Genomic DNA, 57,995 nt, shown 5'->3' on the forward strand with positions numbered 1-57,995 from the left:
GCAATAACGACAAAACGTCTTCTGAAAAGACGATTGATCTGGACACACACGCTCTCTCTTCCCAAGCTACTACCACTCGACATGACGTCTTCCTGATTAGATATGGGCACCGATACAATCATTCATTTAGTATAGCTGGATTCTGCCACGTGGTCGCCAATTGTACTCGGCTGGATAGGAATGGCATCTGACGCAGATACGGTTAGGTGGGTCCCGCTTGAGACCTTGACATTAGGAACCAATTCGACGGTTCACATGTAACATCTCACTGATCTGGATTCTGGAATCTAGAGACCTTTTACATTGAGTACATGAAATGAAACGACGCTGTGTACTCAACCTGAGCCATTCACTTGGCTTATAATTGCAATATCCAATCGCCATCTGATTTCCACGCAAATGAGAATGATCCAACTTAACGATCCAATGTGCTGCTAACCATCGGGACATTTTCTGGCAAAAGCAGGTCTGCTGGATGGTAGATGCATCTCTATCTTGTTATGACAAAATAGGAAGTATAATGAGGAAAACGACAAATAAAATGTCTCGACTCTTGACCCGACGGTGAGTGACGCCTGTAAGTAGATTTTTATTGCCACGTGTCACGGTATGTCTTTTAGACAACGAAACCCATGTCGCTGTACCTCATACTTCTGCATGCTGTGTGAAAGAAGGGAAAAGGAGTAATTCGTCATCGTGGTTTTGTTTTCAATGTTATGGTGATCGGTCATGTTTTGAAAATAGATAAGAATGTCTAAAGAAATGCATACTTACATATATGTTTGTCTAATTTGGAACCAGTTTTGCTTTTGAATCTTACGCTGTATTTGATTGCAGTGCAAATTTATTTATATTAATATAATGCATAAAAATATAAATTTTTATTTAATTTAGTTTATTTTATTCTGTTTTATGTCTTAATTTATTTTATTTATATTATAATCAAATAAAATAAGCTAAAATTTAAAATAAAAATGAGTCAGAATTTACACTCAAATCATTTGTACTGTTATGATTTTGCATCCATGCAAATTCATTTGCATTGCAATCAAATACAGTTGAAAAATGCAACTAATTGCATGAAATAAGTCAGGAGAGAATCCCACTGTTTTCAGGGCAAAGAATTCAAAGAGTTGCACAAAAGTCGTTGTTTATTAGCATTTGCTAAGGTCAAAATCTAAAGGGCCTTAATTGATGCCAAAGCACAATTTCCGCCCAACTAGATAATTGGAATTAGAGTGGACCCTTCAGATTCTGATTTCAGGCCCCTATTTTCATGCATCAAATAGACCCTAATAGTATTATAACAGGATGTATAGATATAAATTTTTACAAATTATTATATACATAAAACCATCAATATGTTATCATTTATCTAAACCAAACTATTAAGTAAAAAATTAAAGAAAATAATTTATTTGTGTGCTCCTTCAAGGTGATGGAGAAAATAGTAGAAGATATTTAATTTGATTATTGCTTAAATTAATGTGGAGATTGTTGAATTTTCACAAATTTGCCTTGAAATTCAATGTATGTGCAATAATTTTTTTTGACTAGTTTTTATTTGGCGGTGTAATACAATTATGAATCTGTTTAAGAGAAATGACATGGTTGAGATGGGACCATATCAACCACTATCCAATGAATTATTTGGGAAAAAAAGTCCAACAGATCTAGAGATCTTCACATTATTAGACAGTGTAGTTGTGGCCCCAAAAGTCGTGTATATTCTCCTCATCGACTTTTGTTGACGCCTTGACGGGCAAGTTTTGACTTTCAATTTGAAAATCACCTGTCGTCTATCCAAATTAATAAGCTTTTTACTGTTTTCTTCATTGAAAAAAAAAATAATAAGTTTTCAATAAAGAAAGTCTTAATACTTGATTTTAGTGATTTGGCTGATGTGGACTGAGAGATAAATACGTGGATAAACTAACAGCACAAAATGAATCCTAAATTGCACTCTCTTTTGTCTTTACTAAAGAATCCATCGGACAGCTCTTTAATATATACCAATAATGATGTAATCTGTGCAAGTATGTCGGTTTTGTGTCGGCCCAAGGAGGGGGAGAGAGAGAAAATTTATTAGGGAGAATAGTTATCTAAATTTTCTATTATTTCACTTCCATACGGAGGTCCCTTTGAGAATTGAGGTCAGAACTCAGAATAGATTATTGGCTCTCTCATTCCTCTATATAATAAAGACGTGGTTTTTTTTTTGCGGTGCGGTGGTTGTATATCACCACTTTTATTTATGACTGTATAAAGTGGATAATTCACTTTTGCCAAAAATTCAAGAGTGGAAGTCTACAATTTGGGCTACATTAGATTGGGATTAATTTGATTGAATTTTAGGTTAAGGTTGAAAATTATTAATCTGACTTAACTTTGATTCGGACTAGGTTTGAGGCATTGGACAACCCAACGCTGTATATGCATGTATTAATAATTTTATTTCTAACCACAAAATTTCTAATACGCACCGTAACAAAATATTAGTCCCATCTGGTTTGCAGGAATAGGGTCTACAATAAGAATTTGAATTGGTTATTCTAATTTCAATTATTTAATTGAACGGAATCGAAATCTTATTTTAATTCTTGGTGAAATGACATTCTCTTATTTGAGAGAATGATCATTCACTCTCCTTTTCTTGGGATGAAATCCCAATTTAGCTGATTTCAATTCTCATTTTGATTCCTAACAAACTGAATCAAATGTATTATAATTCCGATTTTAACTGTAAATCAAATGGACCCTTAATTTATATATTAAAATAAAATAAAAATATAGAGATGCCAGACAACCTTAACCCAACCCGATTCATCCGCCCCGACTTACACCCATTTGCTGTGTGCATATACCACAATCTCGTGGATACCCGAATATGGAAAGGGACCTTGAAAAGAGTGACAGACTGAGAGTATATAAGCTGATGAGGCTATATGCCTGATCAAAAATCACTTTTACCGGAAAAATCTTTTTCTTGCCAAATTAATCCCCTTAAAATTTTGGAAAGTTGAGTAAATTCCAGTTTTGGACTTTTATGATTACACACTCTCTAGAAGCTTCTAATGTAACAGGTAAAAGATAAATAACAGATTTCTTACCCGTTGGCCGCAGGCCGCGTAAAACAGTTGGCCCCCTTCTGCCATTAGTTATTACTTATTAGTTATTACCCAATCCGTTGGCCGCATAAGCATAAAAGTATAAAAATATTTTAGGATTTTATTTCCCATTCTGTTGGCTTCTTTTCGTATGCATGCATGTTAATGAACTCATTCATTCCGTCACCTTTAACAAAGTCAAACACTTAACTTCTCAAATTTGTATTTTATTTTTTATTATTTTATTTATAAGCCGGCATAAAATATGATTTAACGAGGTATATTGGTATACCTTCCGGTTAATTATTTATTATTATAATTACTTTGATATTAATAATAATAATAAAGCTATCAAATCTAGGGGCATATTCGTCATGTTGTAAAATGGTGGAGGTTAACTGGTTATGCTGAACTCGTACGTATAGACGACGTACGTTTGCAGCATATCCTCCTTGGTGTTTCTTCGGCCAACCGAAAAATAGCACAATATACGAGATTGCTACGTCATCACTCACCACTCACCAGGGTTGTGGAGAGAAGCGAATGCGATGGCTAGCTTTGGTAATTCGGCATTTAAGCCTCGTGTATTTATTTTGCTGGGGCAAGGCGCGGTCGCGGAGGCTCGGAACCGAGCCTACACTGGCAGGCGGGGCGGCTAGCAAGTAGCAACAGCATGGTCCGGTGGGGGCCCACCATAGCGGCTGTCGCGTGCCGCATAGCACAATGATCCACGTGGCATTGACGAAAGAATCCTGGCTGTCATGTTATTAGCAGCAAATGTGTGGGATCCACACCGTTCGCACTAAGTAGACGAGTTCGAGGGCTGGGATGGAGAGATGGGATGAGAGGGGGGTTGGTGGTGGCCCACCCCTAAATATCCTTATAAATAGCATGTTTCTCTTCGGCCGAGTGAACGGAGAAAAGTAGAGAAGAGTTAGTTGTCGGCCGAGGGAAGGAGTCTCTCGCTGCTCGCTCGCGCTCAGTCTGTCTGCTACACTGCCTTTCTTTTTTCTATTATTTAAGATTAAGAATTTTGTTTTCGACCTCTCGTTCCCAACGCCTTGAAAATATTCTGTAAATTTAGCTGAAAATCCGCACCTGCGATCGATCAGCTGGGACCTTTGTGGAGAATCGGAGCTGGAGTTGTATATGATTTTCGTTAACGATTTGGTTTTTAATCTCGGAGAAATAAGAGAGAGAGCACCGTTTTCTAGTTTTAAAACCATTCAGATCTGTTGAGTTAGCCTGGTGTTTTAAACTGATTTAGATGCAGGTGTGACTTGTGAGCATCTGCTGGTGATCTCTGGGGGTTTTCCCTTTCTGTGTAGTGTTTATCTTGTACTCTGAAGTCTGAAGGTTAAGGAACATCAGTCTGAGACTTGGGGAGTTCCCTATCTCTTTCTTCCATCTCTTGTTGATTGACTTCCTTGTTGATCTCTGATCTTTCTTTCCTTCCTTTTTCTTTTGTTCTTTTTAACCAGAGCCCTTTGAAGCAAAGAAAAAAAACTTCGTGAATAGAGAAACCGATCTGTAAAAGGAAGTCAATTTTTTTAATCCCCTGAAACGAACTCTTCTTTGGAAGTCCCTAAAAAGATCTTGATCTTTTAGGCATGGCAGCCATTCCGGGTTCATCCTTCCAACTCCGAAACAAATCGGTCGGCCTGCCTTCTCCTGGCCGCCCATCCTTAAAAAATCAACGGAATTTCGTTCCTTTCAGTAGCCGTGAGAGCAAAGCCTCATGTTGCTCTGCAACGACACGACATAATGTTGTGGAGAAGAAGTTCTCTGGGACGAGATTGCGTCAATCGGGTCCCGAAAGACTTCATCTATGGCGATCGGACGGCCCTGGACGTTCACCAAAGCTCAGAGTCGTAGTTCGCTCGGCATTGTCTAAGGTGCCGGATAAACCACTCGGTCTGTATGATCCCTCATTCGACAAAGATTCATGTGGAGTTGGATTTGTAGCTGAGCTGTCCGGTGAAACAAGCAGGAAAACAGTAAGCTTCTATGCTTTAAAAAAAAGTATTCACAATATTAATTGTTTTTGCTTGATTTTTGAAACCTGTAATGTGCGGTCTTTGTTTACAGGTGACGGATGCACTGGAAATGTTGATCCGGATGTCCCATAGAGGTGCTTGTGGTTGCGAAACAAATACCGGTGATGGTGCTGGCATTCTTGTAGCTCTTCCTCACGGCTTCTTCACGGAGGCATGCCATTTTTTTTTTCTTTCCTGTTTTCTCCCTTTGTCCTCAAAATAATGAGACCAATTATTTTGCAGTTGAATCCCATTTGTTTTACCTCAGTTCTATATCTATTGGTATTGAGTTTGTTGTTTGTTTCTTATTTATCAGGTTGCTAAGGAAGTCGGGTTTGAGTTGCCACCACCAGGCGAGTACGCTGTTGGCATGTTTTTCTTGCCAACATCAGATACTCGCAGGGAAGAAAGCAAAAAAGTATTTACAAAGGTAATTTCTTGCGACTTGTGAATCAATGTCGCAGGATTTTTTTTTTGCTGCTACTGTGCTATTTCGTTTCGGACGTTTCCATTTTCTTTTTCTCATCTCTATCTCTCATATCCACTTTCTTGGTAAGCCTTGTCTCAAATATAGGGGTCGGCTACATGGATTTTTATAAAATTGTAAGGATGGATATATTAATTTTGGCAAGTCTATATCTAGGTTCGATATGCATTGAAATTTCTAATCATGTAACATCAATTTCACATGTTTTGAGTTTCTGGTTTTCCTGTGTGTGTAATTTTGTAAACTTTCTCTCATTAATGTGGATCCATGTTCTCTTCTCTTTATATTTGCAATCAATTATATTTTCTAATAACTTGTGTTTTGGTAGGATTAATGATTTACAGTTGTCCATAACGAAAAACAAAAAAATTGTGACAGCATATATGAAACTGCCCTTTTATTTTGTTCTAAATGATGTGATAACATTTATACTTTCTGCTTTTATGTAACTACAAACCTTCTCCCTCCCTGAATCTATTGGTGGGGGTATCATTGTTCCATGTGGGGTACTTTCTATTTTGAAGCATTTGACATTTGAATTGTTGCTCCTTGTAGCAATTTTTTGTTCAAACGAATTGTGAATCAGATCTAGATCTTCCATATCCTGTATCCTATTTTGTTTTCCTGACTATTCAACCTGGATTTTTGTAAGAGAAAATTATATATTGTTGACTATGTCATATTAGCTGAGGACGTTATTATAATATGGCAAGTGGCAGTTCTATTTTTTGAGCATCTAGGAACTTTCTGAGAAGTGAGTACACGATAGAATTCTTTGCAAAATTTATGTAGATTATTAACTTTTCCAGGAGAAAACTGGAACTATGAATCCGTAGAGCTTCTTTGGAAAATCTGAAGAAGCTGGTAATTTGAACTCCTATCCAGGAACAAAGACACTGCTACAAGGTTTGTTCTGAAGTTCATGTTCTAGATGCCTAGACATGATTACTGGTATGTTCATTGATATTGAAATAGGGATGCTACTCTGCATTTCTCAAAATCCGAGACATTGATACAGGTGTCAATATGCTGCTGTCCAAGTCCAATATGATGATATCATGCTTTTATGTTTAGTTTTTTTTTTTTTTTTTTTTTTTCACTTTGGTACTTGGGATATTTTCGATACTCCTAGCCACCATATTCATTGGAGCTTCTAACATTTATAAAGTTTCTTATGATTTGTTAAATATACTATTATATATCTTAGATGTATCTGTTATACATTCTAGCGTATATTTTCCTCGCACAGTACTTTTTTATTCCTATGTTCTTTTTGGTATGTAATTCTATGTTGTTGACTCTACATGCAGGTTGCAGAGTCATTGGGGCATGTTGTTCTTGGGTGGCGTTCTGTTCCTACAGATAATACAGGATTGGGCAAATCTGCTCTGCAGACAGAACCTGTTATTGAACAAGTTTTTCTTACATCAAGTTCTAGGTCAAAAGCTGGTTTTGAGCAACAGGTTGCTATTTCTTTTCTTTTTCTTTTTTATATCACTTGGTTTGCTTAAAATGTAGCTTTTTACATCTCACGATTGGTATAATGGAATGGATGCCTTGCCATATCTTTTTCATTTGGTCCAGTTATACTTCCAATTAGTTGGCTCTATTTAGGGGCTTTCTGAACCAAAATTAGTTATTCCTGATATTCCTAATTATCTTAGTGGAACCCTCATTCCAAGCACATCAAGAGGGATAATGTAACATGTATTTGATTGTATGCCTTTTTTTTGCTACGGTTCCATTTGCAGATGTACATATTAAGAAGGGTATCTATGGTGGCCATCAGAGCTGCTTTAAATCTCCAACATGGTGGAGTGAGGGACTTTTATATATGTTCTCTCTCTTCAAGGTACCCCTTAAAGAAACTTGTTTAAAATTTTTAAATGAAATTATAATTTGAGTTTGATGCAGCTTGAAACTTGTTGCTTGATTATTTATGTTCCTTCTTCCACTCTGAGTCTCGCAGGACCATTGTCTACAAAGGTCAGCTAAAGCCCGATCAGCTAAAGGATTATTACTATGCAGATCTTGGCGATGAAAGTTTCACAAGCTACATGGCCCTTGTAAGTATATTGCCCATTCTCCTTGTTTCTTTCTTAAAAAATTCCATACTAAAATACAAGGCAGCATAGAGAAGTTCTTCTAAGGCATAAAAAAATTGAAATGATTTTTTAAGAATTCCTATTCTCTTGCTTACTGTTTTAAGTTTGGATGCTGGATTGGATGCCATGGATGAGTTGGTGAGAAACCTTTTAATGGAGTAAACAATGAAGTAGTGCTCCTCCACATTGCTAATTCTTGAGGATGATATTCAATATGGATGTAGAAAGGAAATTTTGTTTTGTTAAGGTAGCTTAGGGTTCTTATTTTGTGTTGTACTGTCACTGCAAATGCATAAAAAGGTATATTGCTTATAGGGTTTCCTTAATAGAATTCATGTTTATTCATCACAAGTCAAGAAAGACATATGCAGAAATATGTGTGACATCATGGGTTTATCTCATATATGTGCAGATCCATTCTCGGTTTTCAACAAACACTTTTCCTAGCTGGGATCGTGCTCAACCTATGCGCATCCTCGGCCACAATGGGGAGATTAACACACTTCGTGGCAACATAAATTGGTATGCTGACTACTTGGTTTATCATAGGTGCCATTAACTGATTATTCATTTCTCAAGAACCTGTATAGTGTGTGGAGCTTAAGTGTCTGTAGCTGCATAGCTACTTCATGTCCTATCAATCAAAAAATACAATACATTGACTACTTAGTATTTAAAAGTTTCTGAATATATAAATCTATTTGTATTTCTTGGTCATTTTCTATGCCTTGCACAATATGAGGAAGCTGGGCATGTTGTGTTTTCATGTGTATATATTTCTGGTATCATACCAGATACTGTATGTATATGTTTCTGGTAGTGAAGGCATGAAAGATATGAAGGATAGGTCTATGCTTTATAGGATTTTTTCCATTATTTGATTATGGACCTTACATATCTGTGTTATTTCCATGGGATAATTTGAAACAGAAGGTGAATGGATGTCATTCTTAGGTTTTTATTTTATTTTATTTATTTTTTCTGCATATGGATTATGTTCTTTCCCTTGGTTTCAGTATTGCTTATTGAGGTTGGACATCTGACTGCCCATTTGATTTATCCCTAATGATTCTCCTTGTTTTCCTCCATTCAGGATGAAAGCACGCGAGGGTCTATTGAAGTGCAGAGAGCTTGGATTATCAAAAAATGAGATGAAGAAACTTTTACCAATCGTTGATGCCAGTTCATCTGATTCAGGTGAGACTATGAACAATTTTGGTACATGTGTTAACTTTAATTGGGTTGGGATGAGACATGGGCGAATTTGGTTGAGGTTCCAGCACCTCAAACCCCTAATAATGTGTCAATTAATCACACCAAAGTGTGACATTAGGGCTGCAACAAGTTACACCCATCATAGCTTGAAATCGCCCATCACGATGGACAACTTCTTGCCATTGATATTAGGGTTCGGTGTGTTACGACTTCAACCAAATTACAGTTGTGTGATCTGAACTAATAGGTAATTAAAGCAATCATAAAACACAATAAAAAATACACAAAAGGAATGCTGTAAAGGTAAGGCCAAATTACTAACTGACAGGCAGGTTACTAAGGCATGCTCATATACTACATGTGTGTATTTCCCAAAAATATATGGAGGAGGAAGGGCAGTTCTTGTACATAGATAGGTAAGCTTAATTTTCTCTATGTTTCTTGCAGGAGCTTTTGATGGTGTCCTTGAGCTTCTTGTTCGTGCTGGGAGAAGTCTCCCTGAAGCTGTCATGATGATGATACCTGAAGCATGGCAAAACGACCAGAATATGGATCCAGATAGAAAGGCCTTGTATGAATACTTCTCAGCTCTTATGGAGCCATGGGATGGACCTGCCCTTATTTCATGTAAGAGATGTTATGAGATTTGGTACTACACAAATTTCCTTCCCAACTTGTGCTATAACCTATGTTGAAAATTTGCAGTTACTGATGGCCGCTATCTGGGAGCCACATTGGATCGCAATGGACTGCGTCCTGGTCGCTATTATATTACACACAGTGGGAGAGTTATCATGGCAAGTGAAGTTGGTGTTGTAGACATCCCCCCTGAAGATGTCTGCAAGAAGGGAAGGCTAAACCCTGGAATGATGCTTTTAGTAGATTTTGAAAAACATATCGTTGTAGATGATGCAGCTCTGAAGAAGCAGTATTCCCTAGCAAGGCCATATGGGGAATGGCTGAGAAGACAGAAAATTGAACTGAAGGACATAGTCAACTCTGTTCATGAATCTGATAGGGTTCCACCAGCTATATCTGGGGCAGTTCCAGTGAGTCAACTTACTTATTTCTTGCAGTCTCATCTCTTCTTTATTGTGCTCTGTAGGGAATTCTGATTCTGGTTCAACTATATTATGATCTTAGGCATCTAGCCATGATGACAACATGGAAAACATGGGTATTCATGGTCTATTGGCTCCATTGAAATCTTTTGGGTATCTCCTAAACCCTTTTGGATCATGTGAAAAATTTTATCCACTTGTGCTTTTTCTGTAACCTAAGACACTTTCTTTTCTTTGTGTAGTTACACAGTCGAAGCTTTGGAGATGCTGTTACTTCCCATGGCAAAAGATGGTACTGAGGCTCTTGGCTCAATGGGAAATGATACTCCATTGGCTGTGATGTCAAATAGGGAGAAACTTCCTTTTGAGTATTTTAAGCAGATGTTTGCTCAGGTTACAAACCCACCAATTGATCCAATTCGAGAGAAGATAGTCACTTCAATGGAGTGCATGATTGGTCCAGAAGGGGACCTGACGGAAACCACTGAGGAACAGTGTCATCGCCTCTCACTGAAAGGTCCTCTCTTATCCATGGATGAAATGGAAGCAATAAAAAAGATGAACTACAGGGGTTGGCGAAGCAAGGTTCTTGACATTACTTATCCCAAAAGCCGTGGAATGAAGGGTTTGGAGGAGACCTTGGATAGGATTTGTTCTGAAGCACGTGATGCAATGAAGGAGGGTTATACAACATTGGTACTTTCTGATAGAGGTAATTTTTCGAACTAGATAACTCTCTAATCTTCTAGCTGTGGGAGGACAAGGAAACAGAGTACGTGAAATTTGCATATCTATTACCTTTGAAAAAGAACCACATCAATCAATAATATGACTTGACTTTTTGTCATCTGTTACAATGCAGCTTTCTCACCAAATCGTGTTGCCGTAAGCTCTCTGTTAGCTGTTGGTGCTGTGCACCATCATTTAGTCTCAAAGCTTGAGCGTACTCGAATTGGGTTGATAGTAGAATCTGCTGAGCCACGTGAGGTTCATCATTTCTGTACCCTTGTTGGGTTTGGCGCTGATGCAATATGCCCATATTTGGCCATAGAAGCCATTTGGAGATTGCAAGTTGATGGGAAAATCCCCCCTAAAGCAAGTGGTGAGTTCCACTCCAAGGAGGAACTGGTCAAGAAGTATTTCAAAGCAAGCACTTATGGGATGATGAAGGTTCTAGCTAAAATGGGGATATCAACATTAGCCTCTTACAAGGGTGCCCATATATTTGAAGCCTTGGGCCTTTCATCTGAGGTTATCCAGAAGTGTTTCAAAGGGACTCCAAGCAGAGTTGAAGGTGCAACATTTGAAATGCTTGCTCTGGATGCTCTCCAATTACATGAGATGGCATTTCCTACTCGAGCTATGCCTCCTGGAAGTGCAGAGGCTGTTGCACTGCCTAATCCTGGAGATTACCACTGGAGAAAAGGTGGAGAAATTCATCTTAATGATCCTCTTGCTATAGCAAAGCTGCAGGAGGCTGCTAGATCAAATAGTGTAGCTGCATATAGAGAGTATTCCAAGCGCATACAAGAGCTGAATAAGTCCTGCAACTTGCGTGGGATGCTGAAATTTAAAGAAGCAGAGGTCAAGGTTCCTTTGGATGAAGTGGAACCTGCTAGTGAGATTGTGAAGCGGTTTTGTACTGGGGCCATGAGTTATGGATCGATATCACTTGAGGCTCATACCACCCTGGCGATTGCCATGAACAAACTTGGGGGGAAATCAAATACAGGTAATTGTACTTCATCAAAATGTGAAGTGATAGTTACTGAAGTTTCTATTTGTGCTTCATGGCCTCTCCATGCTTCTACATTATATTAGGTGCCTTAATATTCATAAAAGAAATGAGTTTTAGGGTGACTTAGGATAAGATTCTTTCTGATGATTTTCCCCTAGAACATGATTTTAGGTAAACATTTAATCATAATAATCTTTGATCTAATCTATTGACATTGATTACTCATAGCTTACCTTAGTTTTAGTTATAGGTGAATGTGGTGGGACTGTGGCCCGTCTCCCTTCACTGAGTTGCTTGTACTTTTTTGCTAGATGCATCATTTTATCCCTTTTTAGGGGTGAAGTCCTTGGTTTTATTATTTGATGAACTTTTCAAGCATTTTCTTGAAATCTTTTAATTTATTTCTTCTACAATTTTTACCATAGGTGAAGGAGGTGAGCAACCATCTCGCATGCAGCCTCTTCCTGATGGTTCAAGGAATCCAAAGAGGAGTGCAATCAAGCAGGTTGCCAGTGGGAGATTTGGAGTTTCTAGCTATTATCTTACAAATGCTGATGAACTACAGATAAAAATGGCCCAGGTAATTGTTTAGTATATATCTTTGCTCCAAAATTGCATCCTTACTTTCGTAATTTTGTAGCTGAGGTTCAAAGTTTCCTATTTTGCCCTTATTGTATTGGAACGGAAGTTCCTCTTGTTTATCGGTTTATGTTCATGGGCAGATGTTGCTGAGTCTGCAAAGCCACCTGTAGGTGTCTTTGCATCTTTAACTGATACCTTTGGCATTTGGTGAGGTTATATATGAACTGGAGTTTTACTTTAGTTACAGGTTGGATTTGTTCTGAAACTAGGGGCTGCATTGTCTTGCAGGGCGCCAAGCCAGGTGAAGGTGGTGAACTTCCAGGCCACAAGGTTATTGGAGATATTGCAGTGACTAGGAACTCTACTGCTGGTGTGGGACTTATTAGTCCACCTCCTCATCATGATATCTATTCCATTGAAGACCTTGCTCAATTAATTCATGATCTTAAGGTGTGTTTATAAAAGCCTGTTATTGTAGTATAATTCTCTTTTCATAATGGCCATTTAAAATCTTACTATTATTGTTCTTCCTTGAGATAAGACTTTTTCTGTAGTCATCAATTAGTTATGGTAATCATTAGCATGAACCATCTAACCCATCTTTTTCCCGTCTCCATCTTCTCCAGAACTCTAACCCTGGGGCTCGAATCAGTGTGAAATTGGTGTCTGAAGCTGGTGTGGGAGTAATTGCAAGTGGGGTTGTGAAGGGCCACGCAGACCATGTCTTGATCTCAGGTCATGATGGTGGCACTGGGGCTTCACGTTGGACTGGCATCAAGAATGCTGGATTACCGTGGGAACTTGGTTTAGCTGAGACCCATCAAACTCTAGTTGCCAATGACCTCCGTGGTCGAACCACTCTCCAGACAGATGGACAACTTAAAACTGGAAGAGATGTAGCCATTGCAGCACTTCTTGGTGCAGAGGAGTTTGGTTTCAGTACCGCCCCTCTAATAACAATGGGCTGTATTATGATGCGGAAGTGCCACAAGAACACCTGCCCAGTTGGTATTGCTACCCAAGATCCTGTTCTCCGCGAGAAGTTTGCTGGAGAGCCTGAGCATGTCATAAATTTCTTCTTTATGCTAGCTGAGGAGGTGAGGGAGATCATGTCTAATCTGGGATTCCGAACTGTAAATGAAATGGTTGGTCGTTCAGATATGTTAGAAGTTGATAAAGAAGTGATTAAGAACAATGAGAAGTTGGAGAACATTGATCTCTCTTTACTACTCAGACCAGCTGCTGACATCAGGCCAGAGGCTGCTCAGTACTGCATTCAGAAACAGGATCATGGTTTAGACATGGCCTTAGATAAAAAACTGATATCTTTAACCAAATCTGCCCTAGAAAAAGCTCTTCCTGTGTACATTGAACTGCCAATTCGGAATGTGAATCGTGCTGTTGGAACCACGCTCAGCCACGAAGTCACTAAGCGCTACCACATTGCAGGGCTTCCCGCAGATACCATCCACATCAAGCTCACTGGAAGTGCTGGTCAGAGTTTTGGAGCCTTCCTTTGTCCTGGGATCATGCTTGAGCTTGAAGGTGACAGCAATGACTATGTTGGGAAAGGCTTATCAGGAGGGAAAATTGTAGTTTATCCTCCAAGAAAAAGCCAATTTGATCCAAAGGAAAACATTGTGATAGGTAATGTAGCTCTCTATGGTGCAACAATTGGGGAGGCATATTTCAATGGGATGGCAGCTGAGAGATTCTGCGTGCGTAATTCAGGTGCCAAAGCAGTTGTTGAAGGAGTGGGTGATCACGGATGTGAATACATGACGGGTGGGACTGTTGTTGTGCTTGGAAAAACTGGGAGGAATTTTGCTGCAGGTATGAGTGGTGGTATAGCGTATATTCTTGATGTTGATGAGAAGTTCCAATCTCGATGCAATCTTGAATTGGTGGATCTTGAAAAAGTTGAAGATGAAGAGGATATTACGACACTTAGAATGATGATACAGCAACACCAGCGTCACACAAACAGTGAGTTAGCAAGAGAAGTTCTTGCTGACTTTGACAATCTTCTACCTAAATTTATCAAAGTATACCCAAGGGATTATAAGCGGGTTCTTGCAAACATGAAGGCAGAACAAGCTGCGAAAAAAGCTGTTAGAGAGGCTCAGGAACAAGAAGAGGCAGAATTGATGAAGAAAGATGCTTTTGAAGAGCTTAAAAAGTTGGCTTTAGCATCTTTAAATGATAGAGATAAAGTAAACAAGGTGCTTTTTCTTTCCTATTCTCTTTGGAGTTACTTCTTTTATTTGCTTCTTCTTGTTTTGTATTATAGTATATAGTATATACCATTTGTGTGCCATGGCATTCCAGGAAAAAAGATTGGGGAACAATATTGTTCATACTGAAGATTCCCATATATTTTGGTAATTTAAAAACAATTCACTGTTTTCATTTTATGTATGTGTAAATAATACATTGAACTTCGATGTGCTTGAGTTAATCTGTTATGGTCTATGGGTTCAAAAGTGCAGTAACCTAATTAATTTTGGAAGGTATTATTCACTATTTCCCTATTATTGTATCAACTGAATTGATTGAGTACACTGCATATATAACTCTGGGGAATGGATTATCTTGGCATTATTGTTAAAGAGTTCCTTTAGGCATTAATTTATGTTTACATTCATTAGAGTTTCCATGTGAAATTCATGAATTTTTTACTAGGCTTATATATCTATGTTGGTTCTGATTGTTAGTTTTTCAAACTTCGCGAAGCTTATTTCAAGAATTGTTCTTTAATCATATATTTATGCCACTTTCAGAGAAAAGGAAGGAGGGTTTTGTTATTTTTAGAAAAAATAGCTTCAATGTTCTTCAAGAATCTGATGAACCTTTTGATTTATTTACTTATTTAAAGCATGTTTTATGCTTTGGCTTGGTTACTGGTCTGTTTAATGGTCTGAAGGTTTTGAAATTTTACAGGTTGAACAGGTGGTGGCATCAAAGAGGCCAACTAAGGTTGACAATGCTGTCAAGAATGGAGGCTTTATTGCTTATGAGAGGGAGAGCATTTCTTATAGGGATCCTACTGTTAGGGTTAATGACTGGGAAGAGGTAATGGAGGAGTCCAAACTGGGTCCACTTTTAAAGACTCAATCAGCTCGTTGCATGGACTGTGGGACTCCCTTTTGCCATCAGGTAACAAGCACTTGCATATGGCAGAGCTTTGATATATTCATCATCCCCAACTCAACCAGAATACAGTATCTAGTTGTCTCATACAAAATATCTGCTTCTTTCTTGATTGTTATGCACAGGAAAACTCTGGGTGTCCTCTTGGGAATAAGATACCGGAATTCAATGAATTAGTATACCAAAATAGGTGGCGTGAAGCATTGGATCGGCTTCTGGAGACAAACAATTTCCCAGAGTTCACTGGAAGAGTGTGCCCTGCACCTTGCGAGGGATCTTGTGTACTTGGTATTATTGAGAACCCTGTATCAATCAAAAGCATAGAGTGTGCCATCATAGATAAGGCCTTCAACGAAGGATGGATGGTGCCTCGACCACCCCCTAAGAGAACTGGGTATGTCTGCTTTTTGAATCTTTAAATTTTGGGATATTTTGTTCTTGATAGATTGAATATCCTACTACACAGATAAATTCTTAATTTCATCACATTTAATTTGATTGCACTCAATCTTAGAATTGTTTAAGAGGATAGACAACCTTTTCTCCTAGGAATTCATGATTATATCCTTTTTTTAGAGGCTATTTTTCTATATTGAAAGGATAAGAAGAAACAATAACTTAGTTCTTCCCGTGTTCCTCAATACAGGAAGAGAGTTGCCATTGTAGGTAGTGGACCAGCTGGATTGGCTGCTGCTGACCAGTTAAATAAAATGGGCCATCTGGTGACAGTGTTCGAGCGTGCTGACCGTGTTGGAGGGCTAATGATGTATGGTGTTCCCAACATGAAGGCCGACAAGGTGGATATTGTTCAAAGGCGGGTCAATCTTATGGCTGAAGAAGGCGTCAATTTTGTGGTAAATGCTAATGTTGGCACAGATCCCTTGTACTCCCTTGACCGACTTCGTGGAGAGAATGATGCCATTGTTTTGGCATTAGGAGCTACAAAACCAAGGTAATCAAGGCAAGAAATCATAATTTTAACCATCACATGATGATTGCCAGACTAATGTATAAATTGGAAAACCAGTGTCATGTATGAATGCTGAATGCTAGTTCTCTAATGTGCATTGTGATGATAAAACCGAGATCTTAAGATCATTATGGTTTTGCAGGGATCTTCCTGTTCCAGGACGGGAACTGAAAGGAGTACATTTTGCCATGGAGTTTCTTCATGCCAACACCAAAAGCTTACTTGATAGTAATCTCCAAGATGGGAACTATATATCCGCCAAGGGGAAGAAAGTGGTTGTCATTGGAGGTGGTGATACTGGTACAGACTGCATAGGAACATCTATCCGGCATGGTTGCACCAGCATTGTAAATCTTGAACTTCTCCCTCAGCCGCCCAAGACCAGGGCCCCTGGCAACCCTTGGCCACAGGTTTGACATTTCCTAAAATTATCACCAGAACAATTCGTTCATTTTTTTTTTCTCTAAATTTCTCATAAGATACCAAAATCAATCTATTAGAAGGGGAATTCGTAATACAAGGAGGCCATCAAGCCTGAAGCCTTAGCAATATTGATGATGGGGAGGACCCAAGTAAACTCGAGATTAGAGTTCTTTGTGTGGGTAATTTGATAGGGTACCCCGACTCATTCTGACTTACGAGTGGTATAACTTACAGACCTAAGCGTTGTTGTCACTAGTAGCGTATAGATGCCAAAATGCCACCAAAGCAAATAGACAGACCTAAATCGGATCTTGACCCTAGGAATCCCTGACAAGCACGGTCTGTACAAGCAAGCATCAAAATTCAGCTGGATAACATTTATAAATCCTCTGATGCGTTCGCTTAAAATTATCATCCAATAATTGTCTGTGTTTGCTACTTATCCATGAAGGCCTCGGAGGAATCCTCCATAAAATGAAAACTCTCGGAATGGTTTCTTCTCTTTTGCATGCCATTAGCGTTTAATTTGCCAAATGAGTACTAGTTGAGGTTTTAAGTCCCAATGGTCAAGGTTAAAAGTCTGTTTATGTGATTATTACTGTTTGACATGCTGTCTATTACTCAAGACTGAAATTTGTTTATTTTGATATCTGCCTAATTCTTTCCGTACCGTCCTTGTTTTGCAGTGGCCTCGCATATTCCGTGTGGATTACGGTCACCAGGAAGCAGCTACCAAATTTGGGAAAGATCCGAGGTCTTATGAGGTATTGACGAAGCGGTTTGTGGGCGACGAGAATGGGACATTGAAAGGACTTGAGGTGGTGCGAGTTCAGTGGGAAAAGGATGCTAATGGAAAGTTTCAGTTCAAGGAAATTGAGGGCTCTGAGGAGATGATTGAAGCTGACCTGGTTTTCCTGGCGATGGGCTTCCTTGGTCCCGAGTCGGTGAGTGCTGTCCCCTCCCCTGCATTATGATATTTATCTCTTATTGGATTTATCATGATTTGAAATAAAAGCAATTCATGGCCAAATTGCCTTCATGAAATAAGACATCGAACTCAACCGAACCGTTTATTTATTTCCAGACAATTGCGGACCGGCTAGGCTTGGAGCGAGACAACCGATCGAATTTGAAAGCAGAGTATGGAAAATTTTCAACTAATATGGAAGGGGTATTTGCAACTGGGGATTGCAGACGAGGGCAATCACTGGTAGTCTGGGCAATCTCGGAGGGCCGTCAAGCTGCTTCCCAGGTTGACAAGTACTTAACAAGAGAAGGAAAGCATAGCACCACCAGCGGTAGCCAGTGTGATTCTGCTAAGCAGCAGCAAGATAAAAATCAATTTACTGTAAGGACATAGGCAACTTGCTCCCCCCCTATCCTTTTTTTTTTAAATCTCATTTTTCTGTTATAATGAGGTAGAAAGAAGCTTTGGTTATACAGAGCCGGCCCTGTAAAATGGGCCCATGTGCCAACAAGTGGCACTCTTCCGGTTTTGAGATGCCAAGATTGAAAATAACAGGCAATGGGTGGCTTGGCTTATTAGGAGGGCTGGTGCAAGTTGTGGTGGTCTTATGGTGTCTAATTTATGTGGAAAAGTCTTTAGTGGCGGTCAAAGGAATAATCAATAATGTACAGTTTGCTTCATTTCGCCCATAATGTGGCAAACACCTTTTTATTTGAATGATTTATACGTGTGGTAAGCTGGTTATGCTTTTCCTGAATTGTTTATAAAAGGTTTCTTGACAAGGATGTGCCAGTCGTTACTACTTGTTAGGAATGATTTGATCTCTCTTCTTTCTGTAATGTTCAATTCAGAAACAAGTGGCAGGCTTGGCTGTTTTAACGCATATCTGATACTCCATAATCCATATATAGTGGCCTAGTGCTTATTGCCATGTTATTAGGACGATGGAGCCACGATGAACGATTCACAATGCATCAAACCTGGAATCTAGTTGTTATGAATGGGTTCAGATGAGAGAAGAAACAATTTTGCAATTCCATGCAAGGCTGTAAATGGAATATTTTTTTATCCAAATTTCATCTGTTTATGATTTGATCGAATATGGTTCTGCCCCTATCCAATCTTATATAACATTTGCTTATTTATAAATATTCAATTCAAATCTGACCCTCGATTAGAAAATTAATATAACCCCTCTTACATTCCTATTGCAGAAATGTATAACATGCCATTTGTTTATTTGATTAAATGTGTAATAGTAAAATAAAAAAACGTATCTCTATCACATCGATAAAGAGTAGGGATGCAAACCATATCTGATTGCCTGAATTTGAAACCAAACCCAAGTCCAGTAAAAGATGATCCGTCAGATCATCCGGTTTTTGACCCGGAAACAGATTGAATTCAGATCTGAGTTCTATCTTTTGTTACTTATTCTGTGTTCCATTTTTGTCATGATATCATGTCCATGCCCCATTGGCTGCAAGGTTCTAAGTATTGACACGTACCGACCTGTATCGGTTGATACATATCGTATCGGGAGCACTCCAATATGCCCCTACAGAGGGTGTATCAGGGTTTTAACTGGTTCAGAGGGTGGAAGAATCTTAAACCAGTCCCTCTGAACCGGTTTTAAAAAAAATTAAAAAAAATATATCAATACTGCCCAATACGCCCCTACCGGCATATCGATATTTAGAACTTGGTTGTCTGTGAGCTAAATATTTTGCACAAGTACTGTTTTTTCCTTGAATTCCAATGTATCAGTGTTCTACTGTTCTTGCACTCCATAAACAAGTTTAGGCATTATTGCTCTGGTTTTTCTTATTTTTTTAAGACAATATCCGGTTTTCCTTAAGTTTCCAATAGTAACAACTCAGTTCATATTTATAGCTTTTGTACGTCTCCAAAATTTTCCCTCCAATTGGAATTGTTTGACATGGATCCAGCAATTTATTTAAAATAGGATCTTTTGCTTTGATGGACCATCTTTCTAAAACACGAAGTAGATTCTATTGCATGTGGCATTTTGGGCCAAGTTCTGAATATGCAGAGAGAAACTAGGAGTGTCAAAATAAAAAAATATATACATTTCATTTGAGTACATTTATGAGGGTGGGCCTTGGTCACCTGGGTGACCAGGGTTCAAATTTGAAGGCAGCCTCTCTGCAGGGATGAGAGGCTCAGTACATCTGCCCATCCCCAGATCCTGTATTGGCGAGACACAACATTTAAGCCCCATTAATCATTATTATTTCCACCAAATAACATTACATTCAGGTTAAGGTGTAGCACGTCCTTCCAAGAGACACCCTGGCATGAACACAAAAGGACAAATCAATATATGATTCCTGAGAGTATCAGTTGGGTCACACTTAACATTTATATATATATATATATATATATATATATATTACTTAGTCATTCGAACCTTAGATAAAGCGATTTTGATGCATTTCTAGGATTTACATGAGCTTTCCTAATGTATTCGAGTGTACCCTAATCATTCCACTACATCCATGTATATCCTAAGCGTATTGTGATATGTATCATAAAATTGCCATTCCAATTCGATACCAACATTTTGATCCTTGGGACCAACTGAGGGTGGTCCAGAAGATGAAATTTAAACATTTCTAATCTGATCAATTATTGCCTGTCCAAATCTGACCAAGTACTATATTTTCAATGTAGTTCCAATAAATAAAAGAGTTAGAATTTTGTGTGGTTTCAAATGTGAATCAGATATTAGTAGTAACTCCGTGCATGGTTTCAATTTGCTTCCTTTTTCTTTATTTAATTTTTTGATCAATAATCCTTTTTCCTTATTTACTTTTATTGAAGTTCATTAATACATTAATCACTTGCTTGAAAATCATGAAAATACAAAATTCTGAAAATGTTTGTAATTTCACAACAGGAAAATGTAATGAAGTATAGATATCCAACTTACCACTATCCTTTTTTGGGACGTCTCAGTTACAGGTATCAGAAGCATCCACCCAACTGCAAAGAATTAACCAAAAAAAAAAGGTTGATATTCAGCAACAAGTCAACCAAACAGAGCAATCAAATCATGATATTGACCTACTTCTCTGAGCATGGTACACATGCAAAGGGGACCTAACCTCTGCTGAATGAATGTTCTAACCCTATGGCAGATAGATTCTGCTCAAGATCATTGTTTAGATTGTCTTGTAAAGTAGTGATCAAATAAATAACTACATCGAACAAATTAAGAAATCGAAGAAAATAATGGATGAGGTACTCCAGCTGTTCAGAGGTTAGATTACAGTTTCCATGTTAGTTTTTATATACAACACAAACAGCTGCCTCTTAAAAAGGGTTGTAGAGAGATGGTATTACTAATTTCTGCGATTATGAGACAGTTGAAATGTTTATATCACACAGTCAACCTAGACTGTTAACCTGGCATGCAATTATTTGGATTGACAATGTACATAACCATGTCCTGGTCCATCATGGACTATCTCTGCCATGGCCCCATGAATAACAGCCTCTGACATTTACATTTTTATTGTTTCAGATATCAACAGGCAATAAAAGGGGATTGTGCCAAATAAACTAAGGCATTTGCCCATTTGGTTTGATACTTTGACATTAGGAGATGGAAGTATAGCAACCAAATATAAATATTTTGGCTGCAATGTTAAATGACATGTGCCTTCCAATTAAAAAATTAAGCTATCATTTAACAATTCATCAACTATTAATTAGTAAGGAGGTGTTACAAACCAAAACAGCCTCAATCTCCTTGTCAGACACTGGTGTACGCTTTGGCTGAAGGGAAGCCTTCCCTCCTACAGCAGTGTTAGTAGGAGAAGCTGGAACTTCTGACCTTGAAAAGAAAGTCTGATGGGTATTGCTTCCGGTTGACTCCGCTTTTGGTTGGGATGCAGAACCTATGTATGCATTGCCTTAATGGTTAGATGAATGATAATTATTGATTACCTTGATAGGTAAACGAATGGAGAATCATTAGATATAATTAGATTTGAACGAACGGAAAATAACTTAATACTAAAAACAATAAACAGAGAAGATAGTGCCTGGATAAAGAATAGGAGTAGTGTACTCAAAAACATGGAAATTGCCTCTGCTGAAGGTTCTTTGTATAACTATTATTTGCAGTTTGAATTTATTTTGGCTAAAGAAAATTGAATGTTTATTCAATTAAATTAGGTTTTTATCAATAAAAAAAAAAAATCAATTAGCACAGCTTGTTTTGTTACCTGAGGTCATATAATCCATAACAAGTTGGTATTCACAACAGAGAGGAGGTATCAGGGTCACCCAACTGAAGGCCGGGCCAACATAGATTATTTATTTATTTTTTATTTTTTGTGGATACTTTATTAATTTTAATAATCAATAGAACAGTCTTACTAAAGAATCAAAAGAGATACGAAGAAGACAGGTACATTATTAATTCATTCCGTATTTGGTATAACCGTGAACTAATTACCCAATGAAAGCACAGATAAATAATATACTTATATAGTTTGGTAAGCAGGGAAGTTTCTATAAGTGATTGCTAATGATGTTTGACAAAGAAAAGATATGTGATAATTAATAATTTGCAAAAGAGATGTATGTGTAATAAAAATAAATTTTAGATGTAGTGTCCTTGTTATATGGCTAACAATGATTTAAAAATCTGCAAAGTATCTAGCTCCTAATGCTGGTTTGGTGTCATACAATGCATATATATTAATTATAGACTATATACAAGTAGTTTTAGCACCTAAAATATGGTAATTTCCTAAATATTACATTTTAATGAAATGTCATTTTATGAGAATTATATATACCCAAACATGAAGCAGGAGGTGGCTTTTCTCCCAAAAGCCAGAGCACCATACCTAGGATCCGTAAACAAGTAACTGATGGGTCATTTACGTCACATGGATTCTACTAAATCAAAAATTTGTTACTCCATCTACCAACTAGAGTCTGCTGCAACACTTTCAATTCTTTTGCTATTAGTATCTTTGCTTGCACAGTGAGAACTAATATCTTCAGCATAGCATGGGCTCAGCTGTTTCTGTTGCCTGTAGAACATCCAGATAATCCATAAATTCATCCCAATATATCCACAATAATCCTTATTATTGTGTAAAAATTGCATTTTTTTTTTTTAATTCCTAGGTCGACTAAAGATACTACCTGCCAAATCTATCACCTAATCTGGTAAGATGTTGCAATACATCATGGGATGAAAACCAGGAATGTGAGTATTTATCCATGCACCATTGCGCCAATCATAGGCATCTGATCGGCTGGGTATTTAAGAATTTCCATTCCATTTGGGTGAACATAAAAGAAATAAAATGATTCCACAGAAATGCTATCCTACAGTGTTTGATTGCACGTGAAATGGCCATGGAATGATGGAAAACAAACAATTTTCATTAAATGTTTCAAAGAAACTGATATTCCTTCTAATTTTCTGTAGGTCATTTTCCGAGCAGACCAGAAAGTCGGTCCTCTAGACTCAAATCTTGCCACACCGCACGCTTCACAATCATTCAAGTTTATTTTAGAAGTTAAATCAAACATCTGGAAAATTAAGAAATGGTTCGTTTTCCTATTGAGTATCATTTTCCCAAGAAATCGTTCATTTTCCTGTGTTTTACGTGCAACAAAATACAGCCTTAGAGAAAATAACGTAAAGAAAAGGCATAAGCCCTGAAAATATTCATCTACCAAACATAATATCTTCGATCAACTTGACGCACTTTGTAAAACCCTAGATTTTCTTTAACCAGATGATAAGATAAATCACCAGTAAACATCCCATTTAGGTTTCAAGAATAATCAAAACTAAATATGTGTAGAAAGAAATATCATTCCCAGATCAACACATATACAGAGATTACAGAAGTTAAATCAACGAAAAAAATTGAATGCTCAGGGACAGACCTGAGGGCTTTGGATGCCTTTGTGGGAACTTAATGCGTGGAATTCGCTTCATCACCTGTGCTCCGGCCATCTCTCTCTGCTTGAAGAAGGTTCATTCGGGCATGCAGAAAAAGGGTGTTCTTAGTTCTAGCACTCGAGGGAGGCAGAGCTCGTCCAACACGGTATCATGATCAATGTTCCTTAGTCTAAGATGGAGCAAAGCCGAATTCCTAGGTTGGGTTGGGCTGGGCCCCAAGGCCCCAAGGCCCAAACAATGCAAGCCCTTGTGCCCCCCAAATGGTTAATAACAGTGTTGTCAGACTCGGCCGGATTGGACATTTTTTGGGACAATTTCCGTTTAGTATCCTGTATTTTGGGCCTAGTGTCACTTTGGACCCCAAACTTTAAAATGTGATAATTCAATACTCGAATTTTTAAACTGTATCAATCCAATATTTGTCGTTAATCACTTTGTTAAATCATTAAGTGACATTTGAAAAGATACAAATGCCCTATGTGGGTCATCTAATTTTCTTTATCAACCATCTGCATGTTAATAATAATGAACAATCTCAAATACTTGCCTCTTATATTAAATATAGTTAGGGTTACGTCTCAGTGGGCACCTTGGTAACCCCAACATTCTTAATTAGAAGAGGCAAAGATGTGGATCTGTTCATTTTTTGTCAATATTTGGACGTTGATAAAGAGAATTAGATGACACTTGAAAGGTATTTGTGTCTTTTCATATGACAATTAACAGCTGGTTAATAGGCTGGTGACACGTTTTGAAAGTTTGAATACTAAATTCTTGCGTTTTAATGTTGGGGACCAAAGTGGCACAGGGTATTAATATAAAATTTTTCCTTTTTTAAAGAAAAAAAAGACACAAAATGGGGATAACATGACCCCAGAAGTCATTCAAACAAATAAACTAAAGTTCTTTAGGAAGATTACAAAAATTAAAAGAAACATAACCATTAGGAGAAGACAGCGCCATGTGAGCAAGCCAATCGCCACCTGATTCACCTCTCTAAACACATGTCTGTAAGTCACACCTTACCATTCATCATTTCCTTCATCTACAAGCATCTCGAAATGATGTTCATAAAATTCCATGGAGGAGAGATCAGACCTTTGTGAGACAGCAAATAACAATCTTCGAGTCCCCTCAAATGGTGCATCTCAATTCTCTCAATGGGTCTTTCTATAATTCCATGCTACACGTCACATTCTTGTTTCTTCCCATTCCATGCTACACGTCACATTCTTGTTTCTTCCCATTCAACCTCATCCATCGGGACTCATATTCAACACGGATTCGCGTTTTCTAGTCGTTGTTTCTTTCAAATCAGTACTTCAATTGATTTGTTTACTTTGTTAACATGTGATTGTTTAATTCTGTAATTTCCTTCTTCAAATGACTAATGAAGTCGCGAATTCTATTGCAAATGTTCGGCGTTTTGTGTGGTTCCTCGTCTAAGAAATCTTGTGCTCTTTCCTACTTTAATGGTAAGATTTAGGAGAGGCAATCCATATAATAATCAATTAGTTGGACCCTTGCGATGCACAGACTTTGTTAAAGAAAAGTTGAAATATAAATAAGCTATATAAAATTCTCAATTGGGTTAAAGTTATCTAAGTCTAGGAATATTGGCAATGAATTGGATTCGAGGTGAGGACCACACACCTCATCCCTAAACTAATTTTCCAAGTAATTCCCATCCCCGAGCTTAAATGTCTAGAAATCATAAACATATTTTCTGGTAATTTTGTGTAAATAGTGGTAATTTCTGGATATTTCTATTATTTTATGTTTTTTGGCAATTACTGGTAATTTATGTTAATTTGTGCTAAATGATGGTAATTTATTTTGGATATGTTCTTTGGAAAATTCAGGTAGATTCTATTAATTTATTTTAATTTATTGGTAATTTTATTATTAATTAATATTTTAGTTTACATTTTTATATTTGAGTGTTTAATATTTGATTGACTTTTTTGTTAATGTAAAAGAATAAAAATAATAAAATATAAAATAATTAATTAAAAAATAATAGTTGCATATGTTTTGTTTTGGATTCTTGATTTATGCATTATCAACAAAATTGTATGATATCTATGCATCTTGTTGTTAATTGCAATACTTTTTCATATATACCATTAAAATATACATTCTATGCATTTATACATTATTTATGGGTATTTGACCTTAAATATAATATTATTCTTAATGACATGAATTATCAGGATCAATTAGATAAATTAGCTAAAACTGACAAATGTTTTGGTATGGGAAGTAAAATATCATAACGCTAGAGATAAGCACTTATTGGAAATGCATAAAGTGCATGAAATATATGAAGTTGGATTATTAAAATATGAGGAATCTCTTCACCTTTTCAGTTGCATGCCTTTGGAGATGATCATCCTAAAGAAGACATCTCAAAGAGCATTTAAACCATGCCAAAGGTCTTCCCATAGCTCTTGTGGTTCTGCGTTCTTCTTTGTTTGGCTAAAAGCATATCAAAAGGGAAAAGTAAAGTACTTTTGAAAAGTTAAAAGTGATTCCTAATGGTGAAATTATAGGTATACATAAAATAAGGCCCTGTTTGGTGATATTTCATACTTTATACTTTTAAAAAATATAAAGTATATATACTTTCATATTTTTATTTTGAAAATTGTTTGGACGAGAATTTTTCAAAAACATGTTTTTTTTTTTTAAAGTAAAAGCAAATGATGGCTTTTTGATACAACAAAATATTTATACGTGTACATGTCACATGGTATCATATTTGGACGCCACCATTTGAATATATGCTACAAGGAACAGACATGTGTGTCAATAACATGTAAACGCCACATGGCATCCGAATATGAGGTCAATTGCACGTGAATACCATATGGCAATATATATGGATGCCACCTGGCATTCGAAGATAAATAAATGATATTACATGGATGAATATGACGTGACATACACTTGTCATTAATTATATTCATATGCCATATAGAATCCATATATGCTGCCATGTTGGCATTCATGATTGCCACATGGCTCTATATGTTATACAACTGTTGTAAGTGTAAATTATTTAACTAGCCCATGCTTTAAGTTACCTATTTAATTAGGTAACTTTTTTATGTTAGGTAGCATAATTATTAGTTGTCATTATCATGATGATAATAATAATAATAATAAATTTATTAATCGAAAGGCTAATTAAATTACAAATATTATAGATAAAATTAGTAAAAATCATTAAATATGGTTTAGCATAAATATTGATGAAAAAGACAAAATGACCATATTGCCCTCTTATTAAGTAAAGAGGTAACGATTATGAAACACACCAGCGAAGGTGACCGCTGCAAATCCTAGTGAGATCTTCGGTGACCACTGCAAATCCCAGTGACCACAGGTATAGGGAAATCCTTGAACCAGTCAGTTTTATGTTTAACAGTAGTTGAAGATAACAAATCTTCATAGGATCCCTATAACAAAGCTCTCAAAATCAAGAAAAATAATTCAAAGCGTTGATTATTTCTTGTAGGTTAGTTGAATTAATACGGGCAACAAAGGTTTTGAATAAGAGGAAAGCGAATACAATTCTACTTGAAACCAAAAACCTTTCATCTTCTTTTTGTTTGATCTTCTAAAATTTAGACTTACTAGCTAAAATAGAGGAAATCAGAAAGAGAAGTACTTGAAACATGCTTGGTAACAGAGATCTGCATTCGCACACATTCGTTTAAACAAATACGAAACCCCACATCTCCCACCACTACTTGAATATTCAACAATACTTGTTAGCCAAGACTGAAGAAGTCGGTTGTAACAAACACTCGGTAGATAGGCCTCGTGGCTCCACTTGTCCGGATTAGTTTCACCACTTGTATTCCTCCTCCCTTGTTGCTTCAACCGAAACTACTCCATTCTACGTCAATGACAGTAGAATACAACTCTTGTTCGTTGTGCATGAATTCTATCTGTTTGCACCGTAATAAGTTTGACAAATAATGTAAAAAGCATTTGGACATATCTTTATATTAATGAACCGTAATAAATTTGACAAATAAGAATTATATTATAAACATAAAAATATAAAAAAAAAAGTTTATAAAAAAAATTTAGAAACATATTATAATCATCATCACAAAATTTATCATGTATAAAACTAGTAACCGTAAAAAAATATAAATGAAAATATTCAAACTTGGGAAAGACAACAACTCCACCATCACACTACGCTTCAGTTATTGATCATTAATTATAAAGTTCTAAATTTTAACTTTTAAGACATTTTCATCTTAAAACATGTTAGTCAAAAAATAAATAATGACTACTAAACTAGGAAACACATTGAAATTTTAATTTGATCATTTTTTAAGGTTTTCCAAGCTTATCCTCATAGTTAATTCTTCACATAAATTATTAATAATTTTAACCTTATTCACATGACATTTACAGCTTTTCTTAAAAATAATATTTTGCCTTTTCGATACATTTTAATTTATAGACAAAATTTTCGAAATCCCAAAATATTTTGGAGATGGAAACAAAAAAAAAAAATTGTAAACAATATTAAGAAAAAAAACACAAAACAATAGGATGTTAAAATTATTTTTAATGTTTACCCCATAATTATTATTTGGCCAAAAACCATTGATTTTGTCAGCAAATTACTAATTCGGACAATCAAACCATTCGAACCATCTAACAGTTTTGACCATTTTTTATTTTTTATTTTTTATTAGAACGGACCATCCGTTCAATTTGAACAACCGGACCATTCAACCCGAGAACGAGACCCTGATCGGTCGTTGTCCTGATTCGATTTTAAAAACCTTGCTTAAAACAAAACACGATGTAACATCGTTAGGTAAGGCTGATAAGCATTAAGCAATCCATACAAATAAAATAAACGTAATTTGTTCATGTATAGACAGATTCTTTGACAACAATCAGTCAATTGTTCATCTTTCCTTTTTCGTGGAAAGTGATAATTACGAGTTTACGACAACCCATCAACAAAATGAACAAACAATGAGTGTGAATATAAGCTCTTCCCTCTAATTATTAATAGGCTGTGTTTGGTTTGAAAGAAAGGAAAGGAAATGAGATGTAGAAAAATCTTTACAGGCCTTATATAAGTTTCTTTTCCTTTCTCTACTTTTCCTTTCAAACCAAACACAACCTTAATTGTTTATGCGAGTTTGCACCGCAGACGAGAGCTGTGAGTGTGTGTGCATTGTGCATTCTTCACCACAGAAACATGCATCAATAGGCAATCATCCAAATTAATCCTGCTACTGAAGAATGGGTATGAGTGATGAGAAGCTTGATCATACATACACAAAGTAAAGGAATAGAGTAGTGAGAATCATTTGAAGAAGAAAAGCAAAATTTTAGTCTTTTAGACAGAGGTTTAATTCATGTTACTAAGTACAGATGGGAGACTCAAAGAGAAGGAAAAGAAGGAGCATTAAGATGGACAGAACAGAGAAGGAAATTAGTATCAAAGACTCATCTATCCATCTCATATACCTCAGGGTCCTCCATGATGCTTTCTAAAGAAGGTTTCCACCCTTCAACCTTTCCTCCTCTGCCATTCTCTATTTCTCCCAGAATATCTTCTAATTTCTTCCCTCCTTTCTCCTTCAACTGAAGCATCAACCACTCCAGCTCCTCTCTTGTCAATACTATTTTCACCCTAAAACCACTCTTTCCAAAATCTTCCTTAGCTTCACCACCTACCTTCAGTTCTTGATCTTCTTGATGTTCTTTCTTCTCTCCTTGTTGACCATGCTTCCATGTCTCCAGACAATTGCCCATTATATTGATCGATATCCCGGTGTAGGAAAACCACCTTTTCCTCTCAAAAGTATTTAGCGGTCAAGGCAGACAATACAGAGACCGCGCTTATGAAAGATAAGAAGCAAACTCAGAACAGAAAACCACTTCAAGTAGTAAGTGGCTCCACAGAGGTCTCACCTTGTAACCATTGCGTGAGAAGGAGACTGAGTGCAAATGGGTATATATCAAGAGAAAAAAGAAATCTGTAATTAAAAAAATGAAGATTTTTGTTGGTTGAGTAGTTAATTATTAGATTATGGAAGATCCAAAGCGGAAAAAAGAAAGTACTTTTCCTTCCTTTGATATTAATAATTGAACTTTAATAGCAACCCCAATGTTTTAATCCAGTTTTTTAGCGTTAGGCTCTTGACTGTATTGTCTGCAAACTGCAGACTGAAGGAGTGATTCCAGGAGGAAGGGAAAAGAGACAACACCCATGTCGTTATCGTTACGACTGTTGGAAAATGACTCTACCATTAATCAAGCTTTTTCATTCTCTGCAAAATGTGATCGAAACGTAAAGCGATCAAGGCCCAAATCTCGGCGCTTTTGTTAGTGTCCTCCTGCCTTGGTGCCGGACAGGACCGGAGCGGACCAGACACTGCGAAAGGGAATGAGTGATGGACAGCCAGCTCAGGCTCAGCTATGCATATGAAGGCGGCGAGTATGAGGTGAAGTGACTCGCTTTGGGAGTTGGTGTTTGAGAAAGGAAAATCCAACCTCGTCGGTCCGTCCCAACTCTTTTTTGTCGTCTCCGTCTGAATCCGATTGCCCTTCGGCCCAAATCTCCGTCCGTCCGTGTCTACCGGGAGTTTTGACGTTTTGGGCAGATATTTATTTCCACGTCTTTATAATATATATTATCATGGTGTTAATGGTTCCCAAAATTCTAATTTTTCCACTCCATCTTGTACTGTTGAAGCCCGGATTCCCTTTAGTCGACTCCAATTCCAAACTGTATCAAGATTGCTTTCTTGTACTTGCAATGAAGCTGTAGTAAGACTGTAAGAGCAGTGTTTTTGAACCCTCTTTGACCCAGAGAGTCGGACAGTCCGACCGTTCAGCCTCCTAATCATTCAGGCATTCGGTTCTATTTCATTTCATCCTTAATCTGTTTTTTTTTTTTTTTTTGTAAAAAATCAGTAGACTGTATCTTCACGAGATTTACCTACTCTTTGTAGTTTTTTGCTTTAAATGAAATCCCAACGGGACCCATCCTACAGAAGATGACAGAAAAGGGTGATCACCCTTCACATGATCGATTACTATTAGCATCCTTTAAAAAACTACCTACAGTTGCTTTTATTTTCACGCAAATTGTAAAAGGAGTGGAAAGCAAGGTTCAAAAGATTTTCCTTCCCTTTTATAATACAAAAAGTCAAAAGAAGAAGCCGAAAAACAGGAAAGCAAATCACCGATTAAGGATGGTTATTTGTTCGACTATGATACCAAAAACCAATTAAATGATTAATTAATGACAGTTTTTTTTTTTTCCTTTTGAATTGGGAATCAAATTTTGTGCTCAAGATATTAGAACAACTAATATCATGTAAATAGATTCATATCCTCCGTTACCAATTATGTAAAGGGTAAATGCATGAAGTCCAGATCTTCTGCCTACGTTTACCCACAATACACTACCCCATGAATTGATGCGAGAAATTATGATATTCAAAGAACTTTGTCCAATCAATCCCAAGGTATTTTGATGAATATTATCTAAATTGGTTATCATTTTTGTGATATCAGTTGATTGATTTTATAAGTTTTTTCAATATCATAATCAAACACTTAATTTATATTGGCATTTGTAGCAAAACTGATATAATTATGTTATTGAAGATATCCCATCATCATGTTTAACATTTTTTTAGGGGGAGTACATGTGGTGACAGTGGGCTGTGTATATAGTGCTCCCATTGGGTAAGTGGGAACAAATCATTCAAGATGGTCTATAGCGCAGACCTCAAACAAAAGATAGTCTTTTAAAAACAATGACCCTTTACCTGTGAATGAATAAGGAATAAGTGTGAGATATGCGGCTAAATATTATAGTTTTCAGTATAATTTAAGTTTTAAGTTATAAATTAAATAAATAAAATATTATTTTCAGTATGACCAGAGCCATTAAGACAGTCTAGGTCTATGATCTTGTTCTGATTAATAATCAATTTGGAACTGAGACTGAGACTACTCCACCAAGATCCAACCCGTTGACAGTCCTAGGCATTTAATACAGAGGAAAGCCTGCTCTTCTACAGGTTTGAATCTGCTCACTGAGGATGCCAAGTAACTATCTGAACTGCTACTAGGTATTGGCATCAGCATACTTAATGATAAGAAGTTTTTGGGTATTAAACAATGAGGATTGAGGATTTAACCATTAACCTGACAATTGGTATAATTGTATAACCTTCAATGAGTGTTTAAAATTTAAATGAAAGTTTAGAATAATAAAATAAATCAAGTAAATTAAAACATCACCGTCGAAGCTAAGGCTGTAATTTGATATGATTTGATTATTACTTTAGACACCTGATCTGATTTTGAATAGGATCCAACCAAATCCATATCCAATTTTAGAGCTGTACATCGGGTTGTGCTGCCCATGATCTGACACGATTTTGAACTAGTCCGGCCTAGCCCGATGGTTCACGGGCTTTGTCGTACTGCCCATAGCTCGTGAGCTAGCATGGCCATGGCCCAGCCTGCAGTGAGTTGAGTGTGGCCCACCCGAAGAACTAGCTGTTGGAGACCCCCCTCTCCTCAATGGCTAGTTTCAACTTTTGGGAGGAGTTATACAAATACGCCCCAACAGCTATAAACAACTATATGGGTGGGTGTTTATGTATTTTGGATTTGGGGGAGATAAAATGATAATAATGCCCCCAATAACTATATAATAGCTAGTTTAGGGGGGTATTTAGGTAAAATGATCAAAGACTTTATAATGAAAAAAAAAATTATTTAGTTCTAGCCGGCATGGAACATGATCTACTAGCTAGCCCCTCCGATGTCTAAGTGCCATTGAAATCTTGTTTTAGTGCAGATGCTAGAGTGCTGGACAACAAGAAAAGCTGCATAAATGATAAAAGTTTGAATATGTGCATTTGCCTTAAAGATAGGCTAAGATGCTGAGGATATATTACAACACAAAGGAGGGCATGACATTACACCTAATGTTTCATTTGAAGTAGATGATGAAAATCAAGGAGATGATTAGATGAAGATGCATGTGGAGGTGGAACTTAAGGAAAAATGATGAAATCAATATTTTTTTATTTTTTTGCATACTCGATATTTCAATTATTGTAAATTTTTTCAATTATTGTAATTTTTCAATTTTATTTAAATTAGTTGTTATTTTTTCAACAATGTAGTTTTTTCAGTTTCAATTTATAAATTAATGTATTATATTTTTTTATATTTTATTCCATTTTCTACATTTCATTCATCCATTGACCATTGTATTGTTCAAATTCAAAAAATAAAATTCTTATTTGTTTCCAATTTGTTATCCATTTTGTATTTTATTGAGTATTTAAGTATTTTTTTTCATTTCTTTGTTAGATTTTTTATTTTTCCAATTTGTTCCCAAAGATCAAAGAAATTAAAGAAAATAAAGTATTTTAGTTTTAGTGTTTACTTAACAAAAAAAATCAAAATATCAAAAAACGAAAAAAAAAAAACAAGGTGGCTCGATTCAACCCATAACCCAACCTGACACAGGCCAAGCCCACGGCATGGCCCACAACCTGCCCAACCCAGGCCCACAGCATGAAACAGGCTCGGCTGTGTCAGGCTGACCCCACGAAACATCCCAGGGGAGGAAAGCACGGCACACACGCCGTCATGCCATGCCAGCCCAATAGGACCCGATTTACACCTCTGAACCAATTCAATTAGTTAACCTTAAATCTAGATTCAGCTTAAAATCCATAGATCTAAGGATCTCAAATGATAACATAAAGCACGGGATCTTCGGGCAGCAAAAAGCCTAATAAAATCTTGTAATTATATGTTAAATTCATTGGAAGATGTTCCTCATGTGGAACTCGACGACTTGCCCTCAACATCTATGCATACTTTTTTCTTTCAAGAAATTATGTGTATAATTTTCTACTTAGTTAAAGGTTTTCATGTACCATGCGTTGCATGCATTTTTCAGCAATCTGAGACCCATGTAATATGTGTAGCATGCATTTTTTTTTTTCATCTTTGGCTGGGAGCTAGAGGTTCAAGCATCCAACTCAAATAGGTCAACCTATGATATCAGAATTAAACTAAAAAAGTTAAAAACAAATAGTAATACAAAAAATTATAAAAACATACAAAATTTTGATAGAAAAAATTATGCACATTTATAATATTATATATTCATCATAATAAACCAAAATGTGTGATAAACAAGAATTATTTCTTTCAATGATAGAAATAGAATATAAAATTTAAAAATTCAAAAAACAAATAGAAAATGGTGTTGTTTTTCTATCTAAGTAACAAGTCAGTGGTTAAACCTCCAAGTTAAATAAGTCAACCTAGTATGTCATAATAAAATAATAAAAATTTTAAAATAGACAAAAATAGAAAAATTTTGTATAAAATTTACTTGCATTTCTAATAATATATATTCATCACATTAAACCAAAGAAGTATGATGAATAAGAATTATTTGTATTAACGATGGAGATAGAATACAAAATCTAAACATACCGAAATCAAAACCATTTTCACATCCAAGTGTCAAAGTCAATGGTTCAATCATCTAGGTTAAATGGGTCAATACGTAATGTCATAATTAAAAAATGGAAATTTGATAGTTAGATAGAAATACAAACAAGCTATAGAAAAATGTAGAAATTTGTAGAAAAAAATTAAGTACATATCTAATATATATAAAGAGAATTAATGCCCAATCAATGACCCATTGGCTGGGTCAAACAGATCAGTCATACAACCAATCAGATTATAGGTTGTTGACCAAATCAATTTTTTTTTTTTTTGCAATAAAAAAAAAATTGGATTAAAACAAGTCAGGTTGGGTGAAGATTGGGTTGCAACTTGGATTGGCCCCACTTAGAATTTTACACTGTTTTAGGCTCTGATCTTTGGGCTGGGCCCATTGAAATTTTGACAAAGGCCCAACCAAAGGCCACCTAAGTTGCACCCCTAAGTGAGGATTAGGGCTTGGGCCTTTAGGCCAGGCCCATTTAAATTTTCATAAAAGCCCAACCCGAACCTGCCAAAGTTGCATCCCTAGGTGAGGAACTGAGGATTATGATTGTGGATTAAATGGCTTGGGTTGAGTTAGGGATGACATCAACCCAACCTAACCCATCCCAAATTGCACTCCTAATTACTCTCTCCAACACAGCTATCTCAAAGAGAATACCCATCCTTCTGCTGTATTAGAGTGAGGACCAAATTTCCGCTGTCCTTAGAAGAAAGTCAGAAATAAGCATTGCATAATTTGATAGGAATCCGTAATCGACCCCATATAATTGGGATAAGGCTTAGGATGAGCTACTCAAGCTTGTAAAATTTAAAAAGAAATTATAAGAAAAAATAACACCAAGCAGAAAAAATAGCAGTTGACAGCGATCATTTAGGCATTGAAGACCTATTCTAGATTAAGGAAAGCCAAAGATGAAATTCCAACATTTTGTTCAAATTTTCTCCACTCTCTCTAAAGCTCTAGTTCTCTTGGAACTTATGCCCAGACCATTTAGATCTGCAATCTAATTAAACTGCCTTCCACATGACTCTAATACTTCACAGCCCAAAATTCCCAGTGGAACTCAAATTACTTGAGTTTTTTTTTTTTTTTTTAACTTTCGGGAGAAAGCCTGAAATTTCTTAGACTTCAGATCAGAACCTCAATTAAACATAACCAGTTCATCCTAAACACTTCAAAACCCTGCACCATTTAAAAATTTCCAGATAAATTCGAACACCAGAAAGTTGCCCAATTGTTTTTTTTCAATAAATCCCACTTTAGAGCCTTCTAGGGGTTTTCAAACACCAGAAAGTTTCAAACACTTTGAAACTAGATTCACTGAAAAATTATTTCATAGTTGGATTTTAGCCTTTTAGGGGTTCTCACCAAATCTAATTTGTAGGCTTTTCATACAGAGCCTGCCTTGCAAATACAGAAGTCACAGCATGAAAGTCCTCCCAAACAAGCATTCAATCAAAGCTGAAACTTTAGGGGTTTTCACCAAATCTAATTTGTATGCTTTTCATGCAGAGCCTGCCTTGCAAACACAGAAGTCACAGCATGAAAGTCCTCCCAAACAAACATTCAATCAAAGCTAAGACTCTCGCAAACGGACCTTAGTTCTCCCAAATGGGCGAGAAGAAACTTTGGCTTTTTGAGAACTTCCTCCATATGATATGTTACCCTATTCAGTCCCTTATTTGTACTTTTAGCTAAAAGAAAATAATACTGGTTGAAAATATTCATTTACCCCACCCACACCCGAGTTCACTTTTGCTATGTCATTGAGTGAAAATGGAGACTTTTGGCTAGACCTGTTCATGGGCCGGCCCAGCTTAGCCTGTTCTAAGTTGGGTTTGGACAAGATATCAGGCCTGCGGGCTCCGGTTTGGGCTTAAAATATTGAGCCCGACCTTTTTTTTGGACTGGGTTTGAGCTTTCTCAAAAAAGCTCAACCCGAGCCCTACTTGATAACGTATTTATATAATAAAAAATATTTTTTTATAATATATATATATATATAATATTTTTCTTTATTATTCTTATCTTTTTCAACTAACAGTGGAATCATTATTCTTATCTTTTTTTCCAATTTTCTGATCGGCTCGGGCTCAGGCATGGGTATATTTTGTTAATACAGACAAAGTCCGACCCAAACCGGCCCAGCCCAGACCAGCCCATGAACAGGTCTATTCATGGCCTTCAATGTATTGCTATGGGCAGCAAACCAAGAAGTCATTTCATCTAATTTAAGGGCAAGCGATAGCAATGCATCAAGTGCTTAGATCTCCTACCCACAAACTCTTTCTAAATCCTTACCCACAAGACACTACGGTGTGTAAAGAGAACATCTTCCATTCCAATTTTGGGTTGGTAGGGATGTGGAAAGAGTTCGGATCTCCGGCCCACGTTTATTGCAGCCATACATAGAGAACATCTCATCCTCTGCATAGTATTATGCAGGGGGAGATGTTCCCAATTCACGGGGGGGTGGTGTATTGTGGGTAGGTGTGGGCAGGAGATCCGCCTCCTTGTGGAAGGGGTTTGTGAATTGTGATGCGGAGTGATGTTGACCAATTCATGGGTTGCCTGTTGGGCCCAATTATGCACTATTTTGGACTTGGGCTTCAGGTAGGGGTTCATTCAAAATTTTGCCCAAGCCAAACCTGACCTCGGCCCACGAAATACAGGTCCAGAGTGATATAACTAGGGATGGCAAATATTTCTATTTCCCTATACCCAGGGGGATCTGCTTGAGGATTGGGGGTAGAGACGGGGAAAGTTTCATCCCCGTTGTCAGGGACAGAGAGAGCACTCCCCAGTCCCCAACCTGCAGGGTCCCCAACTTGTTGGCAGGGATGGGGAGAGAACTTATCCCCACCATGTGGGGACCCCCAGCCTACTATGTGTATAATTTCAAATTGTAAATATTCATCCTTGTTGGCAGGGATGGGGAGAGCACTCCCCACCCTGCAGGATCCCCAGCTCTCACCTTGTGTGGATCCCCAGCCCGCTGTGTATAATTTCAAATTGTAGATATTCATTCTTGTTGGCAGGGATGGGGAGAGAGCACTCCCCACCTGTGTATAATTTCAAATTGTAGATATTCACAAGGTTCAAAAAATCGATACGATATGCATCGGGTTTTAGGTCTCCACCCTTTTTTAATAATAAAAAAACCTTTTTTAACTCTCCAAAAACCAAATTTTAAAAACAAAAACAAAAAAAAAAAACCTTTTTTTTTCGTGTGTATCTAAGTATCGATATGTAGAGGTATATCGATACTTTCAACCATAGATATTCACCCTTGTTGGCAGGGAAGGAAAGAGCACTCCCCACCCTGCAGGGTCCCCAACTCTCACCTTGTAGGAATCCCCAGCCCGCTATGTGTATAATTTCAAATTGTAGATATTCATCCTTGTTGGCAGGGATGGGAAGAGCACTCCCAACCTTGTGGGGATCCCCGGCCTGCTATGTGTATAATTTCAAATTATAGATATTCATCTTGTTGGCAGGGATGAGGAGTATTTCCCACCCTATAGGGTCCCAAGCCCGTTATGTGTATAATTTCAAATTGTAGATATTTAGATTTTCAATAAGTGGGTTTAAAGTCTTAAGGTCTCCAAAACTTGAATTTATGTTGAATAGTTATGTTTTTATTATGAATTAATGGATTTGTATTTATATTTTTAAAAATACGATTGCATATATGTGAATGTATTTGAATATATTGATATCTATTTTAATAAGATTATAAATTATAACTATTTTATTTTTAAATTTATTTAAAATGAAATTGAAATAAAAATAAAATGAATTTTGACATGATAAAGAAATAGTCTCCTAAGAGACAGGGATGGTAAAGAGACAGGAATAGTTTTTTTTTTTTTTTTTGGGAGGGGGGAGATTGAATTTTGACATCTTTTGATTTATTTAGGGCTGTTAATGGGTCGGGTCAGACCTGATGGAGCCGGACCAATTAGGGCAGTTCTGGTTTCAGAACTTGTCCCAATGGATCGGTTCTGATTCTTAAAAAAAGCCCCGATTATTATTGGGTCGGAACCAAGTCCATCTTGTCCCAAACCAATTTGGACCCGGCCCAACCCATGTATATATATATATTTAACAGACTTTTTTATTACATTTTTTAGCAATGGTATTATTAGCATATCAAAATGGGGTCCATCGGGTTGGACCCAATTATTTCAAGAACCGATCAATTCAATTCTGAGTCTGAGAGTTACAGACCCGGGTCGATTCCGGGTCCACGAATTCTCCTATAGCCCTATAGGTTCCGGGACGGGTTCTATCAGGTTCCGGCCCAGAACCGACCCGTTGACAGCCCTAGATTTATTGGTTGTTTTAGCCCTGTGCTACAAAATCATCGTAGTGAAAGCTGTTTGACCCACACCCATGATAATTTGTCATGCACAGGAACCTAAAAGCAACATAGGCTGTTAGCTATTTTTTCCTCCAAACAGCAAAGTTTTTCGATCGCACAGAATACAGATGAACATGTCCAAAAGCGTAAAAGAATTACCACCCAGAAGTTACAGAATCCTGACCTACAAATATCCCAATCCAATGGTGTTCGCTGATCAAGCGAGGCATCTAGCTGCATACGGTTGCCGGTTGCGGTGGCTCTTTTCATCACCTGAAGGATCAACATCACGGTCATTGTAGTTGTTGAACACCCACTTTATTTTCCATTTAAAATTGCCCAAACAATTTGATTGATGGAATTCTCCTACCTATTTTACTATTCAGCTCAAAGCAATGAACATGATAAACGATATTTGCAGTCTATCAGCTCAGACTTTCTACGCCTGAGCGTGTCAATTACTTGCTTCGATTGTTTATATTCATTTGAGTTAGGAGCAGGACACAGTCACACCCACCGCAATACAAAAGAATTTCGTCGGATGGGTGCCACCGCCATACAAGTTGTCGCCCTCTTTTTCTGTCTCTTCTTTTCCTCAGCTACAGCAGCAGCAAGAGCCAATGAATTATGCTCAAGTTCGATGTGCGGCGACAATGGGTTAACCGTTCGGTTCCCCTTCAGAATAAAAGCTATGCAGCGGCAGCAGCAGCAGCAGCACTGTGGTTATCCGGGGTTCGATCTTAGTTGCAGTAGTAATCTGGGCAAGACGATTCTGAAGCTGCCATTCTCGGAAGGATTCTGGGTAAAGAAAATCGATTATGTTAGACAGGAGATACGAATCGGGGATCCTGGGAATTGCCTCCCCAGAAGGCTATTACATCTTAACCTTTCGGGGTCTCCTTTCAAGGGTGAATTCTACCAGACCTACCAGTTCTTCAACTGCTCGTCAGACTTTCCAGGATTCCAGTTCGATTATATTCCTTGTCTCAGTAGCTCCACCCACATGGTGTTCGCTACCTCTTACATTCCATTCGCTGGATATGTGCCCGCCACATGCGACTTGATTTCAACCGTTTCGATTCCAGTTGTATGGCAAGAAGATTATGAAAGCAACTTCGGGCGGTTTCCATTGTTTGAATTAAGCAACGAGCTCCAGCTAACATGGGACTCGCCCAACTGCGGAGATTGCGAAGCGAGAGATGGCAAGTGCGGATTCATGACAAACTCCACCCTTGAAACTGGATGTTTCGGTGTTCCTCGACGCGGTAAGTTTCTTTCTTTCTTTCTTACTTCATCCCTTTTATCTTCCCAATTCCCAGTAATCTGCTTGAAGTGGATAGCTGAAACTCAGGATGGATTTTCTTCTGAAAATCGACACAGTAGTGCTGACGGACCAGTCCCACTCTTCTTCTAATTAAAAAGATACAAGATAATTCGTGGTGATCATTGATTGGTCTATACCCATATTCATTACCACGGAGCAGATATGTGAATGATAAAACTAAAAGAGAAAAAAAGATGAAAGAAAGGAAAATAAAAAACAGAATAGAGATGCTTGGAATACAAGACTGGGAAATTGGTCGGTTGTCTGCGTACTTTCATGTCAACGTCCTCGGTCCACCCATTCAAGGAATACGTCATATCTAATATTCAATTGGTTAGGTTAAAATCATTGTTGGTTTAAATAGAAGAGAGCTAGCAATGTTTGAATTGCTGTTTTGAGGGTCCGTTTGGTTTCGTAGCGGGAATTGGAATTATAATTAGAATTCAAATACTTGGAATGAAATCAGAATGGTCTATTCTTATAGTTTGTTTGGTCCAGATAAAAATGAGAATGAAAATTGGAATCAGCGGAAATAGGATTTTATTTTCAAGAGAGAGGACAGGGAATAGCCATTCCCTCAAATGGGGGAATACCATTCTAGTATGGGAATGGGATTTCAATTCCACTCAACCAAAAGATTGTAATTAGAATAGCCCATTCCTATTTCGATTCCATACCCCTATTCCCGCAAATTAAGCGGGGCCTGAATCTTTTGATCAAATTAGATTTATGAAATCATTTTGATGATACCCAGTTGAACCGGCCAGGTCAATAACGGGTTAAGTAACTTCCCAATTGAAAAGAAATTAGAAAAGGAATTTTAGGTTCATGGAGAGAGAGAAAGAGAGAGAGACACACCACACCGAAACTGTGGTTATCCCTCATCGTGAATACAGTCCTTGGATCGGTTTAATTCTCCCATCAAAATAATGATAAGGACACCACAATGGTAAACACATCCATATGCAAGTGGTCAGGTTGGATTGTAAACCAATCATTCCAAACCTAAATAGGGTCGTCCAGAGATCTCATTATAACATTCTATCTTTTTTCTTTTATTCATTCTTCATTTACACAACAGGGTTAATCTATTTTCAACCCATGACCCCCTCCCAACCCTGGTTCACACGGAATTCAATCCGAAGTGTCTGCTACAGTCAATAGGAGACTTTACCAACCGATTAATTGGTATCTTGCATTGGTGATTATTTTAATATCAACAGCAAATTAAAACAATCTGTTAGGCAGAAAATATTGTTAGGTGGAGCTAAGATGTCTTAATATGTACAGAACTTGGACCAATAGGATATATATATATATATATATAGATAAATAGATAGATAGTTGCTACAAGTTGAGTGCAAACGAATGAACTATCAATTTAAGCAAGTCAACCACCAATTTGGTTTGGCAACTTTTCTAGTGGGTAGAAATGCACATCCCTCATCGTCCCTCCAATCTCCCAACTGTGAGAAGGACTTTACTTGGGCTTCCATTCGACTTAACATCTGCTGTGAGCCTGTGACCATCCAAAATATTTTTTTGCTGCCTTTAGAAGTGTAAATCGGGCCGTGTCACTCATGGCTTGGTATAGTCCCAAACGAATTTGGACAGATCCGGCATGACAGTCTGTGGGTCATGTTAGGCCTGGGGTTTTAGGTTCATGGGCTGGTACGATCCAACCCGACCAAGCGGGCTGTGCTGCTCATAGCCCGTGACATGGCCCATATATATTATATATATTTTATAAATATTTATATAATATTATATAAATTATAATTATATAATAATATATTAATGAAATAAATATTTTTTTTAATTTTATTATGCTAATTTAATTATTATTATTATTATTATTATTATTATTATTATTATTATTATTATTATTATTATATATAAGCAATTGTATACACAAAATTTATATAAAATTAAAACTTTAAGTTTTTTATCAAATTTTATAAATAAATAACTTTGACCTAATGCACAGCCCAACTTGACCCAAGGCTCGGCCTACAGGCCAACCCGACTCACAACATGGCACAAGTCTGCATAAACCTAACCCGTGAACTATATCGGGCCGACCCCCAAAATTTTCACTGGGGAGGACGGGCCTTTCACAGCCCACTTTACACCTCTAGCCGCCCTAAATGAAACGCAGCCTAACGACTATTATGATATTATCTTTAAGTCCCATAAATGTTTCTAAATTCTCTTAAACTTAACACTAATTTTGAAATAAGCCTTAAAAAAAAAAAACTCTGATTTTAAATCCCCGACACGCTTATTTATATTTTCTATCAGGTCAATATCAATGACCATAACAGAGTTGGTCCACATATGCTTAACTTTTAATGACAAAATTAACCTTGACCAATTAGTCTACCCTATCAACGAGATTGCATTTCCTGTGACCATGATTGCAGAACAATCCAGAGACCCCTCAATAAAATGCAAATGCACATGTGTTGGAAAGAAAAAATAAAATATCACATCAACTAGTGTTTGATTTGAAACATGGCGTATTCTTATTTCATTGAGGGGTCACATGCAGCCACAACTGCAGAAAATCTTCTTATAAACCAATTTTTCTGATGCCCCCTATTAATTTTTCCCATATGACAAAAATACCCTCGGTTTACTTCTCTTCCCCATTATTGTCTATTTCATATTAATTCATTCCACAATCCATCAAAAGTCCATTTTGAGTGAATGGATTAGGTCTATATTGTGGAATTTTGGTTCAAAAAAATGGAATTAAATAATGCGAAATCATTATAATCTTGCAAATACTGTTAGTTTTTTTACTTGCAGCAAATGACCAAATGCCTGAGAGCGAAATTTTAGGATAAGTTTAAGAGAAAGTCAGAAACATGGAGGGTGCTTCAGATGATAACCCAACCTGAACCGATGGTTATAATCTTCTAAATTCTAAGTAGTGTAATAAATTGGACAGTTGTCAATGTTTTGCCTTTTCTATCTATTCAGAATTTCAGATGTGGGCAGAGATTCGGACTCCTTACTTGTAAGTTCAATTATGAACAAAATTAGACTTGTTCATGAATCGGGCCGCGGTGTAGCTTAATAAGAATGGGCCCAACCCGGAGCAGTATAAAAAGATCCTGGGCCCAGAATATTTGAACAAGAACCTAATTAATTTTGGGGGTGTTTAGGTATCACAAGGAACGTCCGGTACGCCATAACAATAGGAGTGGGCATACCGGCGTTGATGTGCGCAATTGGGGTCGGATGCTACATCTGCAGCAAGTTGAGGTCATACAGTGGGAGGCGAAACATGGACAGAGAATTGACTACATCAGTCGTCACACCACAGGCGCTGACCTCCACCACTGTAGTGAATGTGAAGGGGCTTGACGGAGCCACCATAGAGTCCTACCCAAAGCTGGTCCTGGGCGAGAGCAGGCGGCTGCCGACGCCCGACGATAACACATGCGCGATATGTCTGTCGGAGTACCGGCCGAAGGAGACGCTGCGTAGCATACCTGAGTGTAAGCATTGCTTTCATGCTGATTGCGTCGATGAGTGGCTGAGGATCAACGCCGCTTGTCCCCTTTGTCGAAATACGCCAGGCCCATTACCACCTCCTGATGATGCTGCGTGATCCCACATTTAATTTCACTATTATTTAATTTATTACCTTCAAACTTCCTTCTCCATTATTTGTTATGTTTATGTGCTTGTGTATAGCCTCTTCTCTTGCAGTGATTTTTAAGGCCTCTCTTTCAATTTTGTATTTTGTATTTTGCATTACAGGTTTTCTTTTGCCTTTCAATTTTACAGAAACAATGCTAGCCTTTGTGGTATTTGTAATCCTCTATGTTTAGAGAGAGAGAGGAACAAGAATATCGAGATATTTGACGTGTCCAGAATACTTTTGGCACACTAGCCATATGTACAGCCACTTTTGCAAGAAGACAAAAGGAGGTTGACATAGACCCTCATAATTGTAGAAACTTGATGGCTGTGGAACTAATGATAAGGTTATTAATCATTAATAAATTCATGAGTCCCATTGTAAAAGTGCAGAGCCCATGTATTTAAATAATGGCATGGAATCTTTGGTGAATTTTTATTTCTTGTGGACTCTAAATGTAAAATTCTGAAAATGATCAAATATCTATTTTGATCCCGTATATGAGAGTTTTTGTTTGTATTTTAAAGGTATCATTAAAAAACAAAAAATTGTACGATTGCACTTTAAGAAATAAGAGATAAGAGAAAACAAACAACTATTTTTCTTTTAAAGTTAAAGTTTAAAAAAAAAATCATTTTTAAAGATAAGAATTAAGAAAAAATGAATAAGACATAAACCTTACTCGTTTAATTTGGCATAGAGTCTCAAACCAGGCCTCAAATACTCACATGGACTTAAAATTTTTGGCCTAAACCTAACTGGCATAAGCCCATACATCATAGATATATACATTTTAGACCTGGTTAAGCCTAGAAAGAATGCTCTATTTCTTTATGGCGAGATTGCATTACTCATCTATGTTTTTAGGGGAAAAAGTGATTTAAAGGTCAGGGAGACGCACCCCAAAAGTTTGTGGTGCCTTAGAGGATTGACATGATCACATGACCCACGGTAATGTGGGGCCGATAATGAGACATTCTTTAGATAATTGAATAAAAATATGTGCTGAAATGATCTCTTGAATACTTATTATTCTTTTCATCTCATTTTATTTTATTTTCTAAAATATTATTTAACTTTATTTGAAGAGCTGAAACAGAAAAACTTTGGCTGTTGGAGGCTCTTTTGACCCAAAAGTTAAACATGACATGAATGAACTAATGTGTCGAGTTCAAGAACATTCTCAACAGCCTAGGCTGTTGCCCCCAACAGCTAAAGTTTTCTGACAGACTATTAGTAGGTAGGCCGTGTCTCTCAAGAAACCATTTTTTTTTCTCGAGGTCTTTTCATAATCTATTTTATAAATCATCAGTGTTTTCAACACGTCGTTTACCCGGCCGGTTGAATCCTTCAAATCATTACTGATTAAGATTTCAGGTTCGGTTCAATCAAGACTCATTATACAGTTAAAAACCATTGATTTAAGGAACTGTTTAATCTGGATGGTTCAATCATTGATCCATTCGACTTGGTCATCAGGTCACGAGTTGTACATTTAATATATAAAAACTTCCGAAGACTATAATCTCACTATTTTTTGCTTCAAATTGCATATTTTAATATTTTTATAAATAAAAAGATAAAAACTGAATTAAAAAAATATAAATTAAATATTAAAATACATATAACATATCTTATATTATTTATTGATAAAATATATTTATATGATAACATAGCACGATCTGAACCGTTCAACCCAATCGGTTGAACCGGTGACGTAGTGACAAGAACGATTCGACCACCTTATCGATTTTTAAAACATTATACAAATCGTATTCACAACGTGGCAATCTTTCCATGTGCCACGTGGTGTGGTAGAAAAAGTACATGACAGAATGAGATTAATGTCACCATAGAAATATCTATAGGTGATCATTGAGTTGTTCGAGAACTAGTGTACATGGTTCTGGGCGGTTCAACCGTCACTAGTTCCATCCGATTTTCAAACAGTATCGTTTGAATAATTATAAACTTTGGGAAGGTGTGGGTCAGCAGCACCTCTAAGGGGGCGGGAAAATAATAGTTGTATCACGGCATTCAATTCTACCGGATTTTCACAAAATATAATGAAGTTTGATTTTATTTTGGGCTAAAATATTTAATTAGATGATTTTTTTTAATTTGCCTAAAACTTTGCTATGTATTTTAAATAATTATTTTGAGAAAATATATTTCCAGTACATTAAATTTCCTATTAGCCTAGTCAATGTGGAAAAATGTACCACCTGATTGGTTATGATACCAACTGGTGGGGGTGGGTAGGTGGTGGCCTAGTTGGTAGGATTGCTGCTTGAGACCAATGTATTCAAAACCGAATTGGACCAGATGGTTGGATCGGAAAAATGGGAATCGATTGTCTAATTAGTTCTGTTTTATCTTAAAATTACTATTTGGCCAAAACTTATTGATTTGACCGTTGATTTAAGTGGTCAAACCATTAAATCGTTCAACCTAAGAACAGTTTTTGATCGATTTTGGGTTTTTTTTTATTTTTGGTAAATGCACTGTCCGTACGAACTGGATAATCTGACGTTTGACCCAAGAACTAGACCCCAAAACGATTCCTTATCTGGTTCAGTTTAGACCTCGAATCAAATCTTATTGCCCTCAGGGGGTTAGGGGATTAAAGGGGATGAGAATGTTTTACCCCATTATAAAAGTATGATATTGAAAGAGTTTTGATTAATCAAAATTTCTATAAATTTTAATGAATACCATCTTATTGATTACCACTTTTAAAAAGTGATACCGGTTGATTGGTTATAAATTTTTTGCTCAAGTCTTACGATTGAATAGGTGGGATTTAAGATTGGGGATTATACCATTTGGGAAGAGGGAGAACAATTTCTTTTTACTTTTTTTTTTCTTTATGATATCCAATTTTTATATACCTCTCTTATCTTTTATCTCATTTCTATTTTTTCTTTATGATATCCAATTTCCTTTTAACTTTTCTTTCTCCCCTTTTAGATTCTCTCTTCTTTTGGTTATATAACTTATTCCTCTTTTATCTCTTTTCTCTCTCTAAAATGAATTTCAACTTTTATATTTGAGTTGAACCGATTAGCTACATAAAGTCATTCGACATTATAAGAAAAATCCAAAGCTTTTGATCTTATTTTTTCTAAATAAAAATTGGTTTACATAATTTTAAATACTCAAATGCAATGGGTGGATTAGAATGGGTTGCAACCCATAACCCATTAACATACAATTAGTATGGGTGGAAAATGGGTGTGGATTTTGATATTCAAGTACTCAACCCACCCCATGCACAGAACTTATAAACAGTAGTTTTATGAACAACACTGTGGTTGTTAATGGACTCTGAAAATCTGATACCAATTGGACATTTGACCCGATCATCCCAGATTTGGATGTTAGAACTTGAATATAATTAATAATCAAATTGAATGTACTTAGATTTAACTTAATCTGATCTTATTTAAATCCAAATTTAATTAAAATTTTATCATTTTATGTATATATAGTGCAATTTATGCACACATAAGTTAAAAGTTATTGCATTTTTATTTGTTATTCAAGAACAATTAAGACCAATATGAATTAAATCCGAATCTTGGGTACAATCCGAGTATGAAATATTAGGTTTCGGATCGGATTTAGATCCAAGAATTTGAAAATCAGATTTCGGATCCGATCCGATTACAGCCATTGACGGCACTTATCACCAACTCACCTTACCTATAACCCTAGACCTTTTGTAACAACGCATGTATAATTATTTGGTATTACAAGCAAACGTATAATTTAATTTAACCTAATGAAGCCCCGCACCAACGGGTAGCCAGTCTTCTGTATTATTTATAAAGCTATAGGCGGAAAATAATCAATTCTTTTTCTTTTCGAGCAGATGGTTATCTTAGAGCTCATTCCTTTCTTCTTCTTCCTCCTCCTCTTCTCTGCCGTCGACGGCGAATGCCCAAGTTCCGTGTGCGACAAACATGAGCCGATTATTCGATTTCCTTTCAGATTGACAGGTGCCCAGGCCAAGAACTGTGGGTATCCAGGGTTCGATCTTAGTTGCGACATGTTGGGTAGGACAACTTTCAAACTGCCGTCTTCATCAGAACAGTTTTTCGTGAGGAACATCAACTATTTCATGCAGCAGATTCAAATATACGACCCGTCGGATTGCCTGCCGGAACGGCTGATGAACCTCAGTCTTTCCGGTTCCCCTTTCGTGGGTATCCACTATCAAAACTATACTTTCATGAATTGCCCGTCGGAGTTCATTACATCTCGGTTCACACCCATCCCTTGCCTGAGTAACTCTACGCGCAGCGTTTTGGCCATCACGCCTAACAGCCTTGCTAGCAAGATGAACAGTACGCCATGCGAGACTATCACGACCGTCTCGGTTCCGGTTTCCGGAGGGTATCAATATGAATCTGGGTTTTCATCTAGCCTCGACGGTGACCTTCTTCTGACGTGGGTGAAACCTAGCTGTGGAGATTGTGAAGTTCGGGGTGGAGTTTGCTCATTCACGAACAACTCCAGTCTTGATGTCGGATGCTTCGATAAAGGTAAGCTTGATCATTTCTTTTCAGTTTCCACCCTATAACTCCCTCACGAGCTTCCCCTCAACTTTCTATCTGTTTCTCTCTTGTTTTCCATCAAATCCAAAAACAGCTCCAACCATGGATTATCCATGGTGTGGTTTTGTTTATTAGAAGAGAAAATGTTTTGAAGACAAAGAAAAACGAAAAAGAAAGGTTAATGGATCACAGAAATGGATTCATGTGGTTTCCACGTCAACATCTATTGACGTGGCAATTTTCGGCCATATGACCCTCCGCCACAGTGGCGAAGAGATCCACTTTTATGCCCTATCTTTTAACAGAATTATTAATATTAAGGTTCTAGATATAAATAGAAGTACATAACTAGGGCGCCGCATATAGCTATATATACACCAGAGGTAAGAACATTTTGGATGTGCCCACTTCATGCCACGTGGCTAAATAATACACATCAATTAGAACTTCTTTTATAAGTGATCACACCCGTTTTGGGGTGTATAAAAAATCGGTAAATGACACACCAAGTTCGGGTTTCCTTCTTTCTACACGTTACCAGCATTGTCATTCCGAGTTTCTAATGAATCAGCATTTTCGGTTGAGTGGGTCAATAAGGTTTTTTATTTGGATATATAGTGTCATTCAGGACAGAGCCATAGTAATTGATTATTATGAAACCAGTATATGTTATGGGAGATTTTGGCTGGCTTGGTGTGGGTCAACGCCAATAAATAAGTAAATAAGTAGAATTGAGTATATAAATCTACTATACCAAAAAAAAGAATATACCCACATACCACTCTGATAAGCAAACCTTAATGGAACTTGTTAACGATTTTATTTTATTTATTTATGTTGGTAAAGTTGTACTTAACACACATTTGCGGGTGGGTGGCAATGCTTATGGGGTACGAGCAGAGTTTTGTGGGAAGAGAATCTAACTTCTAGTAGATGTAGAAACTAGAAACTATCCAGTATCCACACAGCTTTACAATTTTTCAACATAATATATAGCAGCATATCTCAAGTACTTCGTATCAATGATCACATATAAGAACAAAACATGTTTGAGATGTGTGACTGTACGTTGAAAGCTATATGGGTAAGTTAGGGTTGCAACTTGCAATTCAACTTGTCCAATTTGAAGAATTTCAACTTCATCGGCTTGAGTTAGGGTTGGGGAGTTTACATCTCCGCTTCATAAGGAGTCGCTCCATAACACATTCTCGTCGTATATTGAGAACATCTCTCAATGATAATATCAGTCTCGATGAAGTTGTTCTCAATACACAGCCAGGGTTGGGCCTACTAAAAATTTTACAAATTTTCAACCCAACCCAAGTTGCATCCTAGGTGACATCTTGGGGGTGGTAGATCCGCTGTATATTAATTTATAATTGGGGACATCCCATTATTCCCTTTAAAGTACATTGAATTTGGCTTAAATTAGTAAAATATTTCAATTCAGTTTGAACAATCCCAGAAGTCAGCTTGTGGGTACGATTATAGAAAGTCAACTTGGAAACCATAATCCAAGAGGCCCCCGAAGGCCCGAAAGGTCCATTTTTGTAGGTATATAAAGTTAATGAAAATTAAAATAAAAAAATTCCAAAAATATGTTTTATTATGTTTTATTTTAGTAGTATATACTTCTCCATAAATGCATTCAAGAGCCATATATATATATATATATATATATATATATTTTCATCTTTTTGAGTCAAATACACACTCTTGTACATGTATCAAATTTCAACTCCCACATCCATGTCCATGCATCCAACAGTGGTAATGAATGAAGCACAACACTTTTCGCACTTGGTTTTTCAATGCGGTGGAGCTACTTCTTAGTTGCAGAAATCTTGACCATCCGTCGTCCCCACAAACTTTCTCCGCATGATAGAGTGTCTATGCATTATGCCTTCGACATTTTTACTGTTGCATATGGACTAACATGTCAGGAAAGGAGAGCCTTGTAAATAACATGGATTGGAAATATAAACAGGAAACTTCTTAGGAGTTGCGCTTTATTCACAGTATGGACATGGATGTGGGAGTTGAAATTCAATAGATGTCCAATAGTCTAACATCAACTCTTAAACACGTTCATAGAAAATTATATCTCTAGTTCTCTACCATATGAAACGGTTATTTGTCTTAATTTTAGTGCAGGTCATAAAAACTAAATTTAATTATATAATATTAATTTATTAACATATACATCAATGCATGTGCCCTTACACTAGTATTATTATTAACATCGACCCTTGTTACCAAAGTAATGTTTGATATGAAAAATAGCATTCATCCTATGCTGCTCATTAATGTCAAATAAGCCAAGAGAGAGAAAAGGATAAAAAAAAAAATGTACTAAAAAATTCCATTGAGTGTTGGACCGACTGTAGACATGTTAGAAGAGTGCATGCAACACTGACCCTTGCCTAACATTTTATATGAGCTGAGAAATGTTTTGTTATGGTTGTGCCGTGCAAACGCAAAGCTTCGTTGCAATCCAAACTAAGCTTGTAGCTCATATTTCATATTAGTTAGTCCTACTAAATGAAGGTACCATGCATTTGTATATAGGCAGTGCAAACCAATCGCCAAAGGGTCTCCAAGTGTTCAAAGGAATCGTACTGGGCATTGTCGTACCTTTCATCATGTTCTCCATCTGTATAGCAAGCTACGTGTGCGCCGCAAGCAAGTGTAGAGATTCCGGATACAATGAACCCCAGCCGCAGCATGGCGCTGTAGTCTCGCCACAACCCACGGTTGTGGTGATGGGCCTAGACGAGCCCACCATCCAATCTTACAAGAAGTTGGTGCTGGGAGAGAGCAGGCGCCTGCCTGGACCCAACCACCGTGTTTGCTCCATATGTCTGTCGGAGTATCAGCCCAAGGAGACATTGAGATGCATACCCGAGTGTCAGCACTGCTTTCACACCGATTGCATTGACGAATGGCTCCGGATGAACGCTTCATGTCCTCTTTGTCGGAATTCTCCTCCTCCCCCTCCTCTCATTCTCACCTAATTTCCACTTATTTTAAATCGCTTAGTTTTTCACTTTTTCTTGGGTAGTTGTTTCTATACCAAGTCTAATTGTTTAATTCTTTTGTTTTTTCTCCTCTTTTCCCTGTGGAATTGTAGACTTGTTTGTAATCTGTAGATAATATTAGTGATTTTGTGAGAACTGCTAACCGCCTAGCCCATTTACATGGAAAGGAAAGGCCTGCTTAACTGTTTTGTCTCTTTATTTGTTCGTTCTCATTTTGCGACACCAATAACTCATTGCTTCCGCACCTGACAAATTATAAGGATATTTGAATCTTGCAAAGATTTCTTTTTCTTTGCTTTTTTAAAAGAAAAGTGAAACTGCAATCCCATTATCCCAATTCGATAGAATCAGAGTAGAGTCTATTGCAGAAATATTTTTTATCTTTTAAAACGCAACATTATTCCCAAAAAGGTCTGATATAAATCCACGATGAATAAATTTGGCATAACGAGCGACTACATACAAATTCTTCCTTCTTGGGTCCTCTCTGACATTAATGCAAAAAAAAAAAAACACCTCTGGGGCTATGTTCTTATAGCTCCTTTATTGCCAGCCAAATACAGAACTGCAAATCGCTGGCTCAAATTTGTAAGCACAAAGTTCACAATCTTTAAAGTAAGGTTTTCATCAAGAAGAATTTGTGAGGCAACATTGAAATTAGGGGTGGCCACGAGCCGAGCTTCTCAAGAGCTATTCAAGCCCGGCTCATGAAAAGCTCAGCTTGGCTCAGTTTAAACTGAGCTTTGAGGCAAGCTCAAGCCTGATATATAGGCTTACTTGCTAATTAAGCCAAGCTCAAGACCAATGAAGTTCGACCCGCAAGGCCCGTGAGGTTCGCGAGCCTTATATAATAAATAAATAATTTTTTATTATATACATACATATATATATATATATAGTTTTTATTTTATATAATAATATTTTATATATAATATTTTAATTTTATATGTATAGTAGTAAATAATTTTTATAATTCTTATTTTTTTGTATGTAAAATAAAAACATTTTTATAGGTGTATTTTTTTATTTTTATATGTAAAATAATAAATAATTTTTATAATTCTTAATTTTTTGTATGTAAAATAAAAAAATATATTTTTATATGTATATTTTTTATTTAAAAAAAAAAAAACTTGACTTGCAACCGAGCTCAAAATCAAATTTCTAGCTCAAGTCGAGCTCAAGCTCGAACCTAACACCAACGAGCCGAGCTCAAATAGCCAAGTATTCGGCTAAGCTCGAATCCACCCCTAATTGAAATATAGAAATACACATGTCGTATCCTCAACGAATAGCCACTAACATGGAAACCTCATTTTAACCAACTCATCATCACATTCAATCTATAAGCCTTTCTCATCAACTATATGGGGTGGGGACTACATGAATCTCGTTGTACGTCCAGTTCAGTAACATGTCTTGTGGGTCCTTAAATCATTTTCTAGCCCCATGTCCTTTTTGGCAATGCCCAAACCATCTACTCTACTTTCCCTTATTTTACCACCTAGTCAATAAGTTTATTTCTGACCCCTCCCCTTTAGTTTTCCCATAAATCCACCTCAGCATTCATATTCATACCCCCACCCATTCTTTTGGCATATAGTTTCTTGATTGCCCAACACTGAGATCCATAACAAATAAAATTTCCTTCTTGGATAAAAATGAACTCTATAGATCCTTGAAGCACATTGCCCATATAAATGCCTGTTTTGTTGACAGTTTGGGTTCAGGGTATTTTCATCATTTTATAATTCAGATTCTAATGAGGGACAATTGGATGCACACCTATTCAGATTTAGGGAGTTTGCTTGAAATTAGTTTTGTTCTTAAGGAGTTGTTTGTGTAAAAAAACATTCTAGGGTTTATGTTGTAAATACTTCCAGCTTCTCTTATAAAAGAGAAGGGCTAAAGGGGGCTGTTTCTGTAAGGGTCTTTTTGGTGCATGCTCTCTTGTTTGAGCTGTAACTCAACCCCAACTAAAGTTTTCAAGTATTGGGAGTTTGAATTTTGAGGAATCAACCCATTTGGGCACCTTTCAATCCATCTATAACTCCGTGTATACACAGGAGGCCAGCTTACTATCATTGTTACTGTAGCATAACTATTTCAAGAGTTGTACTTTGTTCATGTCTGAAATCTCTAAAAATCCAACTTGATTTGTTGTTTCAACTTCTTATTTCTTGTGATACTTGAAGTGCTACATGTAATTTTGTTTTTCTGTCCACATCAGCCTATGTGGTCTTTCTTCAATAAACTCAACATTTTATATTATACCATCAATGCCAGGACAAATTCTTCCTATGGTAGTGATATCCTTGATGTATTCATTTCATTGCACAACAAAGATATATAGCTGCTTCACCAGGTTTGTTCTTTGAAAGTCTTATGATCTTCCTCGTTCTCGACAAGAAATAACTCCAAGCAAGTTAGGTCCCTAAAACATCCTTAATTGCATTCAGAGCAGTGAGGCACTTTAGCATTCATCATCATTGCATAGCTGTGTTTGGTTGCAGTGCAATTTTATTTGCACTAGTACAAATGAATAGGAGTGCAAAAGAAAAAAAAAGACGCAAATTCTCGTTTTATTTTGTTTTGGGTTTTACTTTATTCTGCTTCATGTCTTAATTTACTTCATTTGTAATGCAATCAAACAAAATAAGCTAAACTTAAAATAAAATAGGTCAGAATTTACACTCAAATTATTTGCACTGCCACAGCTCCGCATCAGTGCAAATTTATTTGCATTGCAACCAAACACAGCTTATAAGACATAAAAAAGGGTATCCAATGCACGAAGCTCATGCCAATGGGTGAACGTTGGTCACCCAGGTTACAGCCGAACTCGGGAATGATATCTGCCTAAAGGCCCTAAACACGAGATGCCAAAATCATGCTAAAGCGTACATGTTTTAGCCAAAGAGGGCGGTGATAATGGGAGTAGAGACACGCCCTTGATTGCAGGCAAGATCCAACCAGATTCTATCATCCATAAATTGACCATCAACCAGAAAATTGAACATAAAATCTATCTTTTATTAGGGGGAGAGGAAAAGAGGATAATTAGACAGCCTCCGATTAGATCATTGCGATGGGGGACTTGACAATTTTATAGTTCGGATATTTGAAGAGGTTGGCCATGGGAAATGGATAAAGCTAAAGAGGAGCCAAAGACAGGTTTTGAGATTAAGAACTTTAAAACCAACCTAAATGAGAGGTAGGGTCATAAGACAAGGACCTAAGCAAAACCGTTTAGGTTTACTTCAGTATTTAAATCGCTCTAGGATTTTTCAAACCAGGGTTGTCAATGCCAATTCAATTCATGGAATATTAGAGTCATGAAAATGAGAGAATCACCCACAGGCCAGGCCGCAGATTGGGGGTTGGGTTGGGTTGGGGGGGGGGGGGGGGTGGTTAAGGCCTTATTGCAATGAACTTAGTACTCTCTCATTGCTGTTTCGATGGTGCTTCTGCTTCACTTTTTATGGAGTTGGGTGTAAAGATCGTTTTTTTTTTTCTGGATAAGTGTGTAATTATCATGGTTTGTCAAAGCTCGGACAAGGAGCCACAATGTGATGGACCCTATTTAATACTTCACTGACAAAATGGTGCTTCTGCCTTATTGGGGTTTTGGGGTCATTGCTGTTTCGATGATGCTTCAGCCTCACTTTTTATGGAGTTGGGTGTAAAGATCGTTTTTTTTTTTCTGGATAAGTGTGTAATGATCATGGTTTGTCAAAGCTCGGACAAGGAGCCACAATGTGATGGACCCTATTTAATACTTCACTGACAAAATTAAACAAAATAACATTTTTTGTTTTCTAAGCAGTTAGAGCCTAATTGTAACAATAACTTTAGACCCAACTTAGTTGGGACTAGATCTTTTTTTTTGTCAAGTGTGGGGACTTGATCTAGGTGTCATCATTTGGCATATTCACAAGTGCATTTATTTAAGGGCTGAAAAGCATGGATGCAGAGAAAAAAGGACAACTAATAACAGCAGAACAAGAAACATGCAATTCTGAGGTGTTTAGCCCTTTCCTTTTGAGTTAAGGGGTCCATGGCCTTGGACTTCTTGGCAATGACATACAAATAGTAGACAGACAGTCATTGCAAATGATAAATACATTACCCAAACTAATCTCATGACACACAAATTGATCTATGTAAACCAGCGACAAATGAAAGCTTCATTCAATTTCAAGGAAATTATAACATATTCCATGACTCGATCCATGATTTTCTTAAGACTTCAAAATACATATAGTTGCTTTAATGTAGACCTCATTATGATTAGAAGGAAACAAGTTCCACTACAACACACACACGTCAGAGAAAAACATACTGAATAAGGTTTTAGAGTTAGAAAGCAACTCCTCAGGCAGCAATTCAACAGAGAGAAAACTAAATCATAGCAGCACAGCAAAAAAATGTTTAAAACTAATTTCATGACTGAATTGATTTATGCAAGCCAACAACAAACTAATGCTCCATAGTCCATTCATTTTCAAGCATGTAGATAACATGACTTGTAACATATTACATGACCTTATCCATGATTTTCTGAAGACTTCAAAAATACACATGCATGCTTTACTTAGATCTCATAATTTGGTTAGAAGGAAACATGTTCCTCTACATAAGAAACAAGTCAGAAAAAGCATACTGAATAAGGTCACTTTTTAGCAAGCAATTTCTTGGAAAGCATTTCAAGAGGTGTTGTTTTGAGTAGGAAAAGCCTAGCTGCACGCTCCTGTAAGGTGCCCCCGCATTTCAGTCCACGTGTCTGCAATTCTGTTTTTAACCTTTCCATGCCAAGAACCTATAACAACAAGTGATATCAGTCTTGGTAGTAGCAAAACAGCTACAAGCAACAAAATACAAGAATCGAGAATGAGATAATGTCCACTAATAGGAACTTCAGCGTCCTAAAACAAGTTTGATCCTATTACTGAATGGGGGAAAGGGTGTTCGGTGTTCTTCCGTCATTCCACTATTCCAGTTCAGCAAGATGAAGTATCAAATAAGTCCATTGATTCTTCTAAATGAGTGATATGATCGAATAAACATGTCAGATACATATTTTTTTGAGAATATTTCAGAAACACATTTTTCACTGGATTTGGTTGTTGCATGGTATTTCCTTTCCCTTTCTTTCTCTTGCACGACATTATAGGATTTTTGAACTGACACTACAAAGTTCCACTGGTCAACTGTGTCATTATGTCGATTTGTGTTCCTACCAATAAATAAATGATACAAGTAGAATTTATTGTAATACAATTCATTATTATTTTAGAAGGTCATGACAATGATAAATTTCCCAGCAAACTGATTTTATATGCCTCTGCAGATACAATAAATGAAAATACAGAAAACTGCAAACAAGAATTTTCCTGAATTTGAGACAATGATCACATTTCAAGATTCCATTAAGTATTAAAGTAGAACATAAGAGGCTAAACCTACAAGAAAGATCATCATCATCTAAGACTTGTCCTAACTATATGGGGTCCCTATATGAATCCTGTTAGCCATTCTGTTTAATGCACTAACCTACAAGGAAGTCAGTTATATACCTACTCCCATTCCTATTTAAGTAACTAAAATACATGCAGGAAATAAGCAACCTAAAGAGGTAAACATGATGTTCTACACCATACAATCTGTGCTATTCTTATAACTAGACTCTCCGAGCTGGGCCTAAAAGTCAAGTCAAATGGGAGAATATCCTCCTCTCCAAATTTGTCCAAAAACTATACTTGCATCATCACCTTGCCCAATACAATCATATAACTGCAAACCCCAGCCATCTATAAACTGAGGGTATGACATATTTCTCCTACTATAAGATAGGAAAGCCATATACAAATAAGCTCAAGCTAGGGGCGGCAATTCATGTTCTCGTATCGTGTTTGTGTCGTGTAGAGGAAGGGGCATTTGGATATATCATGTATGGGTCGATACGAACACAACACGATTAATTAATCATGTCAAATTTTCAAACACGAACACAACCTATTTATTACATGTGTAACACGACACGACCCACATAATCCAAATTAATACGATTAAGGATTAACCAGTTTAATTCTTTACTAAATGTCACATATAAACCAAATTAATATAAAATCAACACAATTAACCTGTTTAAGTTAAACAGTAAATAGATTTAAATAATAAAATAAACATTCAATCACTCATTATATAAACAAATTCATAGAGACCATTCAACGTCATACTTACCTAACATAATAGTATTTCATCCAAATACCATTCAGTCCACCTCTACAAGGCTAAATGTTGGACCCCTCCACCAGATATACGAAGCTTGTTTGCCACTTCTTTCCTTAGATGGCCTAAGAAAAGGGGTAGGGTTATGTGGAGGTGTGTGAGGGCTGCCATTTGCTGGACTTTATGGGAAGAAAGGAACTCTAAGACTTTCTCTGATAAGGAAAGTAACAAAGAAGGTATCATTGAGGTAATAATGGTTAGGGTGGTGCATTGGCTGAAATATTTGGATATGCTTGCTTGTGTCTCTACAGATATGCTGCTGAATAGCTGGCTAGAAGTGACAAATTCTGCTCCGTTTTCATCAGTTGCCTCTGTGGTCCCCAATAGGCCCAAGGTGCATAAAACTGAGTTTTGATGGCAGTAGTGAAGGTAATCCTGGGCCCTCAGTTGTTGGTGTGGGGTGTTCAGAG

The 57,995-nt window shown here is 36.9% G+C and overlaps 4 protein-coding genes, 1 long non-coding RNA gene and 1 pseudogene across 7 annotated transcripts in view; 3 read left to right on the forward strand and 3 right to left on the reverse strand.

Moving 5' to 3' along the window:
* Window positions 1-4,018: 4,018 nt before the first annotated feature.
* On the forward strand, window positions 4,019-18,626 carry LOC148879623 (glutamate synthase 1 [NADH], chloroplastic-like). Its single transcript, XM_088961213.1, has 22 exons — window positions 4,019-5,104; window positions 5,196-5,315; window positions 5,460-5,573; window positions 6,941-7,093; window positions 7,382-7,482; window positions 7,600-7,696; window positions 8,148-8,257; window positions 8,829-8,932; window positions 9,398-9,577; window positions 9,656-9,999; window positions 10,094-10,164; window positions 10,254-10,723; window positions 10,874-11,743; window positions 12,175-12,329; window positions 12,620-12,781; window positions 12,958-14,553; window positions 15,272-15,487; window positions 15,607-15,875; window positions 16,128-16,433; window positions 16,594-16,861; window positions 17,561-17,818; window positions 17,959-18,626. The coding sequence occupies exons 1-22, from the start codon at window positions 4,718-4,720 to the stop codon at window positions 18,232-18,234; spliced, it is 6,627 nt and encodes a 2,208-aa protein (XP_088817339.1). The 5' UTR covers window positions 4,019-4,717; the 3' UTR covers window positions 18,235-18,626.
* A 1,205-nt stretch (window positions 18,627-19,831) lies between these two features.
* Window positions 19,832-24,870, reverse strand: LOC148879624 (uncharacterized). Its single transcript, XR_016104300.1, has 4 exons — window positions 23,785-24,870; window positions 21,598-21,764; window positions 20,795-20,847; window positions 19,832-20,154 (listed from the first exon to the last, which is right to left on the reverse strand). It is a non-coding gene; the product is annotated as an uncharacterized LOC148879624 (long non-coding RNA).
* A 4,423-nt stretch (window positions 24,871-29,293) lies between these two features.
* Window positions 29,294-29,602, reverse strand: LOC148879625 (uncharacterized). The gene has a single exon (XM_088974865.1). It carries the CDS (start codon window positions 29,600-29,602, stop codon window positions 29,294-29,296), a length of 309 nt encoding a protein of 102 aa, XP_088830991.1.
* A 9,244-nt stretch (window positions 29,603-38,846) lies between these two features.
* Window positions 38,847-43,916, forward strand: LOC148879626 (putative RING-H2 finger protein ATL21A). Its single transcript, XM_088961214.1, has 2 exons — window positions 38,847-39,986; window positions 43,216-43,916. The coding sequence occupies exons 1-2, from the start codon at window positions 39,077-39,079 to the stop codon at window positions 43,662-43,664; spliced, it is 1,359 nt and encodes a 452-aa protein (XP_088817340.1). The 5' UTR covers window positions 38,847-39,076; the 3' UTR covers window positions 43,665-43,916.
* Window positions 43,917-47,571: 3,655 nt separating this feature from the next.
* LOC148879627 (putative RING-H2 finger protein ATL21A pseudogene) lies at window positions 47,572-51,487 on the forward strand (annotated as a pseudogene). The gene is made up of 2 exons (XR_016109107.1): window positions 47,572-48,244; window positions 50,825-51,487. The product of XR_016109107.1 is annotated as a putative RING-H2 finger protein ATL21A pseudogene (transcript).
* Window positions 51,488-55,722: 4,235 nt separating this feature from the next.
* LOC148879628 (Ubiquitin-like superfamily protein) overlaps window positions 55,723-57,995 on the reverse strand; it is a 4,836-nt gene continuing 2,563 nt past the window's right edge. For both annotated transcript variants that reach the window (XM_088961216.1, XM_088961215.1), the window contains exon 3: window positions 55,723-56,113. In XM_088961216.1, coding sequence (XP_088817342.1) covers window positions 55,967-56,113 — 147 coding nt within the window. In that variant the 3' untranslated portion in view covers window positions 55,723-55,966. The remainder of the gene's footprint in view (window positions 56,114-57,995) is intronic.

The sequence above is a fragment of the Nelumbo lutea genome, chromosome 1, assembly GCF_056320005.1.
Source record: "Nelumbo lutea isolate HS-2025 chromosome 1, American lotus-T2T, whole genome shotgun sequence".
NCBI lineage: Eukaryota > Viridiplantae > Streptophyta > Magnoliopsida > Proteales > Nelumbonaceae > Nelumbo > Nelumbo lutea.

Coding starts and splice junctions, on each gene's coding strand:
- LOC148879623 (XM_088961213.1), top strand. CDS start 4,718: ATGGCAGCCATTCCGGGTTCATCCTTCCAACTCCGAAACAAATCGGTC. Junction 16,434..16,593: donor TTAGGAGCTACAAAACCAAG/GTAATCAAGGCA, acceptor ATGGTTTTGCAG/GGATCTTCCTGTTCCAGGAC. Junction 17,819..17,958: donor GCTTCCTTGGTCCCGAGTCG/GTGAGTGCTGTC, acceptor ATTTATTTCCAG/ACAATTGCGGACCGGCTAGG.
- LOC148879625 (XM_088974865.1), bottom strand. CDS start 29,602: ATGGGCAATTGTCTGGAGACATGGAAGCATGGTCAACAAGGAGAGAAG.
- LOC148879626 (XM_088961214.1), top strand. CDS start 39,077: ATGGAATTCTCCTACCTATTTTACTATTCAGCTCAAAGCAATGAACAT. Junction 39,987..43,215: donor TTTCGGTGTTCCTCGACGCG/GTAAGTTTCTTT, acceptor GGGGGTGTTTAG/GTATCACAAGGAACGTCCGG.